Source organism: Panthera uncia, unplaced genomic scaffold (assembly GCF_023721935.1).
Source record: "Panthera uncia isolate 11264 unplaced genomic scaffold, Puncia_PCG_1.0 HiC_scaffold_357, whole genome shotgun sequence".
NCBI classification, from domain to species: Eukaryota; Metazoa; Chordata; class Mammalia; order Carnivora; family Felidae; genus Panthera; species Panthera uncia.
This window is the reverse complement of record NW_026059492.1, coordinates 1-57257: the sequence shown is the minus strand read 5'-3', so window position 1 is coordinate 57257 and position 57257 is coordinate 1. Positions and strand designations below refer to the sequence as shown.

Sequence of the window (57257 nt, the reverse complement as noted above, 5' to 3'; positions counted from 1 at the left end):
AAAAAGTAAACCGCATGTTGTTCTGATGGTTCTGGCAGTTGGGGGGGAGTCAAAGATAGTTGAGGCATTCTGTATTCTCTCTGCCTATTTTCTCATTGTTTCCAGAGAGTGCTTTCTGCTTCTTTCTAAGCCCTCTGCTTTCTGTTGACTGTGTATGTCTCCACTTAGTGCCAAGGTAGAAAAGCCACTTTGTCTTTCTTCTTCTCAGACATTCCAGAACAAGGGTTTATTGCTGGTGATAAATTTCACATGCTTGTGTGCATGAGAATATCTGAAATGGCTTTCAGTTGCCAAAATGCAATGGCAGTCTGTGTATAGTCTGGCAGGTGGAAAGTATATATTCCCTTTTATTGTCACTGCTATGCTTATTCATTTGGCAATATATGAGAGTTCTAACTTCTAACGTAATCCACTTGCAGTTGGGTTTAGCTCGATAGACACAGTAATATCCAGATGAAATTGGGATACATTGGGAGGCAGTGATTGATCATCTCTCCCTCTGAGCTGGTACCTGCTTTTTTTTTTAATAGATCTTATTTATTTGAGTGGTTTTAGGTTCACAGCAAAGATGTCTGCTTTTTTCATCATTGTCTTCTTTTAAACTTAGCCTTGAAGAAAGAGCTGTTTTTAAGAATAGCCACCAGGATATTAGAAACCTGTTCCTAATTTCTGACTATCATGGATGCCTCCTATAAAATGAGCTTACAGTTTGTTTTCATAAGTTTCTCTTCTACTTTTAATAAAATAATCAACTAATATAATACGAAATTACTTTCTTAATTTTTCTTTTACTTGCTATGAAATGGATTCACATATATAATTTAGGGTTAGAATTTCTTGGCTGTATAGATAGGTTGTTCTGCTAGGGAATAAAAGTAAGCACATGTGTTTCTGAAACCAAAATAAGGATTGGAGATAAAGGAATTGTTTATTGTTCCATTTGATGAAATACCTCTTCTGGCTTACTCCCATGGGAGAAGGAGTCTTGGATGCTTGGAGGGGGCTGTGACAGAGGAAAGAAAAGTGGGGAATAGGTAGGCTAGTTTGTTTGATTCACCTTTTTTCCCTTCAGCCTGGATGGTAGAGTTAGACTCTTACTGCAGAGTTTCCTGTTTCTTATGCTCAGTCTTGTTAGATTCCTTTCCTCTTGCCTTTTCTTCAGGAGTAGGAGGATAGGGTAGGATGTGGATAGGATAGGGTCTGGGGTGGGGAACCACCTTCTGAGCCTTCGATCATTGGAAGTTCCAAGCTGTGAACCCACAGACCATAGAAGGAGCTATGTATGGAGAGAATACTATTGCTTGCCCATGACCTCATCCTCAAAAGCGTAGGAAATTACATTTTACTGCAGCTTTATAGATAGACTTCTACAGGTTTCGTAATGTTTTGCTGGTTCACGTTCTGTCCATATTTCCCCCAATTCTTGCCTTTTTCGGGGTGGTGGGAGGACCTCTGCTAAAAAATGATTTCTAAATATTCCACACACACACACACACACACACACACACACACCCTATCTTCTTTATTCATTCATCCTTCAGTGGACACTTAGGTTGTTTCCATACCTTGGCTGTTGTAAATGATGCTGCAGTAAACATCAGAGTGCACGTATCTTTTCAAATTAGTGTTTTCATTTTCTTTGAGTAAACACCTAGTAGTGGAATTACTGGGTTATATGGTACTTCTATTTTTACTTTTTTGAAGCATCTCCATAATGTTTTCCACAATGGCTGCACCAATTTGCATTCCTGTCAGTAGTGCACAATGGCTCCTTTTTCTCTGCATCCTTGTCAACACTTGTTATTTCTCGTATTTTTGATTCTAGCCGTTCTGACAGGTGTAAGGTGATATCTCATTGTGGTTTTGATTTGCATTTCCCTGATGATGAGTGATGTTGAGCATCTTTTCATGTGTCTGTTGACCATCTGGATGTCTTCTCTGGAAAAATGTCTGTTCAGGTCTTTGCCCATTTTTAAATCAAATTGTTTTTCTGGTGTTGAGTTGTGTAAGTTCTTTATGTATTTTGGATATTAACCCTCAATTGGATATATCATTTGCAAATATATTTTTCCATTCAGAGATTTCCTTTTTGTTTGGTTGATGGTTTCCTTCACTGTACAAATCTTTTTATTTTGGTATAGTCCCAGTAGTTTTTTTTTAATGTTTTTATTTATTTTTGAGACAGAGAGAGACAGAGCATGAGCAGGGGAGGGGCAGAGAGAGAGGGAGGCACAGAATCCGAAGCAGGCTCCAGGCTCTGAGCTGTCAGCACAGATGATGACATGGGTCTTGAACTCACGGACTCTGAGATCATGACCTGAGCTGAAGTCGGACGATTAACCAATTGAGCCACCCGGGAACCCCCCAATGGTTTATTTTTGCTTTTGTTCCCCTTGCCTGAGGAGAAATATTTAAATACAATGGAATATTTTTTTAACTTGATTTGTTTGGGGAGAGAGAGCACAAGCAAGGGAGAGGCAGAGAGAGAGAGAGAGAGAGAGAGAGAATCCCAACCAGGCTTCATGCTGTCAGCACAGAGTCCAATGTGGGGCTCGAGCTCACGAACATGAGATTATGACCTGAGCCAAAATCTAGAGTCAGACGCTCAACCAGCTGAGCCATCCAGATGCCCCTATATACAATGGATATTAATCAGCCATAAAAAAGAATGGGATCTGGCCATTTGCAACAACATGGATGGACCTAGAGGGCACAATGTTAAATGAAATAAGTCAGAGAAAAATAAATATCATATGATTTCAGTCATGAATGGAATTTAAGAAACAGAACCAACCGACAAATAAAAGAGACCAAAATAACAGACTCTTAAATACAGAATGAAAACTGGTGGTCACCAGAGGGAAGATGGGCTGGGAAGATGGGTGAAATAGATAAAGGGGACTAAGAGGCACACACTTCCAGTTGTGAAATAAAGAAGTCACAGAGATGGAAAGTACAGCATAGGAAATATAATCAGTAAGAGTGCAGTAACATCATTTGGTGACAGATGGTGAGCACTGAGTATAACATATGAGCACTAATGCATAGAATTGTTGAATTATGTTGTACACCTGAAACTGATAACATTGTATGTGAATTATACTTCAGTAAACAACAACAACAAAAAGATGTCTAAAGACAAAAGGAATTTAAAGATCAGTTTCATTGTCTTGGCTGTCCTCTCCACGTACGGATTTGAAGCTTTTTGGAGTAGAATCTCATGGACCGCATCCTGCCTTTTGAAAGAGTCGTGTAGAATCTTGGGCTTGTGGAGGAAAAACTTCTGAATTTGGAGTTTCACATATATTTTTCTTCTTTTTAAAAAAAATTTTTTTAATGTTTATTTCTTTCTGAGACAGAGACAGAGCATGAGTGGGGGAGGGCAGAGGGAGAGGGAGACACAGAATCTGAAGCAGAAGACACAGAATCTGAGCTGTCAGCACAGAGCCTGACACGGGGCTCGAACTCACAAACTGTGAGATCCTGACCTGAGCCAAAGTCGGTCGCTCAACCGACTGAGCCACCCAGACGCCCCTCTTCTTTTTTTTTTAGATGTTTATTTAGTTTTGAGAGAAGGCACAAGCAAGGGAGGGGCAGAGAGAGAAGGGGACAGAGGATCTGAAGCAGGTTCTGTGCTGGCAGCAGAGAGCCCAACGTGGGGCTCGAACTCGTGAGCCATGAAATCATGACCTGAGCCAAAGTCGGTAGCTTAACTGACTGAGCCACCCAGGTATATTTTTCAGTAAATGGTTTCCACACTGGGATTAAGATGAAATAACTAAGTTGTCTTTCCAAGACATTTAATTCCCTTTGTTCTCTTTTTAATCTATAGGAGGTCTTCTCCACTTTGCCACACCTATAGACCCTCTATTTCTGCTTCTCCACTACCTCAGAAAGGCTGATAAAGAGGTGAGTTCCCAGTTTGGGATATTAACAGTGAGGGAACAGAATGCACTGTTTTGGCTTGATCTTCTCTCTCTCCTTTTAATGATCCAAATGTAGATTCCCCACAATTCACATTTGATTCAATTTAATTCAGGTTGGTATAGAACACCTGTATCACATGTGCTGGTATGGACTCGATCACTGACTCAGATCTGAGAAGCAGCACTAATCTCAGACTAGTTTTCCTGTGTCTTCTGAGAATCGCCTAGCCCTCCATGCTACCTTACTTGTTTGACTCCGCCTGACAGTGAAAATTTTATCATTAACTACCCTTTGATACTACTCCAAAAATCAACAAGGAGTAGAGGTTTCTGAGAAGTTAGTTGCAATGTGGAATCTGAAACCCTGTTAATGAACTTCTCATGCTCTGTTCACATGAAAATCGATTGGCCTGTCTTGCACTGAGAATGGATTTTTTTTTCCCCATGTATGACTTTGTAATGTCATGCATTGATCACTTAGAAAATATTGTTTCACTGAATTATGCAGATCTTACAAATGTTGACACATCTCATTACACGCACATAGATTCTCCCTCTCTCTCTCACATTTGTTAATATTACCACTGGTCTCATCAGAAAACTATTATTATTATTTATTAGGAAGCTGTCATAGTGGCAGATATAACTTTTCTACAGTTCTAATTTTTGCTTAGAAGTTAAAGTTGTATCATTGATTATAAGCACTGTCAGTCTTTTCCTTGAAATGACAGGTTCACTTCTTTTATGTTCTATCAAATTCCTAAGTCTAAATAGCCATTGTCTGTAACGTTTCCTTTTTTTTCCAGTTAAAAATGGTATCCTACAAAAAATGATTATTTTTGCTCGTGACTCAGTGACGCAAGCACTTTTCCTTGAGGTGATCACTGTGCCTGGGTAGTGGCAGAAGGACTTTAGCATCTGTCTTAACACACAGAGTATTTAAGTTTATTTATTTATTCTGAGTGGGGGCAGAGAGAGAAAGAGAGGGAGAGGGAGAGGGAATCCCCAGCAGGCTCTGCACTGTCAGTGCAAAGCCCGCCATGGGGCTTGAACTCGAGAACAGCGAGATCATGACCTGAGCCCAGATCAAGAGTGGGACACTCAACCAGCTGAGCCACCCAGGTGCCCCTAACACACAGAGTATTTAAAAGATTTGTACTCAGGTTCAAGGTTTAACTAAAAGTAGTTGCTTTTACTCCTTGATCAAGGATATCCTTAAAGTGAAACTGACTTTTTAAAAAAAATTTTTTAACTGCCCTGCATGGCCATGAGGAGAACAGGGACTCCTAGGACAGTTTGTTGGCATGGCCATGACTGGTGCTAAGGAGCCTGCAGTTTTACCCACCTTTGCACTTGAATCTTCAGTGCAAGTGTCAACACAGTGAAAATGCAGATAGCATCTTCTTAGCATTATTGTGAAGATTGTTTTGAGTTTGCGGACCCCCTGAAAGGATGCTGGAGACTCCCAGGGATCTATCAACCACAGTTTGAAAATCTGTGAATTAACAACTTTAAGGAGTAAGTTGTTATTTAAACTGCTTAGAAGAATCTGGATTTTCGTACCCTGGTGTTTACTTACAGTTTAAATGTTTATAGCTCATCTTATTTAGTCCTTAGACCAAATTTCCAAAACTTCCATATCGTAGGTGTGTCAGTTTAATTTGCCGTAAAAACTGAAAGTAATAAAACTGATTTCAAACTTTTCAAGTCCTGCTTTCTCCTGATGCAGCTTAACTTCTTTTGTTCTCCTCCTTTCCTACATCCTCTGTCCTTTAGTGTGGATTAGTTAAGTTGTATTCCTTACTTTATTCATGGTGCTCATTATCATGGAGCCAGTCTATTTAAGGCATGTAAGCAGTGAGGCAAGTAAGTCTTATATCTCTAACAAACAGAAATGGTTCTGGTCACCACCACGAAGGCCCTAGTAGTATTCAGGGAGGAAGCTGAAAACTTCCATTGGCTCCCATTTGCTTTCTAAGATACATTAACAGAGAGAAGGCCGTGAACCAGTACCTGTAATGATGCACATTTAAAGTGCCTCCCCACCGTGTTGTAGTGATGTTTCCCTAAGACCATGACTGGGGTGAATTAACTCTCACCTTGGCCATCTGTGAGTCCTGAGTGTGCTGTGGCTGGTTCAGAATGGCACAGAATGAAGCAGAAATCCTGCTCAAAGTGGTGGTTGGCTTTCATTGTAAGCCATCTTACTTCCTCTTCTGAAATACTTGAAATGCCCTATAAAATAACTCATGAGACATTTAGGTATTTCCTTCCCTGCATTTTAGACATGGTCTTTTCCTGTTTAGTTAAAAAATATCGGTATGCACTTTTAAAATGTTGACCATGGCGCCTGGGTGGCTCAGTTGGTTGAGCGTCCAGCTCTTGATTTCAGCTCAGGTCGTGATATTGCAGTTCATGAGTTCAAGCCCTGCATGGGGCTCCGTGCTGACAGTACAGAGCTGTTTGGGATTCTCTGTCTCCCTCTCTCTGCACCTCCCCTGCTTGTACTCTCTCTCTCTCTTTCAAAATAAATAAATAAACTTAAAAGAAATAAAATTAAAATGTTGACCTAGTCTTTTTTTTTTAAGTTTATTTCTTTCTTTTGGGGAGTGGGGGCAGAAAGATAATTCTAAGTAGGCTCTGTGCTGTCAGCACATAGACTATGAGATCAAGACTTGAGCCAAAATCAAGAGTCAGACGCTTAACCGACTGAGCCACCCAGGCACCCCAGACCTAGTCTTTTTTAATCCTGAGATTTAACATCAGGAAAATTCTTTTTTCTAGCTGTCGCAACTGTTGTTAACTTTATATTCAAAGCAAGTTGCTATTACATTTCCCTTTGGGGCATGTATGGTAAAGAAAATGAGAATAAAACGTTAGTTAATTATGAAATTATTGTATCATAACTGTGTGGCAGTCCATTGTATATAATTAGAATATTTTTTTAAATTGCTAAATATTTAAGGTATTGGGTGATCATGGGATATAGATTAAGGTAGAAGTCTAAGAGAAAGCCACTAACCAGCCTTAGTACCTATAATGATGCACATTTAAAGTGTCTCCCTCCTATGTAGTGGTGATGTTTCCCTATGTCCCCTTAAGACCACGGGCAGGGGGTGCGGAATTAACCCTCACCCTGGCCGTTGGGAAGTCCTGAGTGTGCTGTGGCTGGTTCAGAAGGCACAGAATGAAAGTAAAATTAAGTAAGTAAGTGAAAGTAAGACTTGGAAAATCCCTGGATTATTCTTACTATCTGAAGGAAAAAGATAGCATTTAAATTGAGGCACTTCTTGCCACTTGTTGACCTAAGAGAAAGTATGACAAGCTTTCACATGTGCTGCTGAATGAATGAGATTTCATCTCAAAACCAAAGAAAGCTGCATTTGCAGAAAGAAAAATGATCAGTTTTTCTGTCTTCAAATGGAGTTGTCACTAAAACAGAAAAGCATAGTGAGCTAAAAGTGGGACATGGGCAAAAGAATACATTTTTTATAAAGTCTGGTATCGTTAAGTCAGGGAACTAATCATTTAGACAGACTTCACCCCTCCATGCCCCTGTACAGTTAAGTAAAAATAAACCTGACTGAGAAGAAGAATGTTCTGAATTCCTATGTTCTGCCTTCTGGCCCATTGGCTACCAGGCCTTATACACGTATATAGATGAGCCTGATTTAATATGCATGCACCTTCACTGTACTCATCCATCCGGCTATCTTTTCTTTTATTACGGTCTGCATTTGGAAGTACTTCAGACAGCTCTGGCAGGAGTGGGTTCATTTTGATAATTTTCTTCTTGCTGTGGGATTTCTTTCTTCAACCTGGAGTAAGGATAGGGAGCGAAGCAGTTTGCTCCGGGCACGATCTGGGCTTATTCCCAAGTGGTGGTCAGGACTCCTGCTCTGTTCACTCGGCTGGTTCTTCTTCATGTTGAATGGGTCGGAACGGCCCCAGGTAATATCTGCCATCTTCGCAAGCTTCCGTGGCTTCTCGCATTTTTTTCAGAATTTTGTTCCCCTCTTTTATCCAGTGGCTATGCCTTTGATGTGGCTTGTATGCTGCTTGGAACCCCGGTGCTTTCAAGAGCTTGCTGAGGGGAGCTGAGAGTCAGTTCTGGCACCAGTCCCAGTGTAGGGGTTCCGTAGGTGGAACCAGTGGCTTTGAACTTAGTTTAAAGGTTCAGTTACAAGACGATGCATCTTTTCCTCTTTTTTATGTGTGAGTTTGCTGACTGGAGTGCCTACATTCTGACCGAATAAAGTCTTTTTTCAGGGCAAGTTCCAGCCCCTGAACCAAGTCGTGGTGGATGACATGTTCCCAAACTGCATCTTGTTGCTGAAACTTCCTGAACTTGAGAAGTTACTTCAACATGTGACAGAAGAGAAAGGTATAGTACATGGCCTTTGAAATGAGGCTTTGGCTGCTGGAAAGGCTGGGCGTCCGTCCCACCGAATGTAATACTTGTTCTAGTTTGGTCATAGGAGAGGCCGACACTCAGACTTGCTTCCCCTTGTCAGTACTGGTCCTCTATTCTACTGGATTGTTCAGCCTGTGAAATTCCAACCAGTGGAATACGTGGCCTGTCTCCTACAGGGCCAGGAATCGTGAAGCTTGGGCTTTGGTCTCAGTTCTTCTTTTAACTAGTCTGTGACTTTAGTTAAGTTTCTTGCCTACTTTCTGCCTTGGATTTCTCACTTGTAAAATTACATAAAATCTATACCTTCACCGAATCAAGACGTGTTTATTGAGGGCCAACTAAGAAGCATATGTTGAGCACTAGGGTTAGACTCTAAGCTAGTTATAAATAAGACATCGTCCTTTCCCTCACTAAGCTTTGAGTCTGCTGGGGACAAATGCAAGTAGGGCAATGACAGCAAGGAGTCACAGGAGTGAACTCTCGGTTTTCTGGGGATGCACAGGACAGATTCATACCCTGGCAGGTAGGGAGTGCAGAAAGTTGGGTATTGTGTTGCTCTCCTGGGGGAAATGACCTCTAAATGGATCCCTGAAGTGCTCTTAGAGCTCTAAGTGGAGCTCAAAGAGTAGCAGCATGACAGGGGCATCAATTTATGGGAAAGTGTCATGTTTAGGAAGCTCCAAGGGGTTCAGGGTAGCCAGCGTATAGGATGCCTGGGATGCATTTAGGTTGGTAAGGAAGGAATGGGGTAGGATGTAGGGCAAGGGCTCACATGGTGAAGGGTCTTGTATGTGTCTGACTCTACCTCGTGGTAGTGGAGTGTCGGCAGAGTTGGAGCAGGGCAGAGCTATAACGTGGAAAACGTGCTAGAGAAGCCCAGCCCAGGTCCATGGAGGCTGCCGCAGCGGTCTCGGCAGGAATGGTGGTGGCCTGAGCTTAGCACCTGCGGAAAGCGACGCGAAAGGGAAAACCGGCCTCATCTAGTGTTGGGTGGTAGTCAAGGAGAAGGAGGAGTCAAGGATGACTGTAGAGTTGTGCCCTGACCCGCAGTGAGGTTGGCGTCCTGGAGACACAGGTGAGAGGAGCAGGCTGGGGGTAAAGAAGAGATGAGTAGCAGATACTCTTCATTTGAATTCTGAGAGGGGGAAGTGAGTCGATAAGTTGATAAGTTAGAAACACTACAACCTTAGTGTCAGTGTCTCAAAAAAGTCATCCAGGTAGCTTCAGGGTTAACATGGAAATATAGCGTGGGAACCAAAACAACAGGCTGATGAGCTGTGGTTGTTCGGGGTCACGGTCGGTTTGGCAACTATGATGGATCTGAGACCAAAGTAGCCGTGCTTCCAAGAAGTGTAAGCTTACTGTGGGAGAGGGGAGAACCTTACTGACTGCATTTCACATTTTAGGTTCTGCTAAATTCACATTTGGCCAGGCCCAGGGCTCCATTCTGGATATGGTGTGTGGCACCAAGGTTTTATCAAAACAGGCCCGTTAAAGACATTCCCTGATGCTGAGCTCGGAGAAGATGTCCATCGTTTTGTGGATGACAAATAGCCATTTCTGAAAGCTTAAGTAGTGGCGAATAATTACAAGTCATTTTAATTTTGCCAAGTTACCGGAAATTGAAAATGCAATTAATTCATTATCCCAGATTCTTACATTAGCTGAATAAAGAACAATTACCTTAAACCCAAACCCAGAAACCCAAATTCAGAAGCAACGATAACACACTGGCATTTGTTAGCTTACAGCCTGCATTTCAAAGCAAGATCTTCTCTCTCTCTCATTCCTTCCTTCTTGTGTACTGAACTTGTGACCATTTACTGAGTCATTATCTGAACTCCTGTCGTCATCTCTTTCTCTCCTCGACATCACCTGATCATTGGAAGTTCTACTGCAATAGAAAGTACATGCCCTACACTTCTCTTGTTTGACCAGCTCTAAATAAACTTCAAAATACGATGCCTTTCCCTTTGGATCTTCCTGGAAAAAGATGTCTGACTCAGTATGCTGTCCTTGTATTCAGAACTGATGTAAAGAAAATATTTCACATATTTGTGTTCTGGATTAGGGGTGAAATAAGTAATGTGAGATTGCTTATGTGTATTTTGATGAAGAGGCCTTTTTGAGGGTGAAAAATAAGAGATCCCACTATTTTCTTTTTTTGTATTTGTTCTTAAAATTTTTGGTGTTGCTTTTAAGCCTTCCATTATTTTAAGATTTACAGAATGCAGTTCTTTAGGGGAAGAATTTGATTATGAAGAAACTGTCAAGGCTTTTAGAGAATTTCATACATCTTTTAGTATATGAAATGTAATCTGAATTACTTTATGTTTTGCCTTAATATCACTGAGACAGAAAGAAAAATTTGAGGCCTGGAATGTTTAGAAACCTGGTTTATGTATAGGCTGATACTATATCTGCTTTGAAAATGAAAGCACATGGGCAGGTAAAATAATTATTTTAATTAAAAAAATCAAAGATACAGGAAAAACTCAAGAAAAAAAACTGCAAATATTATTTGTACCCAACCCCAATAATCAACAAATGTTAATATTTTGATACAGTTGCTTCAGATATTTTTGAGGAAAGAATTTTTTAAGAACAGTCTGGTAATCTGATCTCAGGATCTGATGGCTTGCAAGAAAAATTAGAAGTGTATTTACTATATAGTTTTGAAGAAATCATTCAAATTTTTCATCATCTTTGGTTTGTAAGATGAAGAGTTTGAAGGGTTGAGAGTATCCCTCATACATTGTATTTACTACTTTGCAAAGTTGTTCTAAATCACAAAATAAAGCTTTTTGCTCTTAGCTTTATAGCATTGAGATTACTGAATGACCAGGAATGACCAGAATGTGAACATTATTTAAATATTGCAGTTAATAGTGTCTGGTATCTACCTTAAAGAGATGTGCCATGTCCTACAAGTAACTGAGTGCCAAGAGAGTACTGGATATATAGTAAGTGCTCAATAAGTGTTCATACTGTTAAGGCTGCTAAATTAGAAATTTTAAATTCTTTGCTGATGTTTAAGTACTATATACACTGATACCATGTGTTTTTGAAGGTCCATTGCTAAATTATATTCAAATGGTTTAAGGAGAATGGGGATAATCAGATAACAATAAAAAATATCTACCCTATAATGAGAAATTATTATGTATCATTTCTGTGCCTACTGCTTTACATATGTTATGGTATCCTTACAGTAATTTCCTTTCACTATTATTACAACCTGCATTTTTACAAATGAGGAACAGAGGCTCAAAGAGTTGAAGTTACTGGACTAGAGTCACAGAGGTAGAAGTGGTAGAATCGGGATTTGAACCCGTGTCTGACAGCAACTCTTTCCTTTCCTTCTTGCAACTGCAAAACACTTCCAGAACACTCCATTAGAATTGTCAGTTGGTGTCTCCTATAAAAATAGAAACATCCGAAAAATCTTGTATACCCCGTCTTAAAAGGCAAAAAGAGATAGGAAAGAAGACAGAGAACTTCAATAACTTAAGGAAAAGACGTCTAAGTTTCTCATCCCAACAATGAGCTTTCTTCCGTTCTCAGGTACCTATTCCCCTCTTTTTTAGTCATTGCCTTGGCTACTGGTTGCTTGTTTGAGTTTGGCTTACTGTCCATTTATAAGTTAGTGTTTGGTTCTGTTCTGTGTTTTACTGCTAGGATTTTCAAAATAAGTAACAAAAGAGGACTGCTAGGGAGTGGTCAGGTGATATCCATGAGAAGGAGCAAAGATAAAGAAGAGAGCTGATTATCTTTAATGTCCTTCTTTCCCCAGGCACTGTGCAGACAGAGCAAAACCTGAAACACTCACATTCCCCAGCCAGATGTTTTGATATTAGACTCCAGATGCTGTCTCAAAAGTCTATGGCATTAAAGACCTGGTTAAGCCTGCTAGGTTTATGAGAACCTCCCCCTGCTCACGTCGTCCCTGCCGTCCCTGTGTCCCTACCGAGTAAACCCAGCCATGGTCGTTTGCATCCCAAATGATGATGGTGGTGACCTTAGTTAACATCGCCTGCTTTGTTAGTGAAGGAAATGATGTGTCTCTGTTTGCCAGCTCTGGGGCCCAGTATATTTTTTGCCAAAGAAGCTCACATTCAGTGGAGGGATGACAGAGGAAAGGCCTAATAAAGGCTTATGAACTTCATCTTGAGTGTAACACTGTTTCATATTGCAAGCCAGAGCTGCGCTGGGCTGTCCGATGTGATTAACAGGAAGAGCCAGGAAAACTTACCTGATTAAAATACCCCAAGTACAGTTGCCAAGTTTCTATCCCCAAGAGGCAGGAAAAAAAAAGAGACCATATGAGTTTCTCCGTTATGGAAAACATTGAGAAAGTAGATGTGAGAATGTGCTCTAGGCAGTTTGTTCAACAATGCATCAGGGAAATTCAAGATTGTGAGCCGATTACCCAATTGCTGAACATGTTATTTAATTGTGGACTCACTTTTATTCCATCTTTATTTTGTAAACCCACTCTTTCCAGATGTTTGAGACCAGTTTTATCGGCACCAGACACATTAGGGAAAGAAACCTTTCCAGCATGTGCACGTATTATCTAACTCACCAACTCTTGCAAATATTAAATTTAAGACATGAGCAGACATGTTATGGTATTTTTCATAAGTGTGGGTAATTCATAATTGTGAGCCTTCGTGGATATTTTGAACTCCCTTGCTTATCAAAATTTGATAATTTCAAAATTAAGCAGTAGTTTAGCACTTGATCCTTTTGTAGCATTCTGGGATATCCGAGCTGGATGTTTTTTAGTGACCATCTTGTCCTGGGAATGTTTAATTAGAAACAAATTTATAATTAAAACCTTCCTAGAAAAACTCCTCCAGGCCCAACTAGCTTCATTGGCGAGTTCTGCCATACTTTAAGAAGAAATAATACAATGGAATAAAAACATACCATTCATAATATTATCAAAGATCATGCAGTCTTAGAAATAAATATAGCACAGTATGTGTAAGACCAGTACACTAGATATTATAAAATATTGCTGAGAAATTAAAGAATTAAATAGAGAGATATACCATCTTCATGAATTTGAAGACTCAATATCGTTAAGATGTTCATTCTCTCCAAATTGATCTATACATTTAATGTAATGCCTATGAGGCTTTTTTTGACGGGGAGTAGAAATTGATGAGCTGATTCTAGAATTTATATGAATTTGCAAAAACCTGCAATATCCAGAACAATTTTGAAAAAAGAAGAACAAAGTTGTAGAACCTACACAATCTGATGTCAAGACTTACTCTAAAGTTATAATAACCAAAGAGTGTGGGGCGCCTGGGTGGCTCAGTCGGTTAAGCGTCCGACTTCGGCTCAGGTCATGATCTCGCGGTCTGTGAGTTCGAGCCCCACGTCGGGCTCTGTGCTGAATGCTCAGAGCCTGGAGCCTGTTTCAGATTCTGTGTCTCCCTCTCTCTCTGACCCTTCCCCGTTCATGCTCTGTCTCTGTCTCAAAAATAAATAAACGTTAAAAAAAATTAAAAAATAAAAATTAAAAAAAAAATAACCAAAGTGTGGTATTGGTTTAAGAGTAAATATATAGATAATGGAACAGAATAGAGAATGTAGAAGTGGACCCACACTTATATAGTCAATTGAATTTTTTCAGTGGTGTCAAGATAATGGGAGAAAAGACAGTCTTTTCAACAAATGATCTGGAAAAACTGGATATTCATACAAAAAACAATGTTAACCCTCACCTCACAGTCATACAGAAAAATTAACTCAATATGGATCACTAACTTAAATGCAAAAATCAAAATTATTGAACTTCTAAGAGGAAACTTTGTGACCTTGGGGATAGGCGAGGATTTCTTAGGACACAAACCCACTAACCATAAAAAAAAATTGTAAATGTAACCATAAATTACATTTCATCAAAATTAATATCTCCTGTTTTCTGAAAGATACCATTAAGAAAAAAGAAAAAAGTCATAGTTGAAAGAAAATGTTTACATGGCACATCTGATAAAAGATATAAATATATATATTTCAAAATATATATATATATTTTGAATCTCAAATATATAAACTCTTAACACAGTAATAATATACATATACAGCCTAGTAAAAATTCAGCAAAAAGTTTGAACAGACACTTGGCAAAAGAAGATTTATAAATAGCCCATAGGCACATGAAAAGATGTTCAGTATCATTAGTCACCAGGGAAATGTAAACTAAAACCACAAGGAAATGTCATTAGCATTCACCAGAGTGGTGTGAAATAAAAAGAAAAACTATAAATTGAGGAACAACTGGAACTCACCTACCTGGCTGATGGAAGCATAAAATAATATAACTACTTAACAATTTCTTATGACTCAGTAATTCTAATCCTAGAGATTTACCCAAGCCTTACAAAAACATATCTCCATGTAAAAAGACTTGTGCAAGGATGTTCAGAGCAGCTTTTTTGTTTTTATAGCAACTTTTTCAAAATAGCCCCAAACTGGAAAAAATCGAATGCCCTTCGGTAGGTGAGTGCGTAAACAAAATGTAGGATATCCATACACAGGATACTACTCCATAATACAAAGGAAGGAACTATTCCTAGCTGCAACACAATGGGTGAATCTCACAGAAACTATGTGGAGCAAAAGAAGATGATCACAAAAATATACTTACTGTATGATTCCATTTCCATGAAATTCTAGAATCAAGCAAAAACTCAGCTCTAATGACGGCACATCAGTGGTTACCTGAAGTCTGGGTAGGTGTGAAAGAATTGACTACGGAAGGGCTCAAGAGAACATTTTGGGGTGACAGTTACGTGACCATATGTATGCATTTGGCCAAACTCCTCAACTTGTACACTTAAAACAGGTGTATCAACCATATGCACATCATTCCTAAATAAAGGTGATTTTTAAAAAACTAAAGTAGTTACTGATCCAGCACAAGAAGCTAAGCCTCCTCATTTCTGATACAGTGTGTTTTGTGTTTTGTTTTGTTTTGTTTTGTTTTGTTTTGTTTTGTTTATCCTACCCCACAGCTCCCACAAGGTAATGCTGGAATCCAGTGATAGAATGTGGGAAGCAAGGCAGGAGTGAGTAATGGCTTTGAGATTCAAGCCTGGTTGACCAGGAGGATGGTTTGGGAGAAAGCTGAACTGTCTGTCTTTAGATACAGAGCCTCAGCTCAAGCCTTTGGACTTCCTGATTGGGTTCGTTTAGTCTGAAACAAAATGAACTCCTCCCCCCCGACCCCCCTGCAGAGAAAGGTATAGTTAGCCTTGGAGCAGGGGGAAGCAGAGCCAGGAAAGAATCAGAGGAAAAGTCATCAAAGACAGAAGAGCCAAGAGGAAAATTTTTGTAGAACCTAGAACCACGGAGGAGTTTTTCCCACAAAGAACAAGGTCAGAAATACTGAGAAGGGTGAAGACCTAATTGATCTCAATAAAACGAGTATCAGATCCACAGCTCTGAAGTCATCTGGAGTAGGAATCTGGTGCCTCTGCTTACTAGCTCAGTGACTTTGGACAATCTAGTTAACTGCACTCTAACCCAGTCTAGGAAGGTAGGGACAAACAATGGTTTTGACCTGAGATCCATTCTGAACATTCAATGAGAAATGTATATAAAGAACTTACAAAGGCTTGACTGTATATTTGTTTCTGATGCTGTTGTCATTAACAAGCTGTCATTTAATCTTTTTTTTAAGTAATATTAAGTATTTGTTACATGCCAGGTGCTGTGCTATTGGCTTTGTGTGGATCGTGTCACATAATAGGTGACACTGTGCACTGGGTGGGTCAGAACCCAGGCAGTATGGCTCAGAGCCTGTGGTCTCTGCTTCTTCTGGTAGAGTATTAATGAAGGGCCTACAAGGGGCTCAGGGAGTGGGAGAGAGGAAGGAAACTGTGGCAGATTGTGGAATGTTCTTGCAGGAAATGCGGAGGTGGAGGCCAGAGAGAAGTGAGCAGCCGAGTCAAGGTGGGATTTCTTAGGAGAGACCTGCGCGCTGAGCTTCTCTGGAGATTTGTCTCGGGCAGTGACCAGAGCTTCTTTAGAAGTTTTAACCCATGCAGCAGCATACATTTATTAAGTGATTGCTGTATGCTCTCAGAATGCCCCTTACTCTTGCACATGGGTAGGACACTGTCTCCAGGGAAGTTGAGTCCAGCCTCGCCTGGTTCCACAGCAGACTGTTGGCCCCGGTGGTCCTGGCTCCAGCATGACAGACTTTGCACCTTGGAATTCTCGGACTCCTGTCAGTGCCACTTGCGGCGGTCTCCTTTTCATTACGCCAGTGACACACGCCGAGGGGATGGATGCAAAGGCCCCGCCCGTGCTCCATCATGCCTCCTGTTGCCCACAACGTGAACAACCGAAGGCTGCAATGGGGAGGAAGACTACAGGTGCTGAGGCCAGCCCCTCTCCCACCTAAGCCGTCCCACGGAACGCAAGCAATTTAACAGACTGCAGGAAACGATCCCTCCCTAAGCATTTCCACTTCCCACGATGATTATGGAAGAAAGAGAAATTGTCATTCTGCATGGCTAGCAACAATACATGGCGCAAGTCTGCATCTGGCTTTAGGATATTGAAGCGTCCCCAAGATAACTCCTGCACTGGGCAGGAGGCTGGGAGTGCAAGCCCCGCCTCTGCTGACTGAACAGAAAGCAAGAAACTCCATGAATGAAATGTTACCAAGGAACTAACAGCTCAGGTCACAGTATGCAAAGCTGGGTGGATTGTAAGGGGGGGACAGTATAACTTACAAGAGGGGAACCTTTTATCCCCCATTACGGGCCAAGTCAAGCCTATCATAAATCTAAATTCCCCTGAATAGCTATGGTTAGACTGGTGATGTGTTCAAAGATAGGCATATCTTTTCTTCCTTCTCACTAATCCCACCAGGACAGTACTAAGTAGTTAACGAGATTTTTTTTTTTCCTGAATGTTTGCAACACACTTCATATGCATCTCCTTTTAGTTTTTGTTTTCTTTCTTGGGATTTCCATTTTTATTTTAGAAAAGAAGTCTTTCGGGGCGCCTGGGTGGCTCAGTTGATTAAGCATCTGACTTTGGCTCAGATTGTCATCTCACGGTTTGTGAGTTCAAGCCCTGTGTTGGGCTCTGTGCTGACAGCTCAGAGCCTGGAGCCTGCTTCAGATTCTGTGTCTACCCCTGTCTCTGTTCCTACCCCTCTGACACTCTGTCTCTGTCTCTCTCTGTCTCTCAAAGATAAATGAACATTAAAAAAATAAATAAACATTAAAAAATATTTTTTAAAAAAGGAAGAAAAGAAGTCTTTCATTGAAAACACTGAGGTAAACTTAAACTTATGTCGACAAATGAAGGTTGCTTGGCATGTTCATTTGCTGAGTTTTAAAAATTGCAGATTTTCTACAGATTTGTTGGTAACCTTTTTTCCAGTTTTACTGAGAAATAGTTGACACACATCACCTTATAAGTTTAAGATGTACAGCATAATGGCTTGACTTACATATATTATGAAATGATCCCCACAATACGTTTAGTTAACATCTATCATCTCCTATAGGTGCAATAAAAAGACAAGAAAGAAATTTCTCTCTGGGATGAGAACTATTAGTATAATTTGATGATTTTCTTAAATTCCCATTCATTTAACGGTTGGATGAAACCTGAGTCACCCAAGTTCTGGCTTGGGATGATTTTTTAACTTCTCAAGTATGTTCTCAGGCTTAGAGATTGACTTTTTTAAGAATATAAACTGTTACAAAACATTTTTAAATGATTGTGGATGTTACATACATATCTTGTATACGATATAACCTTATGAGTCTTTTTTTTTTTTTTTTTTTTTTGCTTAATCCACGCTTCTGTTTTGTGTTGTTTTTCTCTTTAATCCAGAAATAGACAAAAAGAAATATTACAAGTACAGCAAGGAGAAGACGATAAAGTGGCTGGAAAAAAAGGTAGAGTACGCCTCCAGTACCTTACGGCAGAAAAAGTTTTAATGCTCCTTTTAAAAAAATATTTACAGAAGGAGGTAAGTGTGAATCTAAAGGGCCATGTTGTTTATCCAGCTAAAATACAGAAACTGTATAGAGATACCCAAATACTCTTCATCCTCCCTAACTCATGTATCTCTGGGTTTAGCTCCATGTTTTCCTTTGACCTGCATCCCCATTTCCCATGATCCTCACCCCTGAATGAAAGAAGTTCCCACCATCTGGTGATGGATATTTGAGTCTTACAAGCCAGATAATACCAGGCGTGACACGCACTAACTGCTTTCGGTCCCTGTCTCAGAGGTTGCTTTTGCTCACACAGCGAGGCAGGGGGCTGAGGCAGACGGGATTCAGGCCTAGGGGAAGTGTGTTTCACCTTCAGCATCCGGATGCTGGAGGGAACTTAGTGGTCCTAACATCCCAGAACTAATCTCAGGTCTGGGGCAATGGTTTTCAAATAGATTCTGTGGGTCACAACCAGTATTTCTCTTGAATGGGATGGGATTGGGGTGGGATGGGATGGGATAGGGTAGGATAGGATGTATTAAAATGTAGCACAGAGTAAGGGCAAGTATTAAGTGTGGTTCTATGAAGCATATATATGTGTTGAAGTACTGGGTTGCTGGGTATTGCTTACTGCAGGTGTAGTAGAAACAAACTCCTTTGAAAGCCACTGGTCTAAGAATATTGTGGACTTTCATACTGATTAAGAATCTCACCAGTCTAGGTCTACTGATGACAGAGTTTTTCAAGTTCAGTATAGTACGGATTCTGAAGATTCTCTTCTGTCTTGTATGTGGAAAACACACTTGTCGTACCATGTTACTGGGCACACGGGGAACCCAGAAACATGGAAGCGAACCTTGCGGAATTAATCAGGCTCCTACTATACAAAATAGTGGAAAGATTTTACAAGTGCCCCCATGGTTCAGTTTTCATTTGCATTAATAGTAGGTGAAAAATAAGGGTGAGTGCTGAGCAGGGTCTCGGCATTTAGGTTTTGTTGTTAGCAAGTGATGATGACGTGAATCGCAAATTCACATGTATATTTATCAATTGTGTTTCTTTTCTTAAATTCCTAGGAAGTGGGATATTAATATGATTTATTCCATTTAGAAAAAAATTATTGCATATAAACTTTGTGCCAGGCTCTTTTCTAAAGGGTTTACATATATGAACTCATTTAAGCCTCACCACAATACTGTGCATTAGGTACTATTTTTGTCCCCATTAGATAGAGGCACAGAGAGGTTAAGTAAGTAGTCCATGGTCACAGAGCACAGCCAAGTAGCCTGACTCCGGAGGCAGTGCTCTCATACTGCGTAGGCATTTAGAGGTCCATGTTTTGACATCATCCCCAAATGCTGCCGCTGTTGCTCAACTCCTGTCCAAATGTGCATCTCTCTCTCATCTTCTGGTATCTGGTTAAGACATTTCTAGGTCCTCAATTACTTCTTCCTGGATCTTAAATGGATCGAGGATCATCTGGAAGGCTGTGGATCTCTAAAGTTCCTTGGAAATACCCTGATGTTTCCCTTTTGGTTACTTTATAGGTTAATCAGATTGTGGCAGCCTTAAAAACCAATAATGTAAATGTCAGTGCCCGGGTACAGGCAACTGCATTTTTCTCTGGTGACCAGGCTTCCAGTGACAAGGAAGGTAAGGAAATCAGTTTTTTTAATATTATGTATTTATTTATTTATTTATTTTTAATTTGAGAGAGAGAGAGAGAAAATGAGCATGAGTGGGAGAGGGGGCAGAAGGAGAGAGAGAAAGAATCTTAAGCAGGCTCCACACTCAGCGTGGAACCTGATGCAGGGCTCGATCTCAAGAATTATGAGATCATGATCTGAACCAAAATCAAGAGTCTGACGCTCAACCAACTGAGCCACCCAGGCACCCCGGTAAATCACTTTATCAGAAATTACTTTTGCCTGGAGTAAGTTGCTGATTTACAGATGCCTGCCTCATGATTTTAAAATCTTAATGTCCCAGAAGCTTCGCATTCGTGTCCATGTGTTCTCATAGATCTTGTGGCAGTGTGCATTTCGTTTCAGAACCAAGTGGTATTTCTACCATAGATCGCTGCTGTCACTAATCGATGCTTAAATAATTCCTTCGACACGTACTTATTTTGCAAAAACAGTAATGGCCACCCTAACAACTCTGGCCGTCATTCGTTGAGATCATGTTGTGTGCCAAGCCCTTGGCTAATTTGCCAGTATACACACAGTATCCCAGCTAACACTCCCCTTAAGTCTCACTTTACAATGAGAGTCTGGAGGCTGCACCCAAAGCCACACAGCCAGTAAGTGGTGAAGCCGAGCCTGCCTGACTCTGGGGCCCACACGCTTCCCCTTTCTGTCATACTGCTGTGTGTCCCTAGGCTTCCAACGGGCTGCTTCTGTTTGCATCTTGGTCTCCAGAAGTGTATGTCCTACCATGGATCTTAATATTTTGATTTTCGATGGAAATTGATGCCCTTGGCAATTTTTTTCTTTTAGATTCTTAAGGTACATTCTTTTGCTTTTTCCAGTGTAGTGTCCCCTTATTTTTGTATGTACAGTTGAATAAAAACAGCTGTATAATACAATTAACATTCTTAACCGTGGGACAGAAATTATTCTGGGGGCGCCCGGGTGGCTCAGTCGGTTAAGCGTCCCGTTCTTGATTTCAGCTCAGGTCATGATCTCATGGTTCATGAGATGGAGCCCCACGTCAGGCTCTGTGCTGACAATGCAAAACCTGCCTGGTTTTGCCCCTCCCCTGCACTCACTGTCTCTCAAAATAAATAAATAAACATTAAAAAAGAAGAAAACTTATTCTGAGTTTAAACTCCAATTCAATGTTCCCCTGTTCTAGACAGGCATACGACTCCAAAGCATCAGAATTTCATCATTAAAAAAATTAAAACTAGGACCAGGGATCTGTTTGTGATTGAAGGCGATTCAGGCGGTCCTTGATTTGCAGAAATCTACCTTAAAACACCTTACACATGTAGATGTTAGCAGGCTCCAGGCATTCAGGAAACGGTGGACAGCTCTGCTGAGCTGAGTTTACTGAGTTTACCGAGTTTACCAGCTATCACTGGTTTTGACTGGCTTTAACAAAAGAGAAGGGATTGAGTCAAATGGATGGATGGACCCCAGATTTTTTTTTTAAGTAGGAGAAGGGATGTTAGACATTATTTAGATAGACCTCATTTTAAAAGTGAAGACTCATGGTATCAGAGAAGGAGATGACTTATCCAGGGTCACCCGTCATAGCTAGTAGACTTCTGTCTCTGAATCCAGTGTTTGAACCAACCTCTAAAGATAAGAGTCTGGGTGTGGCTATCTCACCACTTGGGGTCCTAGCCATAAAGTAAGCTTTACAGTGTTTCACACCATTTCCTTTTTTTATATCTTTAGTTCAGTATGCTACCAGAAGAGGCAAACCAATCTTGTGTTGACTTTCTTAGTTTCCTTTGTCTCTTCATGACTTATTGGATAATTACTAACCTAGAACCAAGAGCACATTTAAAGAAGCGTCCCATGATAACTTTCAGTTCTGTCTTGGGGGTGAGGGTCCCTCACTGAAGACTCTTTGAGATCCTGTGGTCTAGGCAGCACTTTAATACTTAGGCAAATTATTATCTTAGTTTTAAGGCAGAAGAGGAAGAAAAGAAGAAGCAAATGACTATCACAGCAACAAACCTGAGATAGTGCTTTTGGTAGTTTATATCCCCATACGTTGATCCCATATATCGTGTTTCATTATCCTCTAGTATTCTACCTAAAATACCGAACTGAAAAACAGGGTTTTAAAAAAGATTTTGTCTTATGTATTTCATTGATACCATAGCTTCATTTTAGTACTGACTGTCCAGGTGCTTTAGAATTCACGATTATACATTCTACCGAGGTTAGTTTTTTACATTTTTGAAGGCATTTTTCTAAGTTTGAGAGTACGTATAATGTTCAGGACCCTTACAAAGCAAGTGCTTGACAGAGAGAGACACGTCATGTCTTACATCTCTTACATGAACATATTTGTTACTGTTCATTAATTAGATTTACCCGATATTGAAGCAGACCTAGAAAAGATTACTCTTTAAAAGACATGAATATATCGTCGTATTACAGCTGACTTGGAGCTTTATTTGCTTTCAAAGGCCCCGACTAAGACAACAACCCTGAATTTGTTTCAACTCTCATTGGGCAACTGCTGTGTTACTTGATCTCCTCATATCTTTGCTATCATCCTGTCACACCTCATCCATGAAGTCCCTCACTACCCTAACAGCTGGATGTTAGCATCCCCAGTTTACAAATGACGAAACTGACGGGGCACCTGGGTGGCTCAGTCGGTTGGGCCTCCGACTTCGGCTTGGGTCACGATCTCGCAGTCCGTGAGTTCGAGCCCCGCGTCAGGCTCTGTGCTGACAGCTCGGAACCTGGAGCCTGTTTCGGATTCTGTGTCTCCCTCTCTCTCTCTCTCTCTCTGTCCCTCCCCACTTGTGCTCTATCTCTGTCTCTCTTTCAAAAGTAAAATAAACATTTAAAAAGTAATAAAAAGAAAAAGATGATGAAAAAGATCAGCCCCTCTTTGTTATGCCTAATTTTTCTACCTTGAAGTCACAACATTCACATACCACATACCATAGCGACTATTAAAATATATAAAAACAGGGGCGCCTGGGTGGCTCAGTCGGTTGAGTGTCCGACGTCGGCTCAGGTCATGATCTCGCGGTCCATGAGTTCGAGCCCTGTGCCGGGCTCTGTGCTGACAGCTCGGAGCCTGGAGCCTGCTTCGGATTCTGCGTGTCTCTCTCTCTGACCCTTCCCCGCTCGTGCTCTGTCTCTCTCTGTCTCAAAAATATATAAACGTTAAGAAAAAAAAATTTTGTTTTTTAAATAAAAAAAGAACAAATGACGAAACTGAGGCTGTGAGCTTAAATGAGTCTCTAAGGCCAGCTAGAGCCAGAATTTTAACTCTGGTCCATTTGGTTGTAAAACTATCATAATTGTTACTAATTTTTTTTTCTTTCACTCTCCATTCTGTTTCTTTCAGAGGATTATATTTGTTATGCCCATGGTCTGGTATCTGATTACATCCCTAGAGAACTCAGTGACGACCTGTGTAAATATTTAAAGTAAGTATCATTCCTCTTCAGTCGTAATTAGGAAGTACCTCGGCGCTTCCTGGTCTCCCAGCAATAGGTCCTTTATGGCTCATCACATCACATCACATCACTATTTTTTTTTTTTTAACGTTTTTATTTTTGAGACAGAGAGAGACAGAGCATGAACAGGGGAGGGGCAGAGAGAGAGGGAGACACAGAATCCGAAACAGGCTCCAGGCTCTGAGCGGTCAGCACAGAGCCTGACGCAGGGCTCGAACTCACGGACCGTGAGATCATGACCTGAGCCGAAGTCGGACGCTTAACCGACCAAGCCACCCAGGTGCCCCATCACATCACTATTTTTGATAAGAGAGTATTCTCGACTTACCTCCTGGACTGTGTGGTTTGAAGGTAATTTTTAGTGGACACTGGTGGATTGGAACAAATTGATTTGGTGGATACTGATTGCGGAAACTTGTGAATGTTAGGACTGGATTTTTGGATTGGTATGATTTTAGAGGGTAAACAGTATTAAAATTGATCCCCAGTTACACTTAACTAATTTGGTTCTTTGTGATGATTTTAAGAGAAATAAAGGTTAGAAGGAAAGAAGAGATGGCATGTGGAATATTCTTGAAAGCTACATGTAAAGGCTTTGTACCATATTTACCGTCATTGGATACTCACCAAATACCTTCATTTTGCCCAGCACTTGAAGCGGAAAGAATGAAACACAATCTGTGTCAGAGGGCAGAAAACGGGTTTAAGAAGGACCTGATTTGTGTTATGTCCTTCATAAAGATATTTAATATACTATAAAGACTTCACCTTAGGCTGAAAAGAATGTGTTTATTTTCTAGATTTTAGCAACTATTGTTAAGATTTTATGGGTGTGATAATAGCTCTCCCTGATTCTTCTAGTAGCTTTCTCCTCTGATGCATAAACATAAAGCGACTTCTTAACAGATGCATAGTTGCTGTTTTTAGCAAATGACTTAGGTCCTACTTTAAAAAACAATCAGTGGGGCACCTGGGTGGCTCAGTCGGTTAGGCATCCACCCAACTCTTGGTTTCAGCTCTGGTCATGATCTCATGCATCGGGCTCTGTGCTGTGGCACAGAGTCTGCTTGGGATTCTCTCTCTCTCTCCCTCGCTCTCTGCCCCTCCCCAACTCACGCTGTCGCCATCTCTCTCAAAAATAAACTTAAAAAAAAAAAAACAACAGTGGGAACTGGTTTCTAGTGTAGTTAAAGTGCTTGCAAAGCCTGCTTTCAATCAATAACCCTATCTTTCTGTTTAATATTTCCCTGTGTTTCTCAGTGCCTGTTTGTCTCATTAGAGACCTATGTCTCTGTACTCCCATTATTTTTTAGATTCTTTTCTTTACTTTGAAGTGTTTAAAGATTTGGGGAGAAAGATAGGTCAATTCAACTTCTCTTTAATTGAAGAAAAGTAAAGTTTGTGTGACTTTTTGTCAACAATTAAAATAATTTTCAATTTCATATATGTGCTGCATTCGTCGTTTTTGAAGGAAAAAAATCCTACAATGCCAGAATGCAAATTTCTAGAGGCTAAAGTAAAGCAATTCCATTTCAACAATGAGTTCTAATTTTGTTTTTTTAGTTCAGACAGTTTCACCACAAGGAAAATGAAGATTTCTTCATTTAGAGAAATTTCATTCCTTTCACTGAGGCAGTTGTACAGTCAGATACATGGAGGTGAAGCTATTCCCCAAAAGTGGGACTTGTAAGTCCTAAGCTGGCCCAGACTCTCTGTTTGCTTGTCTATGAAAAACAATGACTATGATTCTTATTTTTCACTCCTTAGGCTTCCAGAACCTTCAGCTTCATTGCCAAACCCTCCATCAAAGGTAAGGAGCTGTGACTAAGCTATCTTTGGGGCACTTGGAAAAATATTTCATTTTTACCACATAAGTTTCGTTTGTTCTGGTACATTTGAAAGCTTTTTTTTTTTTTTAAGTTTATTTATTTTGAGAGGGAGAGAGCACAAGCAGGGAGGGGCAGAGAGAGAGAGGGAGAGAGAGAATCCTAAGCAGGCTCTGAGCCATCAGTGCAGACCCCGACATGGGGCTCAAACTCACAAACTGTGAGATGGTGACCTGAGCCGAGATAAGAGTCGGACGCTTAACCGACTAAGCCACCCAGGCACCCCCATTTTAAAGCTTTCTAAATCCACCTTGCACGGACTGATGTCGTATGGATTAAAGATTGTAATGAGCTGTCCATCGGTATTTTTTATTTTTGTAGATTTTACCTGAATGATAAAGTGCTGTGAAAACCAGATAAGAGTTGGTTTTAGCCAGATACCTACGTGAAAGTCTTATAGATACGTGACGAAATCTTCTTGAGTCAGCCAGATCCTGCAATTAACTTTATTAATCATCAGGAAGACTCCATGTATAACTTAAACTCACTTTGCCAGATCTAATTGTTACTGGCACAGAGGTGAGCAGAGCATGATTTTTATAACACAGAGAATCCTTTGAACAAGATAGCCAAACTTTTTTTTTCCCTCCGCTTGAAATGATCAACGCAACTTTTGTGTTGCACAAAACCCTTCCTCTTCCAGCTGTTCTCCGACCGCCACCCACCGCTCCCCTGCTCCGTGGGCCGCAGCTTGTTTTTGTCTCCCAGATACAGAGAGTAGAGAAGGCAGCCATGAACCACACCTGATGGCACACTGTGACGTCCCTCAGTCCAGGCCTGATCTCAGACAAGCGAGCGCTGCTCAGAGACAGGGAAATAAACACATGCATCAGCTTGTCAGTGAGGCCATTCTCCTGCCAACAGAATAATGGATGCCCTGAGAATGTACAGTGGACACGTCATGGATGTTAAAGCACTTTCTGTCTTCCCGGCCTTCACGATGGCCAACGTACTCGGGGTCATTTTTGTTTGTTTGTTTTTGTTTGTTTGTTTTGTATCATGTCCTGTTAAAGTGCATCAGTAGTAGCTATGGGCCATTTTCAGCAGATCGTCCGAGGAGGGGCATCCTTTTCTCTGGAGGAATAGCACTGGGCAGAGGTCAGTTGCTAAGGTCATTCTAGGTCAGACCCACACTTCTTCCAGTCTGGTAGTTAATCTCTGACAGTAAGTAGCTCTAGGGGACAGAGACATGATTGCCTTGCTGTAACTAAGGAGATGGGCATATCCGTTTCTCTCTCATATCTCTCCTTCCAAAACCTAAGCATCTTTCTTTCTCCCAAATATCCGTCTTCCATAGTAACTTAGAGATCATTCGTGAACAGATCGAAGCCTGTTCTTGAAGCTTTTGGCCTCTGATAGCATCCGGGGTAATGCATTTCATACGTTTGCTTTTAACCCGGTTTTCTGTTTTCGTATTTTAATTTCCAAAATGTAAATCATTTGTGATGTCATTCATCATTTATGATTTAGATCGGAGGTCAGCAGACTTACTCTGCAAAGGCCAGAGAGTGAATACTTGAGGCTTCGCGAAGCAGCTGGTTTCTGTCACAACTGCTCAGCCCTGCTGTGGTAGCACAGAGACAGCCACAGACGATTCATAAACGAAGGCGGGCGGCCGTGTTCCAGCCAAACTTCATTTATAAAAACAGGCGGCCGGCAGGGCTTGGCCTGCGGGCGGTTTGCCAAGCCCTGATTTAGATCTCCCAGTCCTGTTTCCCCTAAATCTCACCCTCATCTCCTGGATTGTTTAGTTGCTTTTTGAGGTCTCCCGGTCTATTGTGTCTTCCTGGGGCTCCGGCGTGCAAAGTGCGAACTGCACTGGATGATGTACCACGGCTTAAACAGGCTTAGGGTAATGTCTTCTGCTAGCTTTCTTGTCTGCGTCCAGGATTTGATTGATTTTTACAGTAATAGAGTTGACCGTTTTCAGGAAATACGTTCCAGTGGCTATTAGGTATCTTTGTATCTGTTTGTAATGATGGCACGAAGCCTGTCATCCTTAATATGTTTCACATTATTTTCTTACTATCACATGGTTGCCTGTATCGAAGCCCTGCTTCCGCCCGTCGCCCCCTTCCATGCTTTGAATTTATCGCTGGCAGCTGGCAGAGCCGAATGCAGTCAGTAGGTTGGAGACGCTCCTGAGCTCCTTCTTGCAGCTCATTTGTAAGAATCAGACCATCCTAGCATGAATCCCTGTGGTACTCTTCTGTTTGCCCCCCTCTCTTTCCAGAACTGTACCCGCTTAGTCATACCCTTTGTTACTGTCTTTCTGAGCCCTTTTCTATTTCTTCTGAAACATCCCTCAAACCTATAGTGATTTGGTTTTTTAAATAACAAAAATTCAAGTGAGTGTAACAACTATGACTCTTTCAAGCATATTCAACGTGAGCTGTGAATAACACTCAAGAAAATTCCAGGCAGAGCCTTCCACAATCAATTTCTGTTATCGTAAGCACTGATAACTGGTGTCTTGCTTAGCAGTGAGCCATTAAAACACCTGGACAAGTCAGTCATCTTATGAAACATTTTATATTTGTAAAGAAGCACTTTTCATCTTAACCTTTACCTTGAACATTTTTCATTTGACTTCCTTTTCCGTGAAAAGTAAATACGCCCAAGGGTTTATAATGACATCTGTAGAACATTTTGCCACAGAGAAGGAAAGCAAACCACCTTATAACGTTAAGCTTTTTGCAGTTTGCATCAGAGCCTTCATCGTTATTACCTGCGAGTTCCACTCTCCTGGCTGAAGAGACTTTTCTACTAAAAATATGCATCACCTAAATACCCCTGATCTTAATTTAAGTAGAAACATGTATTCTTAAGTTCCTTGTATACGTACTTTGCTGGTAGGTAGTTCATTCGTGATAAGCTAGTCTTTTTCTTTTGAAGGTTCCCTTCTTAGATTGTGGTGTGCCCAAGAGAAGGTTTTGCCTTATAGATTTCCAGGATGCCCCTGTTTTTTTTTTTTTTTTTTTTTTGATGTTCCCTTATTTTTTTGATTTCCCGGGGCGCGCCCCCCCCCCCTCCCCGCCCTTGTTTAGAATGAAGTATTTCAAGACCTGTTGTTTTATCCCCTTGGGTTTCATTCATGTGCCAGGGTATCTTTTAGCCCTAGCCCTGCAGTTCTTTGTTTAGCAAAAGCTGGGATATGAAGAGGGAAGCCAGGAACAAATCTGCATTTCCCAGGGAAGAGTCACGTTAGATCTTGTCAACCCAGTGTCTCCACAAAGAACCCAAAGATCTATAGAAGACCAGGTTGTGGTCACTGTGCAGTTAGTTCTCTGTGTTAATCATCAAGACTTCCCTGCCCTGTTGTGTGCCTTTTACATAGTAAATGTGTCACGATTCCTTCTATAATGGGACCATTAAGGCCACAGTCTAGCTCTTGACAAGATTCTCCCATTCCTTGGTGCACGAGGCTCATGTGGATGGTGAAAATATGAGGTAGAGGTGGGCTTGGTTGCACCGGGCCTCATGGAAAGAGCACTTGTTAAGAAATGGAGATCCTAGCCCTTGTCCTCTGCTAGGTGGCCTTGATCATTTGTTTAGTCTCTCTGTGCTTCCTTCTGCTGGCTTCATGCTTTGCAAGGTTGTCCTTGTGTGGACAAACTGAGATAGTTCACTTGAAAGGAGGTAAGAACATGAAGCTATACAAAAATGGTAACAACAGAATCATGGTGTGCCTTCTTCCTCAGTGGACGTTACACCAGCCCAGATGGTGAATGCAGTGGGGGTTCTGGCTGGACACCTGGCCCCCTTAAAGGAAATTCTTGTCTTTGACCCCTGTGCCTGCCTTCACCCCGTTAGACTGTCCTGGAAGTCAGCAGTCACCTAGATGCCTCCTGGTCCTGGTACATACAAAATATGTGATCAGTACCACTAGACTGCCCAAGGGGCTGGGTCGTGGGCTCACCTGATCATATCCCCCCCCATCACCAAGGCTGCTTTTCAGAAGGGATGTGTGGCTTCATTCCCCAGACAATTGGCAAAATGCAAAGTAAAGCCCTTTGCCGGGTCTGTTGTTCCATTTGGCCTTGATGTGGGTCCAGATTGGCCCTGTTGTTTTCTTAAAAATGGAGTGATGTGTCGAGGTGACATTTTATACCACTTTACTGCTCTAACATTGCAGAAAGTAAAGTTATCTGATGAGCCTGTAGAAGCAAAAGAAGATTACACTAAGTTTAACAGGAAAGATTGGAAGACTGAAAAGGTATGTGTGTCCAGCTGTAGTGGCATATTCTTGGATCCCGTAGGTGATCCTGCATGAGGACACGTAGGAACAATTACATGCTTGATTGTGATTTTACAGTTTTAACCATGAAGAATTGTTAACTTGCATTTCTGCGACTCAGTAATTCAAAATTGTGAATGGCAATGGATATGTCAAGTCAAGAAGACTTGTGAGGCACGAAGGCAATATGCTTAGCAAGAGTGTGCCTACCCTTTGCTTTATATTAAGAGTAGGGGGGCACAAAGAGAGGGGGCCTCCACAGGTCATTTTTTGTCAACTCTACTGCCTGGAAGCTTCCCGGAACTTATGATGAGGACCATAATTACTAATATTAAATAGGGTACAAATAATTTTCTAATCTGTGTTTATCCTTTTCATTTGATTTTTTTAACAGCTTTAAGTTTTTCTGAGGATTAAATAATAGGAATTGTTTCTTCTTGTGATTTTTCTCATTATTTTTATGCTTAAAAAGACCTTGCCCAATCCAAGATAAATTAACTTCCAATTGGACTTTAACATTTAACCCCCCCCCCCACCTTAGCACTTAATGTTTTTTTTATAATTTTTTTCTTTGATCTATACGTAATTCATCTGGGCATGTGACGTCAGGGGAAAATCCAGGTTGAGATCTGGCAAGATAGCTGGTCACCTCAATGGCTTCTGTAAGCAGGGCAGGCTTTGGCGTTCTCTGTGAGAACTGCTTCTGCCCCACCCTTGCAACTGCTGCTTTCTGTTGTATCTATTTGGGCACCGCCCCAGGGAAATGAGGGGCTGGACCCTGCTATCTGTTAAAGACAGGGGATAACTTGTCTCGAAGAGACTGCCACTTTTCACCATCCCGTGAGGAAATAAGCCTTCTAAAATATAAGTACAGAATGTGAAAAGCAAGGTTTCAGGGATCAGACACCGTGCCCTTAAAAGGTTCTCTGTCAATGACTATCTCACAGTTCACAGGGAGACACAGGAATTTTTTTCCTTCGCTGCTTCCCATCGCGTATGCTTCTGCTGAGAAGTTATGATGCACTGAAGGAAACTCGGCTACTATTTACCTCCTGTTAGTGCTCGTTCCAGGATGTGGCAACAAACCAAAACAAAACAAACAGTGACCATAAAGAGATAGAAATTTAAAAGGCAGAGTCACTTGAAGTCAGCTTTTTGAAAAGTTCTTAGTTGGAGGAATCCCAGGGCAGTGGTCCTGTTGGTCCGGGATGCTCTGCAGTACAGGTTATCTTTTGAATATTACAGTGTTGGCCTTGGTTTCCCGGAGAGCCTATGAATAAACTCCAACGGTAAATTGTTGTGAATTATTCATCGTGCTGTAATACCAGGCTGTAATTCCTCCTCTGACAACCGCAGCCTATGTCAGTTCCTTTGTTGGTGTTATTGCACTTAAAACACCCTCCAGAATTATTCCCCGAAAGTAAACCATTGGTTGCAACATTCCCCTCCTTAGAAGGCAGCCGTTTTGCGTCCTGCTTCTTTTAACGTATTTTGTGTCTTAGGTCTGAATTCTGAATAGAAATCAGAACTTTAAAAAAAAAAAATAATCATTCCCTTATGAAGCACGTTACCAGCAAATACTTCTCTTAATGAACCTTGAGACATGCGTGGTCTTGTTTGATTTGCATGTATGATTCATAAACGTTACATTTGTAACAATTGTTCTCTTATTTTCCTTCACAGAAAAATAACAAAATGACCGCAGCTCAGAAGGCTTTGGCTAAAGTTGACAAGAGTGGAATGAAAAGTATTGATTCCTTTTTCGCTGCAAAAAATAAAAAAAAACTTGAAAAGACTTGAAACTTTCAAAATGAAATCTGGCAAAAAATATTCGCCTTTTCCACGTTCCGTTTTTGTCCTTCCTCCATGCCACTCTACCTCCTGACCCGTAATTACCACCTTTTGAAAAAATAAAAAAAAAAAAAAGCTTTTTTAAAATGAGGGCAATTTTCAGAGTCGAACATTTCTTGGCATTTGATTTTTGTGTTTCTGAACAAAATATGGGAAAGTAATTGGGTAACTTCATGGCCTGTGGCCTTCAGAGTCTTGTCTGACATCATGAAAAGTCATCAAGTGAACAGAGCTGATCTGTAGCTAGCCTCACAGTTTCCTCAATAAACGAACATGTGACCATATTTGAGTGTATGCCTATAATTTTGCACAACTTTCCCACATGGTAGCTGTAGCAATCTGGTTTTCAGGGTAGCAAGAGAATTCAGATAACAGCTGTCAGAAACTACTAGTTTGCTAAAAGCCTTTAGTTTTTGGTAAATCTTTTGTTTAACACTGTCTGTTTTATGAGTACCTGTTCTTTGCAGAAAATAGAGAAAAGTATAAAATTAAAATTCGAATCTCCCACCTTGACACTGGCTGGAGATAATATGGCATGTGTTTCTATAAGAATAATTTTTTAAGGAATCATAGTAGTAATTTTATAATCTTTTTTCTTGACAACATCATTTCGTGAGCATTTTCCCAGGCTGCCAAAGTATTTTTCATAAATATGCTTTTTAAATGATGGTCATTTTAGGGGCGCCTGGGTGGCTCCGTCGGTTAAGCGGCCGACTTCGGCTCAGGTCATGATCTCGCGGTCCGTGAGTTCGAGCCCCGCGTCGGGCTCTGTGCTGACGGCTCAGAGCCTGGAGCCTGTTTCGGATTCTGTGTCTCCCTCTCTCTGACCCTCCCCTGTTCATGCTCTGTCTCTCCCTGTCTCAAAAATAAGTAAACGTTAAAAAAAAAAAATTAAAAAAAATTGTTGGAGTGTCAGTATTTTTCTTATGGACCCTAAAGATATTCTATAACTTAAAGGCATTCTTGTTTGTCCACTATATTCATTGTTAATTTTTTTCTTGGCCTGTAAATTGTCTTTAATTTTGTGTATGACTTTTTTGTCATGCAGATGGTTTTGGTTTTTAAGTAGACGTGTGTGTGTGTGTGTGTGTGTGTGTGTATAAACTTTTCCTTTATATTGATGTTATACTTAGAAGGATGTTTCCCTTTGCAGGAAGGTTAACCACTTATTTTCCTCTAATTTTTCAATAATTAATTTTTTGTTTTATATTTAATTACTTAAATCATCTACAGAATTTGTGTTTAAATGTGCTGTGAGATAAAGTTCTAATTTAATTGTTTTCTCACCTGTTTATTTTTCCATTGGATCTGTTGGATTATTTTGTCAGGTTCTAAGAATAAGCTCCAATGAGATTTCTATTGAGATGTTGTTAAATCAGTAATATTTGGAGACAAACAGATGTGTTTATAAAATTCATTGTTGTTATTCAGGCATGTAGTAGTTTTGCATATTTCCTAAAATCCTAACCATACCTTTCACTAACATTTGGTTCTCCATCTCCATATAGGTTCTAGATATTTCTCTTAAGGCATATCTCTAAGGTATTTTTGTTGCTATTAATGAAATCTTTTTTTTTCCTTTAGTTAGATCTTCTAACTGGCTATTTTGTGGCAAAGTTTTACATTTTTACATATTTATCTTTTAAATGACCAATTTACTAAACTATTAATTTAAATATTTTTATTATACTCATATTGGGGTTTTGATGCATAAGATGCATATCTTCAAAAAACTGTGTGTAACTCTAATTATTATATCTCTTATATCTTTTATGTCCTTTTACATGGGTTAATACCTGGAACAGTTAAAGTATAATAATGGTAGTCATTCTAATTTGTGATTTGATTAATGTACGTTTCCATTAATTCTGACACTAGCTGTAGTTAATATAAGGAATGTCTATTTTTGAAATTTCCTTTCATAGTTTCTTTAAAGTTTTAATTAGTAATTGGTGTTGGCTGTTATCATATCTTTCTGGCATCTCTTGAGATGACAAGCGTTTTTATCACTATTGAACTGTACTTGAGTTCCTACCATAAATTCCACCTGACATTAGATAAAGAATACCATAGTGTATGCTTTCTATGTGGTTTAGCCATGTCAGTTTGTTTTTCTGGGCTTTTACTTAGAATTTTTGCATCTGTATTCAAAAGTAATATTGCTGTTATGTTTAGCGTTAGAATTATGCCACCTTTCCATATTGACCAATGTTCTGGAAGGAATAATTTTGCATAGGAATATTCTAGTATTGAAACATATTAAAGAAAACGTTTGATAAAACCACCTAGCACTGAGACTTCTTCTTCATTGTTGTTACAGTCTTTAATCTGGAAGAACTTCCCACCTTTTCTTTGTCTTACTTGATCTTGACATTATTGAATACAGGCCATTACTTGGTAGAATGTTCTGTACTTTGAGTTTGCCTAATGTTTCCTCTTGATTAGATTTGAATGATACCTAATGGGCACCCACGGAGGTGATGATGTGTCTTTCTCATTGCATCATATCAGGAGTCACAGTGTGACCCAATACCAATGATGTTCACCTAGATTAAGGTGGTGGTAACCTTTGATACAGGTTTATCCACTGTAGAGTTACTGTTTTTTTTCTTTATAATTAATAGATAATTTACAGATAAATACTCTGGGGTTTTTAACTATACTATTCCTCATCATACATTCGCCCACAAGGTTTAGAAGTGACTGGTGATTTTTGTAACTCCTTCATTTCTTCTATATTTATTTTTTTTATTTAGCTGGCATTTTTAAAATAAGGAATAGCTTTCCCTTCTCTACTTATTTTTCATCTATGAATTTATATCAGTATGGACTTGTAGATTTTTTACTTTGCCCACTGTGTTATATTATTTTGTTGTTCATATTGTCCCAGAAGGGCCAGTGGGAGCCCCTTCTAGCTGGCCTCTGTATCTTCTTGGTGTGTTTCTATTATTCTTTCATACTTCCTTTCTTCTTCTGTGACACTGTATTCCAGGCTCTGGTACTCCTTCTGCCCGAGCTGTGAATCGGCCTTTTTCCTAAAAATCCAGGGTTCCTTATCATGGAGGATGGTATTTAGAAACCAAAATCTAGGCACAAAATGTGCTCATTGCTTCTATCAATCGATGTTCATGGTTTTTGTGGATTTCTCTCCTACCCCCAGTTCACCAAGAGTTTTGATCAGGAATGGGTATTGAATTTTGCCACATATTTTTTTCCTAATTTATTGAGATGATCATGTAGTTTTCCTTTAATAGAGGAATATCTCTTAATATGTGAAGTATAATGATTGATTTTGGAAAATTAAAATATCGTTAAATTCCTGGGAAAAACCCTACTTGGTTTATAGTGTATTATTCTTTTCACATACAGTATTGTGTTTTACTTCCTAGTATTTTGTCAAGGATTTTTGTATCTCTGTTCATGAAGGATGTTGGTCTGTGGTTTTCCTTACTTGTAATAATTCTGTCTAGTTTTAGTGTCAGAGTAAAACTGACCTTAGAAAATAAATTGAGAAATATCCTCTCATCACCTATTTTCTGAAAGAGTTTATATGAGATTAGTAATTGTTGCTTCCTTTTATGTTGGACAGAATTCACCAAATGAAGCCATTTGGGCCTGGAATTTTCTTTCTGGGGAAATTTTTAATTACTAATTCAATTTCTGTAATAGAGAGCTATCCTAATTTTCTTCTGTGTGTGTGCACCAGTTTAAGTAATTCCTGTCTTTCAAAGAAATATGTGTTTCATCTGTGTTGTCAAGTTTATTGACATAAGTTGTTTCTCATATTTTTATTATCTCTTTTATATCTGTGGATCTGTAGTGATTTTCTCTTTTCGTGCCTGATTGGTCGTGTCTTTTTTTTCTGTTTTTGTTTTGTTTTGTTTTGTTTTGTTTTTGGTTGATCCAACTAAAAACTTTTTAACTTCTTTGATCCCTTCAAAGAATCATTGTCTCGTGGCTTGTGTGATTTCTGATGAGACATCTGTGATAATTTTTGTATTTCCTCTAGCTTATATAAAGTGTGTTCCCTTTCCTCCCTGGCTTCTTTTAAGATTTTTCTTTATTGTTAGTTTTCAGCAAGTTGATTATGATGTGTGATGTGGGTTTCTTTGTGATAACTTGTTTGTGGGCCTATCGAGCTTCTTGAATCTTTGAATTTGTAATTTTTTATCAAATTTGGAAAATTTCTGGTCGGTGTTTCTTTAAATATTTTTCTGCTTTTTTTTTTTTTCTTCTCACCCCCTCAGCTTCTAGGACTTCTATCTACACGTATGTTAGCCCACCAGTCCTCTAACTGAGTTTCTGGATTTTGTTTTATGTTCCATTTTAGACAGTTCTCCCACTGTGTTTTCAAGTTTACTTTATCTTATTCTGTGCCATCTTCCATTAACCTCAGCTAGTAAATTTTTATTTCAAATATGGTAATTTTCAGTTCTGGATTCTCCATTTGGTTCTTTTTTATGTCTTTCCATTTCTCTTCTCAAATCCTTCATTATAGTTACAGTAGTTGCTTAAATGTCCCTGTCTACGGGTTGCATCATCTCTGTCACTTCAGGGTCTCTTTCTCTTTCTTTTTTTCTTTACTTTTTAATTTTGGAATGATTTTAAATATATAGAAAAGTTGCAAAAACAATAGAGTTTACATATACTTGTCATCCAGTTTCCTCTAATGTCAACACCTTATGTAAACATAGTATAATGATCAACCCCAGGAAATTTATAATAATGCAATAGTATTAACTGATTTACCACCTTATTTGAGTTTCACCTATTTTTACATTAACGTTTTTCTATTCCAGAATCTGTTGAAAAAAATTTTTAAGTTTATTAATTTTGAGAGAGAGACAGAGTGAGCAGGGGAGGGGCAGAGAGAGAGGGAGAAAGAGAATCCCCAGCAGGCTCTGTGCTTTCAGCATAGAGCCTGACGCGGGGCTTGAACTCATGAGCTGCAAGACCATGACCTGAGCCAAAACCAAGAGTCAGACGCTTAACCGACTGACACTCCACGGCTCCCTAGGCGCCCCTCTACTCCAGAATCCAATCCGCCATCACGCATTGCATTTAGTTGCCCTGTCTCCTCTGATTTTTCTAACATGCGAGTCTCTCGATCTTCCTTTGTCTTTCAATGACTTTGACAATTCTGAGAATACTGGTCAGTTATTTTGTAAAAATGCCCCTCAGGTGTTGAAACTATGCTAATATCCTGTTTTTCATGTGATCATGTCATAATACTAAGAACTGATGATCCTAATAACCACACACACTGTATAGCATTTACGTATTTCTGCTGTTCTGAGCACTTTACATATAATAACTCCTTGAATCCCCACGACAGCTACAGTCGTAGGGCAGGGTGACATAGGAGCCAGGATAGTGACGTCTAACTGAAAGAGTTTACTTAAATCTCTTGGTCCTTTGCTTCTGTTACTTAACGTTATTTATCTTTTTTGATTCATGTGCTGAGTTCAGGTAAGCTTCAAAAACTTCTGCAAACTATAAAACCACTTAGGTACTTACACAAGAGCCCCCGTTTTCACCAAACCATACATAATTCTGAAGCGGATCTCAGATTACCAGCGTTCTTTTCTTTTTTATGTCTGGTTTATCTTCCATTTAAATGTTCCCTGTACCCCGGCTCTCAGGCTCTCTCGTCTTTCGAGGCTTATACTTCTCTGGTCCTGCGTTCCCGAGGAGATTCTCCTCCATCCGCTTTAATGTGGATGTCAAGTGGATTGTGTTGTGTTAGTTCGGGTGTGTTGCTCGTGTGCTGTGCCCATGCCCAGGATCATGTTTCTCTCGTGAGGAGACTTAGCAAGACACGAAGGCAATTTGGAAGTGAGAAACTAAAAAGCATCCATTTACTTACCCAATGTACAGTGTTGCTTTTGTCATATGCGAACTTATGACACTAACAGGAAACAGATATCTGAATCTGTAAAAATGTAATAAAGTGAAAAGTGACCAACAACCACCGTGTTTCCAACTGAACTAAAAAGTTTTAAAAAGTGAGAATAATTGGTCTAAAAAGACCGGTTAATTTACAGTAGCTGGATTATACTGTCCCTGGAACCTGCCTTAACTCTGTGGGCCCGGGAGCAAATCACTAGCTTTGCTGGCCCACAGCCGTGTCTTCCCTGTGAAATGAGTCTCGATCAGTGAGTCCTTTTATGTCCTTCCCTGCAGTTGCTGCTGTGTGGGGAGCCTCAGCTCCTTTATACCCAGGAGAAAAACGCTTCAGAGTTAGTATCCATCCAGTACTTAGCATGCATCAGGCACTCCTCTGAGTTCTTTAAGTGGATTATCTTACCTGTTTGACTGGAAGAAAGTCTGAAGGAAACCTGCCAACATGCTCGTTCTGGCTCGTGCGGTGTGCCTGGTATAGACTTGTCTCTTTTCTTCATTTTCCTTAGATTACATTACCTTGCAGCGAAAAAAACCCGTGAAGAACACCGTTTGGGGGAAGTAATAACAAAGGCTCACCAAGTGCTCAGCAGATGTTAAGCACTTTTCACGTGGATTTATGTGATTGATCCTTCCAGAAACCGTAGGGCACAATTGGTATTATTTCCCCCATTTTACAGTTGGAAAAGCGAAGATCACCTTATGTGCCTGAGGTCACTCGGCTGATAAAGAGCTGAGCCAGAGGCTCACCTCAGGACCCTGACTCCCAGACCAAACTCCCTCTCTCCAGAGGAACGGACTTCCGTCACACTCTAGGAAGTCATGCCATCACTAGATTTGAAAGATAGTCTCCTCACATGGTTAGGACGGACTTCCTCCGTTATTAAAGGTGATGGAACTTGCTAGATGCCGTGTATCACATACGTCCTCCCACAAGCCCTCTCTCCAGGACTAATGCAAGCTTTGGAGAGCTCCAGAGTCAGCTGCATTGAAGAGTCAAACCTCTCTGTAGAAGACAAAGAGCTCCTGGTCCAGGAAGGGAGGTGTACTGGTATTTTCTTAGTGTCCTTAGAGGATGGCCACAGGCTTTGACTCGTCTGAATGATGGGAAGAAGCGATCAGGCTTATACACCTTTCATACACTGGTGTTTATACACTGCTCAGGCTCATTAGACTGACAGAGCGGTTTCCTGCCTTGTGTTTGAATAGCCCTTTATGGTTTCCGCAGCCACCACTTATCAGTAGCTGCACTGATCCTTACAACAACCCTCTGACGTAGACCAGAAAGGGAGGGTGTCCCTGTTCCATGTCGGTCACGGTGGGTGGCACAGACTGAAAGTGGCTGAGCCCACCGCTGCCCTTTTACCCTCCGGCCCAGGCCTCTTTCCTTTCAGCCTACCTCAAAGGTACCTTATTCATACCGTTGTGTGTGTAGCTTTATGGCCGTTTCTCCTTCGCTAGTCTGTTTTAATCGTGAGTTTTATCTTAAGGAAGGGACACTCAGATTTCCTGGGCTTCATCTTCTTGCCGTATTCAAAACGGGTTCTGCATGTCTGTGCATCCTCAGCAGTGGTGAGCCAGAATTTAAGGAAAGCCTCTACTTAGCTGGTGCCTCTGCACGTCAGATCTTCAATTCAGCCTCAGCATTTTAGCCTTTACTGTACTTTGGTTAATAAATGTTATTTTGATGGCCTAACGTTAGTCAAGCCCGTGTGAGAGGGAGGAAAAGCACCATATGTGATTTATAGAGGAATCGACTTCTTCACACATGTTAAAAGAGGTGTTACCTTACACGTGTGTTTGAATCAGAAGATGTGTAAAGTTAAAGTTAGTCATGGTATTTGCTCTTTGAAAAGAGAAAAAAGCCAAGGGATAAGCGCAGATCCATTTATTCCTTTAAAAACATCTACCGAGCACCTGCTACACGCCAAATGTCCTGGGCGCTGGAAATGCTGTTGTCAACGTGGCCAACAAAAAACACCTGCCTTCAAGAAGTTTCTGGTCTGTGAGCAGAGAGGTGGGCATGTCGTGTGGTGCCAGGGCTATGGCAGAAGGGGAAGGGAGGGTGATAGTCCTGGGGAGGCAGGTGCTTAGGGAAGGTCATCCCCCATTATGGCACGGAAATCTGATTTCCATTAACTTAAAAAAAATCTTTGAGAACACAGCTCCAGAATAAATGATGTTTGAACTTGGACACGGAAAACAGCGGATCGTAATTACACATGTTCAGAGTCAAGTCTTCTTTAGGGACGACAACTTCCGCCAACAAGTCTGTAGGTACCTATTTTTTATACACTGGAGTCCACATAAGGCCTCCCACTGTCTCATAAAAGGATCTGCGTTTAACAAAAAAGAAAGGAAAAGGCAAAGAGTAGAAAGGATTTAAGAATCATTCATCGTAGAACCTTGTTTTCATAGGTTTCTTATATTTTTTTTTGCTAAAATGATGGTGTCCATTCCATAAATTCGGGTGAACTGAAGATCTCGTCTTTCACTCCATTTGAACAGTGGAAAGAAAATATGCTTCCTCCCCACCCCTGCTCCTGGAGGAGACTAATACTAGCTCCAGAAGGAGCTTGGGGATGGAGGCTGGCCACGACGGGAGCCCTGGCCCTTACCTGAGGTCTTCCCTCAGAAGCAGAAGTTTAACCGCTGCTGTTTCTCAGAACTAGAACAGCCCGCCTCGCTTTTCTGTTCTAGAAGGTGCAGATAGTGCTGGGGGTGTCAGGTGACTGCTTCTCCTCGGCGGAATACAACATATGTTTTCCTTTTCTCTCTAGGTGGCAGCACAAAGACAGAGAAGGGACAAGTGACAGCCGTTCCACTCAAAGCTTGGCTGCTTCTTCTAGAACTTCAGATACTCTCAAAGGGCTAAGACTGTTTCTTCTGCGCCTCCTGGAAATTCTCCAAATGCCAAAAGGTGTATTTTAAAGAACTACCCACTGATGATTCATTTCTTCTTTGACTGCTACCACCCGTCCATTGGTTAATGGCATGCCACCCTGGAGGCAATTCCGTCCCTGGAACTTGAGAGCAGCCTCTGGGTGTGAATCCGCCTGGGGTCTGAGGAGCTCCAGCCACACCGCCCCTCTGCCCGCAGCCTGTCTTCTCTTCCACAGCCTCGTGCTTCTGATTTCAAAGCACTGGGAGGAGAAGGCTCTTTGTGAGATTGGGGTCCTTTCGAAAACCTGACCATGCTGGCCTAGAAGTAATGCCTCCCTGGGGCCAGGTGAATGTGTTTTAGGGTTGTGTGTGCCGACCATAAGTACTTGATTTCCACGCACTAAAAGCTCTGTTGAACCAAGTTTCTACCCTTACTTAAAAAAGAAAGAAGGGGAGGGGAGGGGAGGGAAAGCCTGACTTTTCTTTACTCTTTATTAATTTGTCAGCTTCTTCTAATTCAACGTGGTAGCTGAACATGGGTATCTTACGACCTGCTGGAGTTATAAACATTGACATTTTTAAAAGAAGCCTAGTATGTGTGTTATTACTATTTTTAAAAGTAAGGACCTAAGACATGGGGGAAAGTGGCAAGTACCTGCCAGAAAATTTCATGGGGAAATCGATGCACAGTGAGTATGTTGTAGGGGGCAGTGGAGGGATTTGTGCAAAGACATCCAGGGATTTGAGCGGGCTCGTCCACCGGACACACAAGGGGAGCAGAGTAGAAGCCACTCGGTGATCTTCCTGCATTCAGACAGGACCCCGAACCTCTTCTTCTTGAAATAGCTTTGTTTCTGATTCTCTAACTCCAGCAGGTAAGTAGAACCTGGTTCTGGAAAGTACTTTGTAATTTTTTTACACATCTCCTTCCACACAGAGAAATTTGCATTAGCCTTGAAGGACTTTTAATATTCCCGTGCTCTGTAGTTGGTACGTGAACCGTCCTCTTCAGAAACCCAACTCTAGAGAGTCAGCTGTGGAACGAGGGTGTACTACAGGCTTCCAAGAGGGAGCACTTGGCAGAAATCACCTGTTTGGAATCCAGGCCATTTGGGTAAGAACCAAGAGCCTGACACCTAGTTCAACATACGGTTGTAGAATTAAAACCTGGCCTTTGCCGTCCTCTCCTTGCATAATCTCAAGCACTGTCCTTGGAGGCCAGTGTATATTTTGGCCCAGAGCAACTGCCAGCCCTGGAGTTTTATTGCAAAGTGTGCTATGTATCCGGGAGCAACTCGGTTAGCCTCTCAGGACCTCGTACCAGGGCAGGAGAGCCAGAGGATGTGACAGCTGCCCCTTCTCTCTTTCTCCTCCAGAAAGACACTGCTGGGAAACCTTGGGTGGGCACCAGGCTCCCACATGGACGAGGCTTCCCCAGCTTGAGAAAGTCTTGTTGGAACAGTTCTGAGTCTTCCACTGGATCCACTTATCAATTGTGTCCTTGCTCCTCTGCTTTCTTTTCTCCTCTTCTCCTCTCCCTCGCCCTCTCTGTCTCTCGCTACACACACACCCACACACACACACACACGTACACATACAAATACATACACACACAAATATACACACACACATATGTACACATACAAATACACACACACACACACACACACACTACCTCAAATATAACCCACTCCTTGGTGGCCAAAGTCATGAACACGGGTGACACCTAACTTGTCACCGGAAGCCCCACTCTCTTACCTGTGTCCCGACCTCATATTTCATTGACCTCGGAACTGTGAAGAACTACCATCACTTTAAATTCAACACACCTAAAATTCTAAACATTCGTCACCTTTTTAATCTTTACGCAGCAATTCATGAGACATTTCCAAAAAGTTTAAAAGACAAGAGAAGGTGAAAACAATCCCCACCCTCACCACTGCTCAGGCTCCTCTAGGTGACTGTTTCATTGGCCGTGAACCAGCTCCTTTTCTTAGCTGTTCAATTTCCAATATCGAGTTTCTAGCCTTTTCCAGCTGGCAACCCCACACTCACTTTTCATGCAGTCTCTTTCATTGTTTCATCTACGTGGTTTTCATGTCATATACTCATCAATGCCGTATATATTGTATGTTACTATGTTGTCTTATTGGTTCCTTCTTCAGAAATAGTTCACAGGAAAACTAAAACTAAAGTAGATCAATGGCACTAAAACCCCAGCACTTTCAAAAAAAAAAAAAAGCCCATTCCTCCACACGCCCGCTGCCCCCAGGTTTAAGGCTGTTGCCCACCTGGATTGTCGGCAGTCTTGAGGGTAGAGACCATGTGGCCTGTGTCTCTAGTCCCCACAGAGCTGAGTGTGTCTCACGTGTTCCCCGCTCAGTACAGGAGTCGCCGATGCACAAATACAAGGAGATCCTCCTTCTTCGTCAAATTGTCAAGGACTTTTAAAAAACAGTCCCGTGTAGAGCCAGAGAGGGTGCTGGAAGTGAACCCTGCTGGGAAGAATATAAAAAAGGACAACTTCGGGAGGCCGAGTGGGAAAATAATATCAAAGGCCTTCAAATGCTGCATTCCCTTTGCCTCAGCTGTGCCCACCGTGAGCCACAGAAGAAATAATCACGAATGGGTACAAAGATTCAGCCACACTGTGTGACCCCCTCACTGGAGAGAGAGAGAGAGAGAGAGAGAGAGAAAGCATGAGAAGCCTGCACAGGATTTCTCCCGACCACCTGTGTCTTTGTCCCTTATGATCTGGCTGTATTCCCTTCATATGCCGCTGTAATGAATCTTAGCTGGGAATACGGCTATTTGCCAACTCCCGTGAGTCCTTATAGCAGACCTCCAAACACGGGAGTGGTCTTGAGGACTCTCCCAGCACCATTGTGTCCCCAGAAACTTGCACAGTATTTGACATTTATTAAGTGCTTTATTATCTATTTTTTAAATGAAAGTGAACATGACTTCAGAGGGCTGGGGCTTAATCTATCCTGTGGAAACTCTCAAAAGAACTAAGAAATATTGTAATTTATTAACTATATCCCCATGACCCAAATAAAGAATGCACAAACCTCCCAAAAAAGTGGAATAAGAAATGATTCCGGAAATTTAATACAGTCAAAGCCAGTCAGAATGTTTTCTCAAGACAATGAATTTTCTGTGTCTAAAGTCGGGGGAGGCACGGGGAGCAATGGGCTAGAACCTTCACTCTGGCCCAGATGCGTCTTCCCTGGCTTTCCTGTCTCCCTGCTGCCCCACCACCCATTGGCTATCACATAGAGTGACACACAGCGTGGGGAGCAGTGAGTGCGTCCCAACTTCGACTGCGCATTGGGAATCATCTGGAAGTTTTAAAACACAATGACGCTGGGGCCTCTGCTCTAGGAATTCTGATAGAATTGGTCTGAAGTGTAGTCCGGGCACCAGGATTTCAACGTGCAGCCCCTCCCGACACCCGCACTGCCCTTCTCCCCCCGCCCCCCAGGCCATGTTTTTTTGACAATCATATTTCACAAGGCCCAGGCTTCCAGTCAAGGCCAATTTATCCTTATTTTTGAAAGACTTCTTAAAACTTCTGTTTTCTGGCGTCTTCGCTCACAACCAATAGGCAGGCACACTGATAAGAGGAAGACACAACACCTCGTAATCTCAGCAGGGCAAGAAGAGGGCAACAGTTAGGACACGCAGTTGGAAGAACTCAAAACCATAAAAATCAGGACGATTTCAGAGTGGGTCACTCCTAAGAACATCCCTGTGGGGCTGAACATCCTTCGTGGGAACGTTGTGTTCAACAGTGAGCGGTCTACACCACCACTTAGTGCCATGCCCATCATACTACCTCACTTTACGTATAAGCTGAGGCCAATTAATTTTAATATTGGTTGTATTTGGCAAGAGCTCAATATCAGTAATAAGGATGCGTATGTTACATACTGTCTTGGGGAAGCTCTCTCCTCCAGTAAATGTAAACCCATGCATTTGCTATTTTTAAACTTTTCTCTAGGGAAGACCGCAGACTACGAGGCGCAGCAGCTGTTGATTGGCAAAGCTGTGAGCTCTCCTTGCAGGACCCAGCATGGCTGCTCAGGGAATCCGGGAGCAACGTGTAGTAAATTGGGTGAGGTCAGGTTATCCAGCTCTTGAAAGCCAGGCAGAGGAGTTTGGCTTGGAAATGGATGGAAATGTAGGTTCTCAAACAGAACAGAAGAGCCACAAAAAGAGATACGGACTGTGGGATACAGACTGGAAGGTTCCATGGCGAAGGTGCACCTGAGCTGGGATGATTGGGATCTAGGCAGGTGCGGCCTGAGGCGAGGCCCCAGGGAGAGTGAACTGTCCGTGCGCGCGCAGAGACTGCGTGTGCCCCAGCCCTTCCTTAAGATTGAGAAGCAGATGAGAACTCAGGAGGAAACAGTCTCAGCACCTCAGGGTTTGGAGAACCTCTTTGGGATCTGATTTCACTTTTCTCTGCCTGGTGCCATGGCCTAAAGGTGGCAGCGATAATTCCAAGTTGAGTAGTGGTTCGAACCCGTGCTCCAAGGAGACACCACAAAGGCTAACAGGTCTGTGAGGAGACCTGTCCAGGGGCCCTGGAGTCGGGCAGGCCCAGGCAGGGCCCCAGGAGACCCCATCTACCCAGGTGCGGAGGAGGAGTCTGCTTTCAAACCCCTCAAGTCAGCTCTCCGTTGTTAAGCCCAGAGGTAAGTAATCACTAAATAGGCACTCATCATTTTACTGCTCATTTATCTTCCCAGGCAATGTTTTTCAACACAAGTGTTTATATTTCCAAAGAATAAAGACTTGTAAAAAGGGTAGTGGAGGTTATGGCTGCAGGAAACTGGCTCCCAGTTTCCTCTGCTGACAGGTTTATAAGGCCAAGGAAGTTCATAAGGTAAAAAGAATTTCTAAGCAAATGTATTTTGAGGAAATGAATTTTTCGCCTTTTTATTCTTGTAATAAACATGAAGGTTATTTGCATTGATTTCATTAGTGAACAATCAAAAACGGTCAAAATGAGGTATGTAATAGTTTTTAAATGTGAACCAAAGTACCGATGGGTTTTTTGTTTGCTTTGTCTTGTTTTAAGAGATGAGCTCCGTGAAAGGTGCCTTGGGTCTTCTAATATATGTAGTTTGTCTCGTTTAAAAATGGCTGATTTGGCTTAAAATTAATTAAAGTTTTAGTAAATGAATACCGTGTTGTTTAGAATATAGTTTCCAGAGCATTAGCCTGAACAGGCATAATGTAGTTACCTTAACACAGCCTAGATGTGGCCATTGGAGGATTAATAGCAGAGTGGGTCCAATTAGCTTGGTTGCATCCATGATTATATCAATATGATGTGTATTAAAACATCTGGTCTTTTAAATAATTACCATGGAGACGGGACGGAAGGCAGGGAAGCAGAAGGCCTTAGTGACTGGGAATGTTACCACGGCCCATGCATTTCAGGCAGGACAGGCCTGCACACCAAAGAGAATTGCTCTAGAAAGAGCACTGAGCTCCAAAACCAAGAAGGTCAGGATTTCTGTCTTGGTTCTGTCATCTTGAATAAGTTATCCAACCTCTTAGAACCTCATTTTCCATACTCTAAAATGGAGCCGATAATAATACCTGCCCCCGTGAACATTAACGTATGTTAAGTTCCTAGCACAGAGCCAGGCAGATGGTAACTTCCCTGTACAACTTAATTCTCCTCTACTTCAGGGCCCCAAACTTCTCCCCCATCCAAGTTTCCTCATGCCCGAGTTTCACCGCTAGTCATTAATTTCTCGGAGTGAAGCCTTGGGTTGTCCACTCTGTCTTAAGGCTTTAGAGATCCTTTCCCTTCATTGGAGAAATGAGGTCCAGAGAGATAACTTGCCCAAATGATAAGCTAAGGAAATGTCCTGAATACTTTAAACCCATCTTGAGACTTCAAAACATCACATGCTCTGGAAAGTGAATCCCGTATTGTTTGTCCTTAAAAGATTTTCGAAATTAGCTGCTTTAATCCTTCAGACTGTTGGCATTGAATCTGAAATATGAATGTCCATGAACTTTTCTTATAGGAGTGTAAAGATGAAAGGTCTATCTGTCTCTCTCCCTTCTCTGAAGTTGTGGAACGCAAAAGTAAAATAAGAAATGAAAATAAAATACCCATTTTCAGCAAAAGGAGGAGGGAGTTAAGACTAAGAACAGCAAAATAGAGGGAAGGCCTGCAAATGCTGGAGAGCAGGGAAGGGGAGAGAAGAGCACGTGGCTTCAAATACCAGGATGAATCAGTAAAATACATTTGTTAAAAGGGCACAATGAGGTGAGGAACAGAATCTGGGGCTCGTGTTTTCCTACAGAGGTAACAATGTACAAATAAGGCTGGCAAGAACTTTCTGGACCCAATTTGGTTGTGATAAGTAGAAATGATGGGGTTAACACACACACACACACACACACACACTTGCAGGGAAAGCCCTATCTGCCAGCAGCAGGAAAGAGAGGAGCTTTTTGAAAACCCTACTGCTGCCTGTCTTTATTGGCTGGGGAGACTAGATCTAAAACTCATGCACAGGGGCACTTGGGTGGCTCCGTCGGTTAAGTGTCCGACTTCGGCTCAGGTCATGATCTCACAGTTCATAGGTTCGAGCCCCGTGTCGGGCTCTGTGCTGACAGCTCAGAGCCTGGAACCTGTTTCCAATGCTGTGTCTCCCTCTCTCTGCCCCTCCCCTTTTCACGCTCTGTCTCTGTCTCAAGAATAAATAAACATTAAAAAAAAATTTAAAACTCATGCACAAACTCTTGATTCATAAAAAAAAAAAAAATCCTACTAGGCTTGGATGGGACCCTGCAAATATTTGGTACAAGAAAAACTCACTGGCTCCAAAAGTGAGACATCAAAAAGAACCCACCCAAATTATTCCAGAGACTCAAGACATAAAACAAGATCAGGAAAAGCAAATGGCAGATAAAATGTTGCCAAAGAGCAGATGAAAATAGTATAAAGTATTGTACTACAGATGTGAAATATTTAGTGATGAAGTCACCTCTACAAAGTTGGGGCACAACGCAGAGGCACAGCCCTCCGTTAGCAGTGACGGCAAGACAAGAGACCGAGAGTGAGCTGGCGACATCCAGGGTAGAAATGGAAGAAAAAAATGAACCATCAAAGAAAGAAGGATGAATTGGGAGAGAAAATGGATAATAATAAAACATAGCAAGGAGCTTAGAGGGTCAAAATGAGGAAAGCAAACAAAATGAAATGGATATGGGTGTAGAAAAGACGTATTAAGAAGGACACAAAAGTGAGCATAATATTGAATTTAAAAACCTGATAATAACTGTAATTTTTTTAAATGAAATAATTTTAAAATACCGATGCAAAAACACAAAGCAAAGTTCTACCGAGTAGACTCAAGCAACTCCTTAAGAGAATAGTATAGCATGAAAAAGTGGCATTTATTCCATGCAAAGATGGTTCAATTTCAGGAAGTCTACTTATATGAATTCACCATATAAATGATCAAAGAAAAGAACTATATATTTATCTCTTTAGGTGCTTTGAAGATATGTAGTAAAATTAAATTTCCATTCTTGATCTAAAAAATTCAGTGAAATAAGAATAGATGTGCACCTGCTAGGATAAGCCAACTTGAAAGTCAACATATGTTTAAAGGAGAAATACCGGGGCTCAGTCAGTTGAGCATTTCTTGATTTCAGCCCAGGTTATGATCCCAGGGTCTTAGGATTGAGCCCCACTTTGGGGTCCATGCTGAACATAGAGCCTGCTTGGGAATTCTCTCTCTCTCTCTCTCTCTCTCTCTCTCTCTCTCTTTCCCCCTCTGCCCCCTTCACACTCACGCTTTCTCTCTCTCTCTAAAAAATAAAGTGGAAATACCAATATCATCCCTACTAATGTCAAGAATAAGCTAAAAATGTTACAAACAGGAAAGAGAAATTAGACACAGAAAAATTGAAAAGATATAAAATTATCATTATTTGCAAATCATATATTTGTATTTTTGGATGTCCCAAGAGGATTATGTGAAAAAGATTCTGAAAATAAAACTTGAGTAAGGTGGCTTAATATAAAATCAATACATAACTTTCAAAAGCTTTCCTTCATTTATGCAGCCGATTAGGAGACGTAATGGAAGGCCTTTTTACACTTAGCATAACAACAAAAAAGCTAAAATAACCAAGAATAAGCCTAAGAGATGTTCCACATCTTTATGAAACAAAAACTTTAAACTGATCCTGAAAGACACAAAAGCAGTTTTAAACAAATGCAGGCATACCATATGCTTGGATAAAAGGAGTGACTATCTTCAAGATGGCAAATCTCCCTCAATGAAATCTCCCTGTGTTGTAATTCCAACCCATAGACTGCCAGATTATGTGTGTAACTTAACAAGTTGACTCTAAAGCTCACGTAAGAAAATAAGTTAAGAAGAACATTCAGGACAATCCTTTGAAATAAGAATAACAAGACACGGGCGCCTGGGTGGCTCAGTCGGTTGAACGTCTGTCTGACTTCGGCTCAGGTCACGATCTTCTGAGATCTCATGGGTTCGAGCCCTGTGTCGGGCTCTGTGCCGACAGCTCAGAGCCTGGAGCCTGCTTCGGATTCTGTGTCTCCCTCTCTCTCTGCCCCTCTCCTGTTTGCGCTCTGTCTCTCTCAAAAATAATAAACATTAAAAAAAAATTTTTTAATAAAAAAAGACCAAGACATACACTAGCCGTCTCACGTATTAAACTATAGTTCTATGTTGCAAAAATTAAGAGTGCAGTAGGAAATGAATAGATGATAAAGAATCAGAATAAACATACTACGGGTAGACCTAAATGCGTACTAAAACTTAGTATATGCTAAAGGTAAAATTTCAAATCAGTAGCAAAAATATGGATCTATTTCATACATGATTTTAAGACAAGTAGCAATTTAGAAAAAACAAAGTTAGATGTGTGCATCAGGATGAATTCTAAATGGATCAAAGGTTAAGTGATAAAAGATCAAAGAAATGAAAGAAATACGGGAGACTTAAAAATAGAATTCTTCCTGGCAAAAATCAATATAAGCAAAGTCCAAATACAAAATAAATGGGAAAAACTATTTGTATCTCATTTCACAAAGACCCAAGTTTCTAGAAACTGAGAAGCAAAAGAACAAGCCAATAGAAAAATGCACAAGGAATTGGCACGTTAAATGAATGGAAATTCACCAAATTGCAAATGCATCTGTCCTTTGACTCACTATCCGGTTCTGAGAATTTATAAACCTGCGACTGTGCAAAACATATATAGGTAAGATTATTCATGACCTCATAGGTTGACACAACAGAAGATTGGAAACAACCCTAATGTGTGTTTATAAGGGGCTAACTAAATAAATTATGCGTATCTGCACAATGTGTTCCGGTTATCAGTTGCTATAGCCAAATGACCCCAAAATACAATAGAACAAAAACACATTATCATCTCTCAGTGTTCTGTGGGTTGACCGGACTCAGCTGGGTGGGTCTCACTTCGGAATTCTCGTGAGGTTGCAGTCAGATGTTGGCTGGGCTGAAATCATCTGAAGCCTCCACGGTCTTCATTGCCATGTCCGGTGCACAGGCCAACATGGCTAAAATAGCTGGGACTGGCTGAGATCTCTCTGCACACGGTCTCTCCACATGGCCGGCTTGGCTGCCACACAGCATGATGGCCGCAGGGTAGTCAGATTTCTCCCCAAGCGTCTTTCCCCCCCAGGGGAGTGTCCCAAGAGGCAGGAGGGGGAAGCAGCCAACCTCTTCGCTCCTGACCTACATGCACGGCCTCACTCGCACTGTGTTCTGTTAACCGAGCAAATCACTACGACCGGCACGTCTTCGAGGGGAAGGAAGTAGAATCTACCTCTCGGTGGGAAGAGGAGCGAAGAATGTGGCTCTGTCTTCAGTGTGTCACCTCATGAAAACCTACACAGTTGCAAGAAGAAGAATGAGGATGTTCTCTAGATACTGACGTGAAAAAATGTCAGGTTCTAGTGTGAAGTGAAAAAAGTAAGTGTAGAACCATGTAGATAATATCTCTTGGGGAGGGTAGGTAGGTGTGGGGAATGAAAACACCTATGTGCGTGTGCCTGTAGTTTCATAAAGAAAATATTAGTGAGAAGTTAATTTCAAATGCTGATCTATAATGACAGCAGTGGGTGGATAGGTTCAGAGATCGGAAAAAGACATCGGAAAAAGTATGCCACTTTATGGTATTATTATTATTATTTTATGGTATTACTTATCTTGACTTTTGAAATAAACTGGAAAAAAAATACTTAAAGAAATCCGAAGATGCTCCACCTTGCTCCTTTCCTCAGGGTGCCAGAGCTATCTGGGGACCCGTGGAATGGACTCTGCTTTGACAATCCCATTGGTTTCCAAGAAATCTTCATCTCACCATTGCAATAATAAAGATCAACCCAGAAAACAGTCCATTTGGCCACATGTTTAGTTATGGCTAATGGCCCCTACTAGTAATATTGTCCCCAAATTCAGTGCCATATTTGTGCTGGCCCGGGGGTATGGAGAGGGGAGTTATTTTTTCTTCCCTGTCAATCCCAACCTGCCATTTAAAATGCAATGTTAGAGGTGCCTAGGTGGCTCATTTGGGTAAGCGTCTGACTCTTGATTTGGGCTCAGATCCTGATCTCACGGTTGGTGAGATCAAACCCTGCGTAGGCCCCCGTGCTGACAACACAGAGCCTGCTTGGGATTCTCTCTCTCCCTCTCTTTCTGTCCCTTCCCCACTTGTGCTCTTTCTAAATAAATAAATAAATAAATAAATAAATAAATCGACTTTGAAAATAAATCCATCCATGCATACATAACATGCAATTTTCAAATGTAGGAATCGTCAAAAGAGAAGTTCGCCAGTGGCATGCTGGTTCATGAGAGCGAATTCTTAAACATTCAGGAGTTTCCCAAGCCGTTTGCGAAACCACTGGTAGCTTAAAATCAACCACGGTGACTACTTCCAGCACATATAAACAAATCAGCTAGGGTCAGGCTGCAATGGGCGTATGAATGAAAAACACAGGGGAGTGTGGAAGAACAGGAACCGGAGGAATGCTCACTTACACCAGGGATCAGGCAATGTGGCAAATGGAAATTATATTTGGCTTCATCAGTGAGACTTGGGGTTTCCGCTTTTTCTATTTCTGTAAGAAACCGTACAGACATGGGCCGTTAAAGGATTTTTCTTAAATGGTTAACATTTATTGCACAGTTCCGTGCCCAAGACGCTATGTGCTTTGCAAGCATTATCCCACTAGCCATCCTAACAACTTTCTGACATAGGGACTGTGATGGTTGCCATGCTACAGATGACATGGAGAGCCCAAAGGTGGAAAGTGATTTGCATAAGCCAATGAGCCACAAAACCAGACTCCAAACCTGGGAGGCTTGGCTCCAGTGCCCATTCATTTAAGCAACGTGCTATAAGCCCTTTACATTATTCCTTGGAAAACTCAGAAACTCATGATGAAGAAAAAGAAAGTCAGCCATAATTCTAGCTTCTAAAGATGACTGCTATTAACATGTTGATCTAAATCAGTGGCTTTCAACTGTTCCTTCAATTCGATCCATCTGAGAACTGTGACTCACTTCTGTGAGTGACTGTGGCTCCCTTTGAAGAGATTTTCTCAAGGGTGTGAAGGGTGTAATCTGAAAAATCCCACATGTGTTTTTTTATATGGTCTGCTTGCTGTCTCGTTTTATTTCTTCTTCCAATAAACGGCACGGTTTTTCAAAGTTCACATTGTCCATAATCACGTATAAAGAAAGTTGATATGTTTTTACTAGAATGATTAATGGAAAGCTTTCCTGCACTGTTGCATTCCCACTGTACCCTCATTATACAGCAATCTGCTTTACTTTTCTTAAGATGCTAAGTACTGTGGTGATATGCACACAGTCACATACAGAGTTACGATACCTAGATGACCTGAGAGCCAGGTTCATATTCAAACACACACACACACACACACACACACACACACACACAATTTTTTGGAAGAGATGGGTCAAAATCAATTTTGATTTTGCCAATCATACTCACTTTGAAAAAACTCACAATCACAAGATGACCATAATATTTACAAACAAATGTGTTAGAGACAAGAAAAAAGCAAAACCAAAACATAAAACAACTTTTTTAGTCAGAGGTGGTTTTTTAAAAAAAACTTTCAAAATGGTAAATGGTTGAACCTGAAAAATTTTTAGAGATTTCTCTGTGAACTGATTTATTTTTTGTCAAATGTTTAATTAAAAATACTTTTGATATGGGGGTGCCTGGGTGGCTCAGTCGATTCAGCGTCCAACTTTGCCTCAGATTATGATCTCATGGCTTGTGAGTTCAAGCCTCGCATTGGGCTCTGTGCTAACAGCTCAGAGCCTGGAGCCTGCTTCGGATTCTGTGTCTCCCTCTCTCTCTACCCCTCCCCTGTTCAAGCTTTCTCTCTCTCTCTCTCTCAAAAATAAATAAACATTAAAAAATACTTTTGATAAGTAAAGAACATATAATGAAGATGTTAAAGTTCTTTGTGGAAAGATACTATAGGCTAACTAATCATGGACACTAGCCAGTGTCCAGCTGGTTAGCTATGGCATATATTTTGAGGCTCTTAACCTCTGTTTTAGCTCTTTTTGATTTAAAAGAAAATTAATGTTTATTTATTTATTTTGGGGGGGGTGGGCAGAGGGAGAGGGAGAGAGAGAATCCCAAGCAAGCTCTGTGCTACCAGTGCAGAGCCTGACATGGAGCTCGGTCTCATGAATCATGAGATCATGACCTGAGCCAATATTAAGAGTCAGATGCTTAACCAACAGCTACCCCAGTGCCCCAGCTTTTCTTGATTTTTAATTTAAAAAATTTTAATGTTTATTTATTTTCGAGAGACAGAGACAGAGAGACAGAGCGAGAGGCCAGGAGGGTCTGAGGGAGAGAGACACAGCATCTGAAGCAGGCTCCAGGCTCCAAGCTGTCCGCACAGAGTCCGACGTGGGGCTGGAACCCACGAGCCGTGAGATCCTGACCTGAGCCAAAGTCGGACGCTTAACTGACTGAGCCACCCAGGTGCCCCGATTTTTTAGATTTTTTAGTTCCTGATTTTTAATTAGTATTCCCATTTTCTTTGCTCCTATTTTTCCTCCCTTCGGTCCTTAGTGCTTGGTCTCTATGACACAAGTCCTTGCTGGGCTCATGGGTTCCTCAGGACGGCGGGCCCCACCCAAGGGATGAGGTTCCTGCTGCTTTGCTGAGCTCCTGAGTGGCCCATTCGCGAGTGATTTGTAACTTCAGTCTCTTGTGCTTGTCACTGGTGTTTTCAATCCTTTTTAATTGAGGTCTTTATGTAACAGAATACTTTAATGGTATTTTTTCACTTCTGCAATGCAAGCTTACCATTCTAATCTAATATCTTCAAACAAATGTGTTCAGCAGAAATGAGAAAAGTAAGACTAATTTTCCATAAGCAGAAATGTAATTTATTTCCTAGCCTACGACAAAGCTAACAGTGCAAAGAGTTGTCAGTCTCCTTAAATGTTCTTCCACCCTCGGACAGGGTAGAACAAGTCACGATCAGAGGGTGACGTGCGTGTGACTGGTGTTTACTGATCACTAGCACATTAGTAAACCTTTTGCCTCCCGCCCGCCGCCTCTGGTTTTGTTGGATTAATGTTTTCTCCCTGTCACGGTGCTTCGGGCACTTTCAAAGTGGCGTTTGCTGATCTGAGAACGCGTCAGCGATTCCTATGTAAAGCTGTTTTATTTCTTTCATCATATGCTTAGTTTAAAAATACGGTTTCTGGAAGATAAAACGTCTTCCCTTTTTTCTCAGTGTTATTTGGCATCCGCTTTCATGTTAATTTCCTGTTAATCCAAGGCAACCGAGTAACGGGGGATCTTCAGGGACTGCTCAAGTCCAAAGCGATGGGCCAAAGCCTGCTCCGAGTTGTTTCTTCCCCGACAGGAGAGAGCAATGAGCAGGATTGGGGGACACTTTACTTCTTGGTAATATAAATGAATTTGAACTCAGTTTTAGACACATCGAGCGATGAATCTTACGGCATGCTTCAGGCTCCAACTAACCGTTCGTTTAAACTGCTGGATATTCTATGGGGGGACAATTCAGTCTTAACTTTCATGTAGGTCTCTCCTATTTAGTTAACTCCAACTATATGTGTCTGACCTTGGGGGCTTTGTCGAGGGAGCAGGCGCGAGCATGCACCTTTCCCCCTACGTCTGTGGAAGCATCAGAGAGGCTGCGAGGGGCCTGAGCCAAGACCAGAGTTGGGGTGGGAGTCGGGGGCCAGAGCCGAAGCCCCGTTCTCGCACTCAGCTCTATGCCTCTTTCCCCAGCTGTAACGTCGGATGGTAACGGTACTCACCTCACACTCACAGGACCGGGGCACCCGGCTGGGGCTTGGTGCCTAACACGGACGCAACCCCTGGTGGCCGCGAGACTATTGCCACCACGGTTCCCAGCCAGCATGAGCACTCCATGTCTAACGCTGCATGTCGACAGGAAGCTGCTGGTCACGTAGACCTCAGGCTACAACCAGCCCCTCTTGTCTTTAGGCCGACTGGAGCCCCCCGCGAGAGGGAGGCAAAACAAGGGGAAACACTCTGAAGCCGTGCATTGGGAAACTGAGAAACATGCAGAGAAGGGCGTCTGCCCGTGTTTGAATGCACATTGTGGTCGGTTTTCTAATGCTGCCTTCACAGGGATGAGTTAAGCAGTTCGTTGACATATCATTATCACCTTTTGAAGTTAAACAGCCACAGGAGCTATGAACTCGCATCACGCGGCTCATTATTCCTCGATTTTTCTGCCCCCCCTGCAACATATTCTATTTATTTCACCATCTCCTGGGAGCGCTGGTCGCCTTTGTCCCCGTGACACAGCCAGTGGTGTAAAACTTCTGCATCTGTCAGATGTCTCCATGTGGAGCATAATTGCCTGATTTCCATTTGAAAGTACGGCCCTGACGTTACAAGTACATAGACCCACCAGTGATAACAATGATGCCCTGACACCTACAAGGGGGCGGGGAGTGCATAATGCTGTAACAAACGTGCGCACCAAACGCGGGCTCGCCTTCGGAGGGACCAGGTCTCAGTTTACAGCTGCAGACGAAGTGTTCCTCGGGAACAAAAAAATGAAAAAATAATAATAACAAAAAAAAAAAAAAAAAAAGACTAAAGAAAAAGAAACCAACGGATTAGCATCAGCGTGGGTCTGGTGCAGCCAGATGGCTCTCTGTGGAAATCGAGCTTTCCCGCTTTCTTCCAGTAACCCCGACTAGCAGACAGCAAGCCTGCTAAGAGGGGAGAGAAATGATCTCATTCCTCAGCCAGGCGCGTGATTCGCCTTCTTTCTCGGGCTGAGGGAAAGCTGGAAAAGAAGACAGGGTGAGAAAGAAAAGGTGGGGGAGTTCGGGCTGTTGTAAAGAATGAGCGCTGGTACCTAGAGGAGGGGTGAGACCCCAGCCCCTGCCAGGCCCCGGCGTTCGAAAACCAGGCTCAGATGGCCCTGGAGAAAGCCAGGTGGACGGGCAAAAGGGTGGCAGGAGGGGCATCCCGGCATATTGTCGTCCCCTCCACCCGTGCCCATGAACCCCACCTCTAGAGGCTGGTGTGTAAGGGTTGGGAGGTCGGGCTGGCTGTAGAAGCCACAGGATTAAGCTCTGGGCTCCCGTGGGGAAGGACGGTAGATGGTGTTTTCAAGTTCTTACTAATGAAAACGTCCACCTCTGTCCATGGGCTGGAGGCCAGCGAGTCCGTAATAGCCCTTGGCTAGCTAGACCGGGTCAGAAGCCATCTGCTTGAATCTAAGTCGGCCGTGCCCAGGACTGTGGCCTGCGGTGCAGGGAGCCGAGGGGCTGGTGCCAGACAGGGTGACAGGATGAAATGAACCTAACAGGTGGTAGGTGTGGGAGGGTCCCTCTCCCCACCAAGGTCCTAAGGCCTGGAGGGGGCTCCGTGTGGACTCGTTGTGCCTTCCCTGCTGAGCAAAGCATTCGCGGCTCATAAACAAAAGTCTGTTTCTGGAGTGACAGCCAGATGTTCAGCGGATGGGCATCAGGCGGACCACCAGATGTTGTCGCGAGAGCATAGCACTTGCAGAGGTGTGCAGAGGTACAGGCGTCCCCCAAGCCGACCTGCCCTCTTAGTGGACGGGCACACGCCCAGCTTGGCAAGGGGGCCCCTGAGGGCTCCAGCGGCGAGGAGGGCATCCAAGAAAGAACGCTCCCTTGAGAGTGCCAGGGGCTCACAGAGCATGTCGGCAGCCCGGCCGGGTTTCTCTGGGCGCCGAAGTTCGTCTCCACCAGTGTTTACTCCCGAGTAAACAGCAGGCTCCGGAGGGATACCAAATGCAAGATGTAGTCATTCATTTACAGCTGGAAATAATTATTCCAATCATAATAAACACTGAACAAAATCCTCTCCATTTTCACGCAAGGCGAGGGCACCTGCTTCCCAGTCTCTGGCGGTCTTAGTATAACTGAGCGTTCAAGGGGCACATTCTGCTGGGGCCAAGGAAGCAAAGCGAGCTGCGGGCGGGGAGCCCTGGATGCAGGCTCCCGCTCTGCGCCCTCCAAAACCAAAACAAAAAGCCGCCACTCTCCCAAACAGCTGTTTGCTCTCCTGTCTCCAGCCATGCTGCCACCTAACCGTGTTCATAGTCTTGGGCTGGGTTCTTGTGGCTCAAAGCTGAGCTAAAGGACTTCAAAGGAAAGTGTGTGCGGAAAGTAACAAGAATTGTGAGCCGGATCACTTTTGCTCGTTTCAGAGGCGCGTTTCAAGAACATAAAAATTCCTCGCCTCTGAAGAGGGCTTGCAAAGCGTGGCTACCTCTTCTGAATGCTTTGCGTGTAGTTCGTGACATTCCTATGAGGCAGGTCCTCTAATTATCCCCATTTTACACAAGGGACACTGAGGCACAGAGATGTTAAGCAACTTTCCCAAACTCACACAGCCGGGAACGTTGAATCCTGCTTCAGGATTCAACG

The 57257-nt window shown here is 41.8% G+C and overlaps 1 protein-coding gene across 1 annotated transcript; it reads left to right on the top strand.

The window, feature by feature from the left end:
* Positions 1-3832: 3832 nt before the first annotated feature.
* Positions 3833-32354, top strand: LOC125917995 (ribonuclease H2 subunit B-like; the record flags this gene model as incomplete). The annotated part of the gene is given in 9 exon segments (XM_049624058.1): positions 3833-3909; positions 8196-8310; positions 18217-18281; positions 19871-19976; positions 23370-23451; positions 25249-25291; positions 29503-29583; positions 31288-31377; positions 31379-32354. Coding segments are annotated over 9 exon segments (770 nt in total), but the record flags the coding sequence as incomplete, so codon positions are not given.
* Between the last annotated feature and the right edge of the window lie 24903 nt (positions 32355-57257).